The sequence below is a fragment of the Drosophila miranda genome (genome assembly GCF_003369915.1).
Source record: "Drosophila miranda strain MSH22 chromosome Y unlocalized genomic scaffold, D.miranda_PacBio2.1 Contig_Y2_pilon, whole genome shotgun sequence".
Lineage (NCBI taxonomy): Eukaryota > Metazoa > Arthropoda > Insecta > Diptera > Drosophilidae > Drosophila > Drosophila miranda.
In genome coordinates this window covers 9,951,132-10,007,575 of record NW_022881614.1, presented here as the reverse complement: position 1 = coordinate 10,007,575, position 56,444 = coordinate 9,951,132, and the positions used below count along the sequence as shown (strand labels likewise).

General features: G+C 45.7%; 4 protein-coding genes, 1 long non-coding RNA gene and 4 pseudogenes across 5 annotated transcripts; 8 read left to right on the top strand and 1 right to left on the bottom strand.

The window, feature by feature from the left end:
• Positions 1-15,282: 15,282 nt before the first annotated feature.
• LOC117193010 lies at positions 15,283-17,677 on the bottom strand (annotated as a pseudogene).
• Positions 17,678-23,140: 5,463 nt separating this feature from the next.
• Positions 23,141-24,653, top strand: LOC117193272 (lysozyme P-like). The gene has a single exon (XM_033398016.1). It carries the CDS (start codon positions 23,420-23,422, stop codon positions 23,873-23,875), a length of 456 nt encoding a protein of 151 aa, XP_033253907.1. The 5' UTR covers positions 23,141-23,419; the 3' UTR covers positions 23,876-24,653.
• Positions 24,654-26,019: 1,366 nt separating this feature from the next.
• On the top strand, positions 26,020-27,192 carry LOC117193271 (annotated as a pseudogene).
• A 1,992-nt stretch (positions 27,193-29,184) lies between these two features.
• On the top strand, positions 29,185-30,722 carry LOC117193269 (lysozyme P-like). Its single transcript, XM_033398014.1, has one exon. It carries the CDS (start codon positions 29,489-29,491, stop codon positions 29,942-29,944), a length of 456 nt encoding a protein of 151 aa, XP_033253905.1. The 5' UTR covers positions 29,185-29,488; the 3' UTR covers positions 29,945-30,722.
• A 1,325-nt stretch (positions 30,723-32,047) lies between these two features.
• Positions 32,048-33,225, top strand: LOC117193268 (annotated as a pseudogene).
• An 89-nt stretch (positions 33,226-33,314) lies between these two features.
• Positions 33,315-34,169, top strand: LOC117193270 (annotated as a pseudogene).
• Positions 34,170-34,272: 103 nt separating this feature from the next.
• LOC108158024 (general odorant-binding protein 57e-like) lies at positions 34,273-34,989 on the top strand. The gene is made up of 2 exons (XM_017290167.2): positions 34,273-34,483; positions 34,554-34,989. The coding sequence occupies exons 1-2, from the start codon at positions 34,424-34,426 to the stop codon at positions 34,902-34,904; spliced, it is 411 nt and encodes a 136-aa protein (XP_017145656.2). The 5' UTR covers positions 34,273-34,423; the 3' UTR covers positions 34,905-34,989.
• LOC108158255 (gram-negative bacteria-binding protein 3) lies at positions 34,975-35,717 on the top strand. The gene is given in 3 exon segments (XM_033398015.1): positions 34,975-35,181; positions 35,184-35,382; positions 35,457-35,717. Coding segments are annotated over 2 exon segments (300 nt in total). The 5' UTR covers positions 34,975-35,048; the 3' UTR covers positions 35,351-35,382; positions 35,457-35,717.
• A 1,621-nt stretch (positions 35,718-37,338) lies between these two features.
• Positions 37,339-38,331, top strand: LOC117193676. Its single transcript, XR_004474653.1, has 3 exons — positions 37,339-37,492; positions 37,551-37,676; positions 37,784-38,331. It is a non-coding gene; the product is annotated as an uncharacterized LOC117193676 (long non-coding RNA).
• The last annotated feature ends 18,113 nt before the right edge of the window (positions 38,332-56,444 follow it).

Sequence of the window (56,444 nt, the reverse complement as noted above, 5' to 3'; positions counted from 1 at the left end):
GACTTGCTGGCAATACCGAAGTCATTAGAAAAAGAAATAATAACCGACGCTCACAACGCAGGACACTTTGCCGCTCAAAAAACAATGCATACCGTACAGCAGAGCTATTGGATTCCACATCTGGAAGGAAAAGTAATGCAGATCATAGGAAACTGTATGAAATGTATAATCTACAACAAAAAGCTTGGAAAAAAAGAGGGATTTCTGCATCAAATTGACAAAGGATCACAGCCGCTGTATACTATACACGTGGATCACCTTGGGCCTATGGATGCTACTTCAAGCAGTACAAGTACATCTTCGCAATGGTTGATAGCTTCAGTAAGTTCGTATGGATGTATCCCACAAAAACAACAGGAGCAGACGAAGTTCTCAAGAAGTTAAGGGAGTGGTCTGATGTATTTGGTAATCCGGCACGCATAGTAAGCGATCGTGGAGCAGCATTTATATCTTCAAGCTTTGAGGAGTTTGTCAAGGAAAAGAAAATCGAACACATATGGAGCACCACAGGGGTACCAAGAGGAAACGGACAAATTGTACGCGTTGTAAACCGATCTATTCTGAGCATCATTTCCAAATTGTCGTCGGAGGAACCTGGAAGATGGTATAAGTTCGTACCGCGAGTTCAGAGGGCTATTAACAGCACTGTTCATGTGTCTACAAAGCGTTGTCCATTTGAGCTGATGATCGGGGTAAAAATGCGTTGTGGACCGGATAGCGACATACTTCAGCTAATAGAAAAAGAGATGGTTGATAATTTTGAAGACGAGAGGCAAAAGATGCGACAAGAGGCAAAAGAAAATATTCAGCAGGCCCAGGACAGATACAAGGAACAATTCGATAAAAAGCGGAAATGCGAATACGGATACAAGGTCGGAGATCTCGTAGCCATACGTAGAACACAATTTGTAACCGGAAGAAAGATGGCCAGCGAATTCTTAGGACCATACGAAATAACCAACGTGAAACGAGGCGGACGCTATAATGTTCGGAAGGCAGCAGACGTCGAAGGACCAAGCAATACGACCACAAGCAATGATAACATGAAACTATGGAGCTTCTCTGTAGAAAACGAGGACGCATGGTCATCAGGGACTGATGACTAATCAGGATGACCGAGTGTAAGAAGGAGTGGGCCAGCTGGCCTATTGAGGGGGCAGCGGAGATAAGCAACAGCAGTAATAACAGCAGCAGAGGAACAGCTGATTAGCAGCAACAGCAGTAGTAACAGCAGCAGCAACAGCAGTAGTAACAGCAGCAGATCAACAGCGGACAGAGAAGAAGAGGAACCGAGCGAAGCAGTGAAAGGGAGAGAACAGCAGCATACGGACGCGACTCAAGCAGCAGCAGAAAATCAGCAGAAATAAGCCGTAACATTAAAAACTTTTGTAAGCACACATACCAGGCCACCGCGATAATAATACGAATAAACAATACTCTAAATAATATCTTACATTTGGGGGCTCAACCAGTCGCGTACTGCCTGTGTAAAGTGGAAAAAATCAAAAATTGTGTGTCTCATGTCTCAGAAGCCGGCAGCAGACGAAGCGGGACGGAAAAGCAAAAATTCGGTGCAAAAAAACTGCGCATTAGACTCTCAGAAGCCGCAAGCAGAGGAAGCGAGACAGCGAGTGGGTGAAAAGAAGAACCGAGAAAAAAGGGTTGTTTCAAGCCGGCTGCCCACAAGAGTATTGCGCAGTAGAATTATAATGGAAAATACAAGTGGACCACCAGCCGGGAATATGCAGCAAAACGCGAACGCGGAAGCGATGAGGTCAACACTCCTAGAAGAAAACACACAGACGCTCCAACAGCTGGTTCAACTGCTCTCGATGAAAATAAATGCTGATGAAATTGACAAGAAAAATGATGCAAAGCTGGTAGTGGAAAATTTTGCCAAAATTATTCCAGAATTCAACGGAGAAAATATGTCGGTACAGCAGTGGTTTATTAACTTCGAGCTAAACGCTGAAGCATACGGACTAAATGACAAACAAAAATACGTGCAATCCCGAGCAAAAATGACAGGTACAGCCGCTCTTTTTCTCGAGTCCACAGCAGTGTATGAGTACGGCCAATTGCGTCACCAACTTTTACAGGAGTTTGAGTGTGAGCGTTTATGCAGTGCGCAAATTCACAATCAATTGTCAATGCGAGTGAAGATTGCCGGCGAAAGTTTTCACGAATATATACTACAGATGAAACGCATTGCTGCACGTGGGACAACAGACACGGAGTCGGTGATTCGATACATCGTCGACGGACTCAATTTAAAAACGGATTATAAGTACACCTTGTATGGATGCAGCTCATACAAGCAGCTGCGAGAGAAGTACGAAATCTACGAAAGAACGCTCGCGGTTGATGGGGCTTGGCCCCGAAACAAAAAGACTCACAGCCGTTCGGAAAGAAGTCCAATTTCACCAAATATGAAAGGAAGCAACACTGCTACAATTGTGGATCCCAGGAGCATCTACGCAAGGATTGCCGAGCTGCATTAAAGTGTTTCCGCTGCAATCAGACTGGACACATGTCTAAGGATTGCCCGAGTGCTGCTGCCGTAAACGTTGCACATGAGGAAAAACGCCTGAAGTCTCTTAAAATTAACGACGTGCAAGTCAAGGGGCTCATAGACACCGGTGCAGATGTTTCCCTATTAAAGATGTCAGTATTCGGCAAAATGAGTGGTATCCATCTGCAAGCCAGTTCGTCAACTTTGAGGGGACTTGGAAACAACATCACACGCTCCGCTGGGCAGTTTACGGCAGAAGTGGAGATCGACGGAATGCGACTGGCACACAAATTCCTTGTGGTGGCCGATCATGCCGTCGGATGCGAATTGTTGCTTGGACACGACTTTATATCCAAGTTCACAATGACATCAACGCCAGGAGGATATAAGTTTTCTCCCCTGCCGGGGGAGGAAACTGAGCACACCAAACAGATAAGTATTTACAACGTGGTCGAAGCAAATACTGACATAAACATTCCATCGCAGTTCAGAGATGCCGTCCAATCAATGATTCAGGACTTTACTGAAAAGAAGCAGACTGCAGTGTGCCCGATCATGCTGAAGATCGTACCGGACGAGAAAATAGCGCCGTTTCGACATTCGCCAAGTCGAGTGGCCATTAGCGAAGCCGACGTTGTCAAGCAGCAGATCGATGAATGGGCCAACGCTGGGATAATACGACGCTCATCATCAAATTTCGCCAGTCGGACTGTAATTGTCAAGAAAAAGGATGGGAGCAGCCGGGTCTGCGTGGACTATCGTCAGTTGAACAAGATGGTCTTGAAAGATTGCTTTCCCGTTCCAATCGTTGAAGAGGTGCTGGAAAAACTGGAAAATGCTAAGGTGTTCACCATCATGGACTTAGAAAATGGGTTTTTCCACGTTCCTGTGGAAGAAAGCAGCAAAAAATATACGGCGTTCATAACGAAGGAAGGCCTCTTTGAGTTCAACCGTGCGCCTTTCGGTTTTTGCAATTCGCCAGCAGTTTTCATCCGTTTTATAAGTTTTGTATTTCAAAACCTTATAAATGAAAATATTCTTGACCTGTACATGGACGATATCGTTATACACGCTGAAACCGCCGACGAATGCCTGGGAAAGCTGAAGAAGGTTTTTAATGCTGCAGCTGAATACGGGCTGAAGATGAAGTGGAAGAAGTGCCGATTTCTGCAGTCGACCATTACATTTTTGGGTCATCAAGTTGGAGGAGGGGAAATCAAGCCTGTGTTGGAGAAAACCAAAGCCGTCAGCAAGTTCCCGATGCCGAAAAACATAAAGGCTGTGCAGTCGTTTTTAGGGTTAACTGGGTTTTTCCGTAAATTCATAAGAAACTATTCGCTAATCGCCAAACCACTGACCAATCTGCTGCGAAAAGATGTCCCATTTAAAATGAGTCTGGAGGAGCAGCAGGCGTTCGCTACATTAAAGGAAGCATTGGTGAAAGAGCCGGTCTTGAAACTTTATCGCAGGAATGCAAAAACCGAGATACACACTGATGCGTCAAAGGACGGGCTTGCAGCGGCGTTGTTACAATTGCACGAAGGACAATTGCATCCGATCTTATTCTGGAGTAAGAAAACCTCGGAATCTGAAGCACGACAGCATAGCTATATACAGGAAGCCAAAGCAATTTTCCTAGCGTGCAAAAAATTTCGTCAGTACATACTTGGAACCAACTTTAAGCTCGTAACGGATTGCGCTGCTTTCAAGCAAACGTTAAGCAAGAAGGACGTTCCGCGGGAGGTAGCCCAATGGGTCCTGTACTTGCAGGACTACGACTTTGAAGTGGAACACAGACCAGGAGAACGGCTGAAGCATGTGGATTGCCTGAATAGGTACCCAATTGATGTCATGATGGTATCTTCGGAAGTCACAGGAAGAATTAAGAAAGCCCAGCAGGAGGATACGATGATCAAAGCAGTTTCCGAAATTTTGAAAAGTAAACCATATGACAACTTTAAGTTGAAGGCTGGTCTCGTATACAAAGTGGTGCAAGGCACGGACTTGCTGGCAATACCGAAGTCATTAGAAAAAGAAATAATAACCGACGCTCACAACGCAGGACACTTTGCCGCTCAAAAAACAATGCATACCGTACAGCAGAGCTATTGGATTCCACATCTGGAAGGAAAAGTAATGCAGATCATAGGAAACTGTATGAAATGTATAATCTACAACAAAAAGCTTGGAAAAAAAGAGGGATTTCTGCATCAAATTGACAAAGGATCACAGCCGCTGTATACTATACACGTGGATCACCTTGGGCCTATGGATGCTACTTCAAGCAGTACAAGTACATCTTCGCAATGGTTGATAGCTTCAGTAAGTTCGTATGGATGTATCCCACAAAAACAACAGGAGCAGACGAAGTTCTCAAGAAGTTAAGGGAGTGGTCTGATGTATTTGGTAATCCGGCACGCATAGTAAGCGATCGTGGAGCAGCATTTATATCTTCAAGCTTTGAGGAGTTTGTCAAGGAAAAGAAAATCGAACACATATGGAGCACCACAGGGGTACCAAGAGGAAACGGACAAATTGTACGCGTTGTAAACCGATCTATTCTGAGCATCATTTCCAAATTGTCGTCGGAGGAACCTGGAAGATGGTATAAGTTCGTACCGCGAGTTCAGAGGGCTATTAACAGCACTGTTCATGTGTCTACAAAGCGTTGTCCATTTGAGCTGATGATCGGGGTAAAAATGCGTTGTGGACCGGATAGCGACATACTTCAGCTAATAGAAAAAGAGATGGTTGATAATTTTGAAGACGAGAGGCAAAAGATGCGACAAGAGGCAAAAGAAAATATTCAGCAGGCCCAGGACAGATACAAGGAACAATTCGATAAAAAGCGGAAATGCGAATACGGATACAAGGTCGGAGATCTCGTAGCCATACGTAGAACACAATTTGTAACCGGAAGAACGATGGCCAGCGAATTCTTAGGACCATACGAAATAACCAACGTGAAACGAGGCGGACGCTATAATGTTCGGAAGGCAGCAGACGTCGAAGGACCAAGCAATACGACCACAAGCAATGATAACATGAAACTATGGAGCTTCTCTGTAGAAAACGAGGACGCATGGTCATCAGGGACTGATGACTAATCAGGATGACCGAGTGTAAGAAGGAGTGGGCCAGCTGGCCTATTGAGGGGGCAGCGGAGATAAGCAACAGCAGTAATAACAGCAGCAGAGGAACAGCTGATTAGCAGCAACAGCAGTAGTAACAGCAGCAGCAACAGCAGTAGTAACAGCAGCAGATCAACAGCGGACAGAGAAGAAGAGGAACCGAGCGAAGCAGTGAAAGGGAGAGAACAGCAGCATACGGACGCGACTCAAGCAGCAGCAGAAAATCAGCAGAAATAAGCCGTAACATTAAAAACTTTTGTAAGCACACATACCAGGCCACCGCGATAATAATACGAATAAACAATACTCTAAATAATATCTTACATTTGGGGGCTCAACCAGTCGCGTACTGCCTGTGTAAAGTGGAAAAAATTAAAAATTGTGTGTCTCATGTCTCAGAAGCCGTCAGCAGACGAAGCGAGACGGAAAAGCAAAAATTCGGTGCAAAAAAACTGCGCATTAGACTCTCAGAAGCCGCAAGCAGAGGAAGCGAGACAGCGAGTGGGTGAAAAGAAGAACCGAGAAAAAAGGGTTGTTTCAAGCCGGCTGCCCACAAGAGTATTGCGCAGTAGAATTATAATGGAAAATACAAGTGGACCACCAGCCGGGAATATGCAGCAAAACGCGAACGAGGAAGCGATGAGGTCAACACTCCTAGAAGAAAACACACAGACGCTCCAACAGCTGGTTCAACTGCTCTCGATGAAAATAAATGCTGATGAAATTGACAAGAAAAATGATGCAAAGCTGGTAGTGGAAAATTTTGCCAAAATTATTCCAGAATTCAACGGAGAAAATATGTCGGTACAGCAGTGGTTTATTAACTTCGAGCTAAACGCTGAAGCATACGGACTAAATGACAAACAAAAATACGTGCAATCCCGAGCAAAAATGACAGGTACAGCCGCTCTTTTTCTCGAGTCCACAGCAGTGTATGAGTACGGCCAATTGCGTCACCAACTTTTACAGGAGTTTGAGTGTGAGCGTTTATGCAGTGCGCAAATTCACAATCAATTGTCAATGCGAGTGAAGATTGCCGTCGAAAGTTTTCACGAATATATACTACAGATGAAACGCATTGCTGCACGTGGGACAACAGACACGGAGTCGGTGATTCGATACATCGTCGACGGACTCAATTTAAAAACGGATTATAAGTACACCTTGTATGGATGCAGCTCATACAAGCAGCTGCGAGAGAAGTACGAAATCTACGAAAGAACGCTCGCGGTTGATGGGGGCTTGGCCCCGAAACAAAAAGACTCACAGCCGTTCGGAAAGAAGTCCAATTTCACCAAATATGAAAGGAAGCAACACTGCTACAATTGTGGATCCCAGGAGCATCTACGCAAGGATTGCCGAGCTGCATTAAAGTGTTTCCGCTGCAATCAGACTGGACACATGTCTAAGGATTGCCCGAGTGCTGCTGCCGTAAACGTTGCATATGAGGAAAAACGCCTGAAGTCTCTTAAAATTAACGACGTGCAAGTCAAGGGGCTCATAGACACCGGTGCAGATGTTTCCCTATTAAAGATGTCAGTATTCGGCAAAATGAGTGGTATCCATCTGCAAGCCAGTTCGTCAACTTTGAGGGGACTTGGAAACAACATCACACGCTCCGCTGGGCAGTTTACGGCAGAAGTGGAGATCGACGGAATGCGACTGGCACACAAATTCCTTGTGGTGGCCGATCATGCCGTCGGATGCGAATTGTTGCTTGGACACGACTTTATATCCAAGTTCACAATGACATCAACGCCAGGAGGATATAAGTTTTCTCCCCTGCCGGGAGAGGAAACTGAGCACACCAAACAGATAAGTATTTACAACGTGGTCGAAGCAAATACTGACATAAACATTCCATCGCAGTTCAGAGATGCCGTCCAATCAATGATTCAGGACTTTACTGAAAAGAAGCAGACTGCAGTGTGCCCGATCATGCTGAAGATCGTACCGGACGAGAAAATAGCGCCGTTTCGACATTCGCCAAGTAGAGTGGCCATCAGCGAAGCCGACGTTGTCAAGCAGCAGATCGATGAATGGGCCAACGCTGGGATAATACGACGCTCATCATCAAATTTCGCCAGTCGGACTGTAATTGTCAAGAAAAAGGATGGGAGCAGCCGGGTCTGCGTGGACTATCGTCAGTTGAACAAGATGGTCTTGAAAGATTGCTTTCCCGTTCCAATCGTTGAAGAGGTGCTGGAAAAACTGGAAAATGCTAAGGTGTTCACCATCATGGACTTAGAAAATGGGTTTTTCCACGTTCCTGTGGAAGAAAGCAGCAAAAAATATACGGCGTTCATAACGAAGGAAGGCCTCTTTGAGTTCAACCGTGCGCCTTTCGGTTTTTGCAATTCGCCAGCAGTTTTCATCCGTTTTATAAGTTTTGTATTTCAAAACCTTATAAATGAAAATATTCTTGACCTGTACATGGACGATATCGTTATACACGCTGAAACCGCCGACGAATGCCTGGGAAAGCTGAAGAAGGTTTTTAATGCTGCAGCTGAATACGGGCTGAAGATGAAGTGGAAGAAGTGCCGATTTCTGCAGTCGACCATTACATTTTTGGGTCATCAAGTTGGAGGAGGGGAAATCAAGCCTGGATTGGAGAAAACCAAAGCCGTCAGCAAGTTCCCGATGCCGAAAAACATAAAGGCTGTGCAGTCGTTTTTAGGGTTAACTGGGTTTTTCCGTAAATTCATAAGAAACTATTCGCTAATCGCCAAACCACTGACCAATCTGCTGCGAAAAGATGTCCCATTTAAAATGAGTCTGGAGGAGCAGCAGGCGTTCGCTACATTAAAGGAAGCATTGGTGAAAGAGCCGGTCTTGAAACTTTATCGCAGGAATGCAAAAACCGAGATACACACTGATGCGTCAAAGGACGGGCTTGCAGCGGCGTTGTTACAATTGCACGAAGGACAATTGCATCCGATCTTATTCTGGAGTAAGAAAACCTCGGAATCTGAAGCACGACAGCATAGCTATATACAGGAAGCCAAAGCAATTTTCCTAGCGTGCAAAAAATTTCGTCAGTACATACTTGGAACCAACTTTAAGCTCGTAACGGATTGCGCTGCTTTCAAGCAAACGTTAAGCAAGAAGGACGTTCCGCGGGAGGTAGCCCAATGGGTCCTGTACTTGCAGGACTACGACTTTGAAGTGGAACACAGACCAGGAGAACGGCTGAAGCATGTGGATTGCCTGAATAGGTACCCAGTTGATGTCATGATGGTATCTTCGGAAGTCACAGGAAGAATTAAGAAAGCCCAGCAGGAGGATACGATGATCAAAGCAGTTTCCGAAATTTTGAAAAGTAAACCATATGACAACTTTAAGTTGAAGGCTGGTCTCGTATACAAAGTGGTGCAAGGCACGGACTTGCTGGCAATACCGAAGTCATTAGAAAAAGAAATAATAACCGACGCTCACAACGCAGGACACTTTGCCGCTCAAAAAACAATGCATACCGTACAGCAGAGCTATTGGATTCCACATCTGGAAGGAAAAGTAATGCAGATCATAGGAAACTGTATGAAATGTATAATCTACAACAAGCTTGGAAAAAAAGAGGGATTTCTGCATCAAATTGACAAAGGATCACAGCCGCTGTATACTATACACGTGGATCACCTTGGGCCTATGGATGCTACTTCAAGCAGTACAAGTACATCTTCGCAATGGTTGATAGCTTCAGTAAGTTCGTATGGATGTATCCCACAAAAACAACAGGAGCAGACGAAGTTCTCAAGAAGTTAAGGGAGTGGTCTGATGTATTTGGTAATCCGGCACGCATAGTAAGCGATCGTGGAGCAGCATTTATATCTTCAAGCTTTGAGGAGTTTGTCAAGGAAAAGAAAATCGAACACATATGGAGCACCACAGGGGTACCAAGAGGAAACGGACAAATTGTACGCGTTGTAAACCGATCTATTCTGAGCATCATTTCCAAATTGTCGTCGGAGGAACCTGGAAGATGGTATAAGTTCGTACCGCGAGTTCAGAGGGCTATTAACAGTACTGTTCATGTGTCTACAAAGCGTTGTCCATTTGAGCTGATGATCGGGGTAAAAATGCGTTGTGGACCGGATAGCGACATACTTCAGCTAATAGAAAAAGAGATGGTTGATAATTTTGAAGACGAGAGGCAAAAGATGCGACAAGAGGCAAAAGAAAATATTCAGCAGGCCCAGGACAGATACAAGGAACAATTCGATAAAAAGCGGAAATGCGAATACGGATACAAGGTCGGAGATCTCGTAGCCATACGTAGAACACAATTTGTAACCGGAAGAAAGATGGCCAGCGAATTCTTAGGACCATACGAAATAACCAACGTGAAACGAGGCGGACGCTATAATGTTCGGAAGGCAGCAATGTACGAAGGACCAAGCAATACGACCACAAGCAATGATAACATGAAACTATGGAGCTTCTCTGTAGAAAACGAGGACGCATGGTCATCAGGGACTGATGACTAATCAGGATGACCGAGTGTAAGAAGGAGTGGGCCAGCTGGCCTATTGAGGGGGCAGCGGAGATAAGCAACAGCAGTAATAACAGCAGCAGAGGAACAGCTGATTAGCAGCAACAGCAGTAGTAACAGCAGCAGCAACAGCAGTAGTAACAGCAGCAGATCAACAGCGGACAGAGAAGAAGAGGAACCGAGCGAAGCAGTGAAAGGGAGAGAACAGCAGCATACGGACGCGACTCAAGCAGCAGCAGAAATAAGCCGTAACATTAAGAACTTTTGTAAGCACACATACCAGGCCACCGCGATAATAATACGAATAAACAATACTCTAAATAATATCTTACATATATACTTTATGGGGTCGGAAACGATTCCTTCTGGACGTTACACACATCCACTTTTACCACAAATCTAATATAGCCCAATACTCATTTTGAGTATCGCGTATAAAAAGCAGCAATACCATGAACAGCTGATGAAACTGGTGAGTAATTGATAGGTTTCGATAGGTTTCAATCATATTTTAGTGTGGACGTTGACATGCAATGACTGCATCTTTCAAGAGGCGATGCAGTTACTGCACCGTCAAGTGGCCCGTGTGACACCAGCAGAAGGCTGTTACGCGCGGATCCCAGGCAAAACGCAGCCCTCCTCCCGCCCAACCGACCGAGGGGCGCTGCCGCATGACGCGCGGTGCGTAGCCGAACCAAACGCGAACATGCAAGAAATATAGCTATTAGACTAACATTCGAGGAAAATTAGTACTAAACTTACTAAGAAACTAAGCATGCAATCAAAGTACAAATACCACTACAGTTACTAATTAATAGAAAGGTGTGTAAGGATTAATAATTTAATAAGAGGAAGAGAATTAGTGGTGGATATAATATGGTAGAGGGAATTATAATCCGAGCATAAGACCCTAAACGGTTCATGCAAGGAATAATTCGATCTACAAAGTGGAAGGAACAACGGTATAAAATTTCTAGTCAGTCTAATAGGAATCGTGAAGTTTATGCGGCTCAACAGATCAGGGCTGTCTATGTCACCCCTGATCAAGTTGTGCATAAATATCGCACCAAGCATTTTTCTACGGTTAACTAAGGATGGGAGGTTTACTAATAGTAGTCTACTAGAGTAAGATGGGAGTCTTACACCCGCATCCCAGTTAAGGCCCCGCAGAGCAAAGAGTAAAAAGTTTTTCTGTACTGATTCTATACGGTCCTGGTGTACTTTGTACCAGGTGTACTTGGTGTACTTTGCACCATACACAGGAGCCGTATTCTAAGATCGGACGAACAAGCGAGGTATAGAGAGTCTTTGTTATATAGGGGTCGTCAAATTCCTTTGACCACCTCTTTATAAACCGCAATTTAAAAAAGAGCAACAAAATCGGGTGATACAGTTCGGGTCCGTATGTTATTCTTAAAACAAATTTAGCGTAATATCACATCAATAAATAAGATTAGATTTGTGCTCTTGACTAAGAAAAGTTTCGCCACAGCGGCCAGAGGACCACTAACAACGAGGGGGAACGTTGTGAGTTGCTGCGGACACCGCAACTCTACAGTTATACCCGATACTAAGTCAGTATGGCTCTCCTCCGGCAGACGCCGCTAAAATTAAACGACACGACAAGGAGTGCGTGCGAGAGAGACAAAATCAGTCTGAGCGTGACGTCGGGTGCTGCGTAGCCAGTGCAAATTGATTTGTTTCTTTTGGCTATAAAAATGTTCTGATCTGATCCAGATTCAGCAATCTGATATATATGATCATTATCTATGATTCTGCGTTTTTAGTTTTCTCGTATCCTCAATATTGTGAATGCAACAGATTTTCGTCTTTTGTGGGGGCGGAAGGGGGTGGGGCGAAATTTTGAGATATACGTTTTATAGTGAGATCTAACAGGAGTGCGGATACCAAATTTGGTTACTCTAGCCTTAATAGTCTCTGAGATTTGTGAATATCCCCAGATTTTCATCCTTTGCGGGGGCGGAAGGGGGTGTGGCGCTACATTAAAGGAAGCATTGGTGAAAGAGCCGGTCTTGAAACTTTATCGCAGGAATGCAAAAACCGAGATACACACTGATGCGTCAAAGGACGGGCTTGCAGCGGCGTTGTTACAATTGCACGAAGGACAATTGCATCCGATCTTATTCTGGAGTAAGAAAACCTCGGAATCTGAAGCACGACAGCATAGCTATATACAGGAAGCCAAAGCAATTTTCCTAGCGTGCAAAAAATTTCGTCAGTACATACTTGGAACCAACTTTAAGCTCGTAACGGATTGCGCTGCTTTCAAGCAAACGTTAAGCAAGAAGGACGTTCCGCGGGAGGTAGCCCAATGGGTCCTGTACTTGCAGGACTACGACTTTGAAGTGGAACACAGACCAGGAGAACGGCTGAAGCATGTGGATTGCCTGAATAGGTACCCAATTGATGTCATGATGGTATCTTCGGAAGTCACAGGAAGAATTAAGAAAGCCCAGCAGGAGGATACGATGATCAAAGCAGTTTCCGAAATTTTGAAAAGTAAACCATATGACAACTTTAAGTTGAAGGCTGGTCTCGTATACAAAGTGGTGCAAGGCACGGACTTGCTGGCAATACCGAAGTCATTAGAAAAAGAAATAATAACCGACGCTCACACCGCAGGACACTCTGCCGCTCAAAAAACAATGCATACCGTACAGCAGAGCTATTGGATTCCACATCTGGAAGGAAAAGTAATGCAGATCATAGGAAACTGTATGAAATGTATAATCTACAACAAAAAGCTCGGAAAAAAAGAGGGATTTCTGCATCAAATTGACAAAGGATCACAGCCGCTGTATACTATACACGTGGATCACCTTGGGCCTATGGATGCTACTTCAAGCAGTACAAGTACATCTTCGCAATGGTTGATAGCTTCAGTAAGTTCGTATGGATGTATCCCACAAAAACAACAGGAGCAGACGAAGTTCTCAAGAAGTTAAGGGAGTGGTCTGATGTATTTGGTAATCCGGCACGCATAGTAAGCGATCGTGGAGCAGCATTTATATCTTCAAGCTTTGAGGAGTTTGTCAAGGAAAAGAAAATCGAACACATATGGAGCACCACAGGGGTACCAAGAGGAAACGGACAAATTGTACGCGTTGTAAACCGATCTATTCTGAGCATCATTTCCAAATTGTCGTCGGAGGAACCTGGAAGATGGTATAAGTTCGTACCGCGAGTTCAGAGGGCTATTAACAGTACTGTTCATGTGTCTACAAAGCGTTGTCCATTTGAGCTGATGATCGGGGTAAAAATGCGTTGTGGACCGGATAGCGACATACTTCAGCTAATAGAAAAAGAGATGGTTGATAATTTTGAAGACGAGAGGCAAAAGATGCGACAAGAGGCAAAAGAAAATATTCAGCAGGCCCAGGACAGATACAAGGAACAATTCGATAAAAAGCGGAAATGCGAATACGGATACAAGGTCGGAGATCTCGTAGCCATACGTAGAACACAATTTGTAACCGGAAGAAAGATGGCCAGCGAATTCTTAGGACCATACGAAATAACCAACGTGAAACGAGGCGGACGCTATAATGTTCGGAAGGCAGCAATGTACGAAGGACCAAGCAATACGACCACAAGCAATGATAACATGAAACTATGGAGCTTCTCTGTAGAAAACGAGGACGCATGGTCATCAGGGACTGATGACTAATCAGGATGACCGAGTGTAAGAAGGAGTGGGCCAGCTGGCCTATTGAGGGGCAGCGGAGATAAGCAACAGCAGTAATAACAGCAGCAGAGGAACAGCTGATTAGCAGCAACAGCAGTAGTAACAGCAGCAGCAACAGCAGTAGTAACAGCAGCAGATCAACAGCGGACAGAGAAGAAGAGGAACCGAGCGAAGCAGTGAAAGGGAGAGAACAGCAGCATACGGACGCGACTCAAGCAGCAGCAGAAATAAGCCGTAACATTAAGAACTTTTGTAAGCACACATACCAGGCCACCGCGATAATAATACGAATAAACTATACTCTAAATAATATCTTACATATATACTTTATGGGGTCGGAAACGATTCCTTCTGGACGTTACACACATCCACTTTTACCACAAATCTAATATACCCCAATACTCATTTTGAGTATCGCGTATAAAAAGCAGCAATACCATGAACAGCTGATGAAACTGGTGAGTAATTGATAGGTTTCGATAGGTTTCAATCATATTTTAGTGTGGACGTTGACATGCAATGACTGCATCTTTCAAGAGGCGATGCAGTTACTGCACCGTCAAGTGGCCCGTGTGACACCAGCAGAAGGCTGTTACGCGCGGATCCCAGGCAAAACGCAGCCCTCCTCCCGCCCAACCGACCGAGGGGCGCTGCCGCATGACGCGCGGTGCGTAGCCGAACCAAACGCGAACATGCAAGAAATATAGCTATTAGACTAACATTCGAGGAAAATTAGTACTAAACTTACTAAGAAACTAAGCATGCAATCAAAGTACAAATACCACTACAGTTACTAATTAATAGAAAGGTGTGTAAGGATTAATAATTTAATAAGAGGAAGAGAATTAGTGGTGGATATAATATGGTAGAGGGAATTATAATCCGAGCATAAGACCCTAAACGGTTCATGCAAGGAATAATTCGATCTACAAAGTGGAAGGAACAACGGTATAAAATTAATAGTCAGTCTAATAGGAATCGTGAAGTTTATGCGGCTCAACAGATCAGGGCTGTCTATGTCACCCCTGATCAAGTTGTGCATAAATATCACACCAAGCATTTTTCTACGGTTAACTAAGGATGGGAGGTTTACTAATAGTAGTCTACTAGAGTAAGATGGGAGTCTTACACCCGCATCCCAGTTAAGGCCCCGCAGAGCAAAGAGTAAAAAGTTTTTCTGTACTGATTCTATACGGTCCTGGTGTACTTTGTACTGAGGGCACCATACACAGGAGCCGTATTCTAAGATCGGACGAACAAGCGAGGTATAGAGAGTCTTTGTTATATAGGGGTCGTCAAATTCCTTTGACCACCTCTTTATAAACCGCAATTTCAAAAAGAGCAACAAAATCGGGTGATACAGTTCGGGTCCGTATGTTATTCTTAAAACAAATTTAGCGTAATATCACATCAATAAATAAGATTAGATTTGTGCTCTTGACTAAGAAAAGTTTCGCCACAGCGGCCAGAGGACCACTAACAACGAGGGGGAACGTTGTGAGTTGCTGCGGACACCGCAACTCTACAGTTATACCCGATACTAAGTCAGTATGGCTCTCCTCCGGCAGACGCCGCTAAAATTAAACGACACGACAAGGAGTGCGTGCGAGAGAGACAAAATCAGTCTGAGCGTGACGTCGGGTGCTGCGTAGCCAGTGCAAATTGATTTGTTTCTTTTGGCTATAAAAATGTTCTGATCTGATCCAGATTCAGCAATCTGATATATATGATCATTATCTATGATTCTGCGTTTTTAGTTTTCTCGTATCCTCAATATTGTGAATGCAACAGATTTTCGTCCTTTGTGGGGGCGGAAGGGGGTGGGGCGAAATTTTGAGATTTACGTTTTATAGTGAGATCTAACAGGAGTGCGGATACCAAATTTGGTTACTCTAGCCTTAATAGTCTCTGAGATTTGTGAATATCCCCAGATTTTCATCCTTTACGGGGGCGGAAGGGGGTGTGGCGAAATTTTGAAACAAACTCGTCTCGGTCCGATATATTAGGAGTGTGGATACCAAATTTGGTTGCTCTAGCTTTTGTAGTCTCTGAGATCTAGGCGCTAATGTTTTACTCTAAGCAAAGCCGCCTATGCTACGTGTGTGTTAGGGAGAGACAGGGCGAGAAAAAATGAAATTGTTTTCTTGATGCTGGCTATAATAATTATACGATCTGAATCAGATTTTGCACTCTAGAAGATATAGTCATCTTCTACGATTCTGCGTTTTTAGTTTTCTCGTATCGTCGAAATTGTGGATGCCACAGATTTTCGCCCTTTGTGAATTGTAGATCTCACTGTGACGCGACAGTGACGAATTATGCGTCATCAGGTGGCCACGTGTCGTCCAATGGAGGTAGCAGAACTCAAAGTTCGAATGCCTCTCAATGCCCCCATACGGACAGAGGGCACGGTAATCCTTGTGGCTGCCACGCGTCACCCAATCGGCAGTCATGTTGCCGCTCTCATATTTCTTGTACACATCCGAGCTGAGGAAGGCCACATCTCCGCCCTCGGCCAGGCAGCGCAGGGCGCCCTCATCGCCCTAGTAGTGCATGGGACATTCTCTTCCGTGGTGCGGATGCCACAGACAGGAGTCGCGATGAAAGAAGGAGTGCAGCGAATGCACCAGGCCCGAGCCATTCACAATTGTCTCCTGCACCGACAGATGGGCAGCCCCCTCAAAGGACGGCAGACAGGCACGCGCTCCCCTGAGATCCTTAATGTTCTGATACTTTGAGTCCTTGTGTGCCAGCGCCATGGTCACGTATCGGTCGTGCATGTCCAAAGCGAACTCGTAGAGCAGCGGCACGAGATTGTAGTCCCGCTGGGCCTTCACGCGCATCTCCTGATCGACTACCACCACATCGGTGCTCTTGAACCGCGTGTCGTCCAGACACTGTTCCACATTCATGGTTCGCACGCACTGAATGTTGGGCTGCACGCCATAGACCTGCGAGGCCTCCTGCAGCCAGGAGCACTTGATGTGCTGAATGATGGAGGTGGTGCAGAAGACAATGGACCGCGGGGGATTGCACTCGGGGAAGCTGTAGGCCGACTGGAAGACCGTGGCCTGATCCAGATAGTCGTCGATCGGTATGACATTGTCCAACGGCACCGTGAACACATGATACGTCTCCAGCAGACTCAGAAGAGCGTTCTGCCAGCTGTCGGGCTCATCGTGGGTGAGTCCCGTGACCAGGCGCTGCACCTGGGCGGCATGGCAGCTGGGCCCGAAGTATCTCGACGAGGCCGCTATCCGATCCTCTGTGACCGTCAGCTCTGGATCGCATGTCTTGGAAACCAAAGCGGCTTCAAAATACTGCAAAGTAAAAGCAAACTTCCATGAAGATGTGTTCTATCTATCGTCCAAGAATCACTTACATTGGCCAACACCTCCGTCCAGTGGCTGCCCAAACCATAGCCGGGATGACACAGCTTCGCACCGCGCAGATCGTGGACCGTATGAATGTTGGCCTGATTGTCCACCACCGCCACAATCTCGTACTCAAAGTTGGACTCGTGGGAGCGCAGCTCGCTGGCCACCAGTATCTCCACGCTGGCCCATCGCGCTGCCACCAGATTCTCCGAGGTGAGGACACCAAAGTGGGCCGTTCCCTTGTGTATGCGCCGCACGCAGTCCAGCCGGTCCACCCCGATGACGCACTCGATGTTGCTCTTGGCCTCCAGTAGGAGACAGAACTTGGGGGTTTTTTGATATATACCCCGCGACTCCACCACACAAACCCGCACTAAAAGATTGACAGTTAGTTAGCGGTTAGTTAACGTTTTAGTATGTATACTTAATATAATTCGCTAAAAAACCCGTTTCCCCCATCGGCATTAATTATGATTATACGTATTATTAGGGTTTTTTTTGTATCTTTATCTTTTTCTTTTGTATGCAGTTTTCGGAAACAGTTTCATCTGGAGGGTGGCGGGGGGAAATCTGGTCTGGGGTATATTTTCTGCGTTTTTAGTTTTCTCGAATCTGCAATATTGTGGATGCAACAGATTTTTGTCCTTTGGGTGGGCGGAAAGGTGTGGGGCGAAATTCTGAGATATACGTTTTATAGTGAGATCTAACAGAAGTGCGGATACCAAATTTGGTTACTCTAGCCTTAACAGTCTCTGAGATTTAAAAATATCCCCAGATTTTCGTCCTTTGCGGGGCGGAAGGGGGTGTGGCGAAATTTTGAAACAAACTCGTCTCGGTCCGATATATTAGGAGTGTGGATACCAAATTTGGTTGCTCTAGCTTTTATAGTCTCTGAGATCTAGGCGCTAATGTTTTACTCTAAGCAAAGCCGCCTATGCTACCTGTGTGTTAGAGAGAGGCAGGGCGAGAAAAAATGAAATTGTTTTCTTGATGCTGGCTATAATAATAATACGCTCCAATTCAGATTCTGCAGTCTAAAAGATATGGTCATTCTCTACGATTCTGCGTTTTTGGTTTTCTCGTATCTTTAAAATTGTGGATGCCACAGATTTTCGCCCTTTGCCTACTGATGCTGATCAAGAATATATATACTTTATGGGGTCGGAAACGATTCCTTCTGGACGTTACACACATCCACTTTTACCACAAATCTAATATACCCCAATACTCATTTTGAGTATCGGGTATAAAAATCATACGATCTGGTTGAGATTTTACATTCTAGAACATATAGTCATCCTCTACGATTCTGCGTTTTTGGTTTTATCGTATCTTTAAAAATCTGGATGCCATAGATTTTAGTCCTTTGTGGGGGCGGAAGTGGGCGGGGCGAAGTTTTGAAATATTTTTGTAGCAGTGACATATCACAGAAGTCTGGATCCAAAACATCGTTGCTCTAGCTCTTATAGTCTTTGAGCACTAGGCGCTGAAGGGGACAGACGGACGGACGGACGGACGGACGGACGGACGGACAGACGGACAGACAGACAGGGCTCAATCGACTCGGCTATTGATGCTGATCAGGAATATATATACTGTATGGGGTCGGAAACGATTCCTTCTGGACGTTACACACATCCACTTTTACCACAAATCTAATATACCCCAATACTCATTTTGAGTATCGGGTATAAAAAATAACGAGGGGGAACGTTGTGAGTTGCTGCGGACACCGAAACTCTACGGTTATACCCGATACTAAGTCAGTATGGCTCTCCTCCGGCAGACGCCGCTAATATTAAACGACACGACAAAGAGTGCGTGCGAGAGAGACAGAAAATCAGTCTGGGCGTGACGTCACCGCTGCGTAGCCACTGCAAATTGATTTCTTGCTTTTGGCTACAAAAATGATCCCATCTCTTCCAGATTCAGCAATCTGATAGATATGGTCATTATCTATGATTCTGCGAATGTGCAATATTGTGGATGCAACAGATTTTTGTCCTTTGGGTGGGCGGAAAGGGGTGGGGCGAAATTCTGAGATATTCGTTTTATAGTGAGATTTAACAGAAGTGCGGATACCAAATTTGGTTACTCTAGCCTTAATAGTCTCTGAGATTTTTGAATATCCCCAGATTTTCGTCCTTTGCGGGGGCGGAAGGGGGTGTGGCGAAATTTTGAAACAAACTCGTCTCGGTCCGATATATTAGGAGTGTGGATACCAAATTTGGTTGCTCTAGCTTTTGTAGTCTCTGAGATCTAGGCGCTAATGTTTTACTCTAAGCAAAGCCGCCTATGCTACGTGTGTGTTAGAGAGAGACAGGGCGAGAAAAAATGAAATTGTTTTCTTGATGCTGGCTATAATAATAATACGATCCAATTCAGATTCTGCAGTCTAAATGATATGGTCATTCTCTACAACTCTACGTTTTTGGTTTTCTCATATCTTTAAAATTGTGGATGCCACAGATTTTCGTCCTTTGTGGGGGCGGAAGTGGGCGGGGCGAAGTTTTGAAATATTTTTGTAGCAGTGACATATCACAGAAGTCTGGATACAACACATCGTTTCTCTAGCTCTTATAGTCTTTGAGCACTAGGCGCTGAAGGGGACGGACAGACGGACGGACGGACAGACAGACAGGGCTCAATCGACTCGGCTATTGATGCTGATCAAGAATATATATTCTTGATATATATACTTTATGGGGTCGGAAACGATTCCTTCTGGACGTTACACACATCGCATTTTACCACAAATCTAATATACCCCAATACTCATTTTGAGTATCGGGTATAATAATCGAGTGATTTACATAAATATAGAGCTGTTGAGAATCTAAAACCATTGTTTGCGATTCTAACAACTTAATCAAATCAAACCAAATCGTAACTCTCAATCCGTAACTCCCTCCAATATTTTTATACCCGATACTCAAAATGAGTATTGGGGTATATTAGATTATATAAAGTATATATATTCTTGATCAGCATCAATTGCCGAGTCGATTGAGCCATGTCTGTCTGTCCGACTGTCCGTCTGTCCGTCTGTCCGTCCCCTTCAGCGCCTAGTGCTCAAAGACTATAAGAGCTAGAGAAACGATGTGTTGTATCCAGACTTCTGTGATATGTCACTGCTACAAAAATATTTCAAAACTTCGCCCCGCCCACTTCCGCCCCCACAAAGGACGAAAATCTGTGGCATCCACAATTTTAAAGATATGAGAAAACCAAAAACGTAGAGTTGTAGAGAATGACCATATCATTTAGACTGCAGAATCTGAATTGGATCGTATTATTATTATAGCCAGCATCAAGCCGTCCCCTTCAGCGCCTAGTGCTCAAAGACTTTAAGAGCTAGAGCAACGATGTTTTGGATCCAGACTTCTGTGATATGTCACTGCTACAAAAATATTTCAAAACTTCGCCCCGCCCACTTCCGCCCCCACAAAGGACGAAAATCTGTGGCATCCAAAATTTTAACGATACGAGAAAACCAAAAACGCAGGATCGTAGAGAATGACTATATCTTTTAGACTACAGAATCTGAATTGGATCGTATTATTATTACAGCCAGCATCAAGAAAACAATTTCTTTTTTTCTCGCCCTGTCTCTCTCTAACACACACGTAGTATAGCCGGACGAAAATCTGGGAATATTCACAAATCTCAGAGACTATTAACGCTAGAGTAACAAAATTTGCTATCCGCACTCCTGTTAGATCTCACTATAAAACGTATATCTCAAAATTTCGCCTCACCCCTTCCGACCACACAAAGGACGAAAATCTGTTGCATCCACAATATTGCACATTCGAGAAAACTAAAAACGCAGAATCATAGATAATGACCATATATATCAGATTCCTGAATGTGAATCAGATCGGATCATTTTTATAGCCAATAGGAACAAATCAATTTGCAGTTGTTACGCAGCGCCCGACGTCACGCTCAGACTGATTTTCTGTCTCTCTCGCACGCACTCTTTGTCGTGTCGTTTAATATTAACGGCGTCTGCCGGAGGAGAGCCATACTGACTAAGTATCGGGTATAAATGTAGAGTTGCGGTGTCCGCAGCAACTCACAACGTTCCCCCTCGTTATACCCGATACTCAAAATGAGTATTGGGGTATATTAGATTTGTGGTAAAAGTGGATGTGTGTAACGTCCAGAAGGAATCGTTTCCGACCCCATAAAGTATATATATTCTTGATCAGCATCAATAGCCGAGTCGATTGGGCCCTGTCTGTCTGTCTGTCTGTCCGTCTGTCCGTCTGTCCGTCCGTCCGTCTGTCCGTCCCCTTCAGCGCCTAGTGCTCAAAGACTATAAGAGCTAGAGCAACGATGTTTTGGATCCAGACTTCTGTGATATGTCACTGCTACAAAAATATTTCAAAACTTCGGCCCGCCCACTTCCGCCCCCACAAAGGACTAAAATCTGTGGCATTCACAATTTTAAAGATATGAGAAAACCAAAAACGTAGAATTGTAGAGAATGACCATATCTTTAAGACTGCGGAATCTGAATTGGATCGTATTATTATTATAGCCAGCATCAAGAAAACAATTTCATTTTTTCTCGCCGGCGGCTTTGCTTAGAGTAAAACATTAGCGCCTAGATCTCAGAGACTATAAAAGCTAGAGCAACCAAATTTGGTATCCACACTCCTAATATATCGGACCGAGACGAGTTTGTTTCAAAATTTCGCCACACCCCCTTCCGCCCCCGCAAAGAACGAAAATCTGGGGATATTCAAAAATCTCAGAGACTATTAAGGCTAGAGTAACCAAATTTGGTATCCGCACTTCTGTTAGATCTCACTATAAAACGTATATCTCAGAATTTCGCCCCACCCCTTTCCGCCCACCCAAAGGACAAAAATCTGTTGCATCCACAATATTGCACATTCGCAGAATCATAGATAATGACCATATCTATCAGATTGCTGAATCTGGAAGAGATCGGATCATTTTTGTAGCCAAAAGCAAGAAATCAATTTGCAGTGGCTACGCAGCGGTGACGTCACGCTCAGACTGATTTTCTGTCTCTCTCGCACGCACTCTTTGTCGTGTCGTTTAATATTAGCGGCGTCTGCCGGAGGAGAGCCATACTGACTTAGTATCGGGTATAACCGTAGAGTTGCGGTGTCCGCAGCAACTCACAACGTTCCCCCTCGTTTTTTTTCGGCTTGATTAATTATCTGTTTTGGAAGAGGCACCCTCTAATTCGTTTTGCCGGCTTTTGTAAGTCGTTTTTTTTGTGTGTCAAGTGTGCGATTTTGGTGGGTCTGTAAACCGGTTTATACTATAAGCACTTATATACGAGTAGACGTATCTATAAGCATTTAATCGTGGGCTGAACAAATGAACATTGTTGCCCCGCGTTCTATAATGGGACCCTAAAATCTTTACCATCTGCAGATAAGATTTGGCGACGTCTTATAGATAGGCGGCAATGGAAGTATAGTTCAAACCTATGCTCTCGTATCTGGCTTTTATGCTGCCAATTACAGCTCTATCCATAATGTGTGTGGAGACGTTTGCTTATCGCGGTGGCTGGGTGGTGACTGAGATTAGATATCGTTTAGCAGGAATCTTATTTACATCCAACATCACTTGATATTTACAGACTGCAGGACATGCGATAACCGAAGATAATCTTTATATATTATATATTTTTAAGATCTTTTTTATGTATTTTGTTGCATATTTTTATATAAACTTTTGACAAGAAACATGTTGTTCAAAAGTTGAATGACTTTTCCCTCAACTTTTCGTGCGAGGACACGCGACGCTATCTCAAGTGCTCCAGCCCCCTCCAGCTGTCATTATTGTTAAATAACACCATACGATCTAGATGGGGGAAACAAAAGAATTTATTGAAAGTGAAACTGGGCCCCCCACTCCATATATATCCGAAAACTGGCTGGATCGCTCGCTGGTGCTCGAGAATTGAAAGTCCAACCTAAATGTAACACTGATCAGCCGGATTCGGGGAGCCGCATCACATTAGATGTGCCTATGCCATGCAGATCTTAGCCCACTTTGCCGTCCAGTGTTCATGATTTATGCTCGAGTGTGGGCCCCCTTCAGAGCTGTCAGAGTGAGTGGCCCAAGCGCCTAAGTAATCATTCAGAACGCGCTGTGGGGCTATAAAACCCTGGTCGCCAGCCCAGAGGGGCCCACAGTTCATGCAGATTGAAGATGAAGGTGCTGTGGCTGCTGGGGCTATTGGTTTCTTGGCTATCATCGTTGGCCAGCGCCCGCCAGGTGGGAAGGTGCAGCCTGGCCCGCCAGCTCTATCGGTATGGCGTGCCCTACGGCGAGCTGCCCGTTTGGCTCTGCCTCGTGGAGGGTGAGAGCTCCTTTAACAGCAAAGCCATCAATCCCTCCAATGTGGATGGCTCTGTGGACTGGGGTCTCTTTCAGATCAACGATAGATACTGGTGCAAGTCAGCGGACGGTCGTCCCTTCACGGATCTCTGTCGACTGCCCTGCCGTCTGCTAATTAGCGACGACATCAGGTACTCCATTGCCTGCGCCAAGTACATCAGACGCCAGCAGGGCTTTTCAGCATGGGTGGCATGGAATAACCGCTGCCAGGGAATCAAACCGAATGTGAACCACTGCTTCAGAAGAAGATACAGGAACTCGGGATGACATTGCCTATAACAAATATGTGATAAAAGACAGAAATTTCCATTGAATTTAGTCCGTTTTTAAAGAAAATGTACCCACAAATAGGATTTCTGATAAAAAAAAAGCATTTGTTATTTTTACTACGACAAGGTCGAGATGCCTGTCCGACGGCGGTCTGTTGACCACCTACATGAAAGAGGAGGTGGATCGCTACCGCCTCGTCATTGGCAACCAGACGTGGGTATTCGAGATGGAGAACGATCCTTCTTTGCCCTCGGCGGGAAAGGATGTAGCCCATTAATTGATTTAAAAATTCGCTTAAGTTTGATACATGACATCGACATACCAACTACACGGCTCAGTAGCGCCTCCAAGTATACATTCTACACGTGACAACTATCGCTAAGCACATAAAAACAAGCTAACCGCTTACGGTCAATATCTACAACTAAGGATTCTGTAGAGCATAGCCCGGCACACAGCAAACAGCATTGGATCACGCAAAGGTGGAGGAGCAATTAAAAATAGGCCGCCGAATTCGTTTCTCTTATCGCATATAAATAACGATATTTTCTTGTGCATCGGCATGACATGCCAGCTTAAAACAATCACCTATAAATATATTATCCAATGAAGTCAAAAATATATATCGATATATTGATTAATCGCAAAAACAGCTGATCGCCTTGAACTCTTCTCAATATCCGCAACAGGTTTTTAACCATAGCTCGCAAATAACTGTTGACACTTTCGGCGTGTCTGATAAAAACCTCTCATTGACGGACACATTGAGAAAATGGACTGAAAAGAACCGATCAAATCTGTTTTTGCTCAACTCGCTCTTCGCTCAAGCAAAGACCGATTTTTTCACTTCTCTTTTGTTCCTGTTTTTCACTGAGCATCTGTCGCGAGTGAACGAACAAAGTGTCTTTTGCGTATGTATGCGTGCTTGTACGTGTGATGCTTATGGCAACTATCAATTTGTGTGAATTCTATACGGTTTGACTATTGGAACTTAAAATGAATCGTGAAAAGCAAAACGAAAATGTTCGTTTGCCAATTTTGCAAATAAATATACATATTACAATACAATAGCCCAAAAGATGCGGAAAACATGAATAAATAAACATATACACGAAAAAAAAACTAAAAACACTTTACTCAGACACTTTTTTGGTTCTGCTCATCTAAAGACACTTTTGCTGTGAACGCTTGACCAAAGTGTCTCTCTAAGTTGTTATTGTGAGACACGATCGTGTGTCGGGCTCACCCGAAACACATAACACAAGCGAAGAGACAAAAAGTGTTCTGCTCAGTGAGAGACCGTGTCTTCGTGGTCTTTTTCGGTTTTGTCAGTGACGAGACAGCAAAGGGAAAAAGTGTTGACCGTCGTTTGCGAGCTATGTTTTTATACCCGATACTCAAAATGAGTATTGGGGTATATTAGATTTTTGGTAAAAGTGGATGTGTGTAACGTCCAGAAGGAATCGTTTCCGACCCCATAAAGTATATATGTTCTGGATCAGCATCAACAGCCGAGTCGATTGAGCCCTGTCTGTCTGTCCGTCTGTCCGTCCGTCCGTCTGTCCGTCCCCTTCAGCGCCTAGTGCTCAAAGACTATAAGAGCTAGAGCAACGATGTTTTGGATCCAGACTTCTGTGCCCCGCCCACTTCCGCCCCCACAAAGGATGAAAATCTGTGGCATCCACAATTTTAAAGATATGAAAAAACCAAAAACGTATAATTGTAGAGTATCTTTAAGACTGCAGAATCTGAATTGGATCGTATTATTATTATAGCCAGCATCAAGAAAACAATTTCATTTTTTCTCGCCCTGTCTCTCTCTAACACACACGTAGCATAGGCGGCTTTGCTTAGAGTAAAACATTAGCGCCTAGATCTCAGAGACTACAAAAGTTAGAGCAACCAAATTTGGTTTGTTTCAAAATTTCGCCACACCCCCTTCCGCCCCCGCAAAGGACGAAAATCTGGGGATATTCAAAAATCTCAGAGACTATTAAGGCTAGAGTAACCAAATTTGTTATCCGCACTCCTGTTAGATCTTACTATAAAACGTGTATCTCAAAATTTCGCCCCACCCCCTTCCGCCCACACAAAGGACGAAAATCTGTTGCATCCACAATATTGCACATTCGAGAAAACTAAAAACGCAGAATCATAGATAATGACCATATCTATCAGATTGCTGAATCTGGATCAGATCAGATCATTTTTATAGCCGAAAGGAACAAAAGGCATCCAAAACCAATGAGGTGAGCATTAATTCTTCTTCTTTCTTATCAGAATCAATAAATTCCAGTTTTTTCTCCTTCAGATTATGCATCAGACTCTGAAGAACTTTACTCAGGTCGATGTTGTGTCGGATCACAGCTCTCAGAATCTGCAGAAGATGAGCCTGATCCTGCAGCACGTTGGCTATCAGTACGATGTAACGCAGTTGAACACTGGAAGCAAGATGATTAGTTTACGCTTGGGGATATCGCTTTGGTTTATCTAGACGGCTGGGGCGCAGAACATCACCGCTGGGCAGCAGGATGGCCGCATTGTGGGCGGCTGGGAGACGAACATTATCCACTTTCCGCACCAGATCTCGCTGCAGCTAGGCACGCGACATGCCTGTGGCGGCGCTATCCTCTCGCCCACCCACATCCTGACCGCCGTCCACTGTGTGCTGGAGTACAGCAAGCCGCAGTACTATGTGATTAGAGCCGGCAGCAGCGAATGAGCCACTGGCGGCAGCTACATTCGCATCCAACGCATCGTTACGCACCCCAAGTTCCACCAGCCCACGCACATGAACAACGACATTGCGCTGATTCAGCTGCAGCAGCCACTCGTCTACAGCGGCAACATCCAGCCCATTGTCCTGGCCGCAAAGCAGGACCACATCCAGCCATCGGCTCAGTTCTTTGTCAGCGGCTGGGGCAGCCAGTCGATCTCCCAAATGCAGCCGGAGAAGCGCCTGCGATACACGGTTGTCCAGCAGCGGGATCAGTCGCAGTGTATCCGAAACTGCTTTGGCACTGGCACCGTGACCAGCAGCATGTTCTGTGCTGGCACCCCGCAGGGTGGTCGCAATAGTTGCCAGGGGGATTCCGGTGGTCCGCTGATAACCAGCATCAATGGACGCATGCGACTCTACGGCATTGTGTCCTGGGGCCTGGGCTGTGCCAATGCCATGTTCCCGGGCGTCTATACGAGAGTCTCGGAGTATACCGATTGGATTGCCCAGACGATGACCGAAATGGTTTGAACTTTATTACTACTGTACATACTTGTGTACTCACTGTACTTATGCAATAATATGTTAAAAACAAGTTACGGAATCATCGCGAAGCTTTGGCGCAGCTCGGAAATTTGTGGCGTCAGGCAAAGACCTGTTTTTGGGTCTGGTATCCACGACGATGAACTGCTGGAACGAACGAGAGATGTTGGCCAAGTCTGTTTCAGTTACCCTTCGAAGCTCAACAACAGAGGTGGCACGTTAGCACACCCAAACAGACACCCAGGAAAGACATGGCCATGAAGCAGTTGATGATCATTTTGGTAAGTCGTAGGAGTGATTGCCTCAGCCACAATGACCTAACGGGCGCCCACTCTTCCTGATTTTTGATTTTGTCACGAAGGTCGTATGCGCACTGAGTGCCACCAGAGTCGCCTCAGATGTGTCTCATCTTGTCAACCACGAGACCCACAGTCCGGCCAATCCGTACGTGTTTAGCTATCAGGCTGGACGGGCGTCATCCGCGGCGCCTTCTCCTACGTGGATCCCAAGAACCAGGTGCGCACCGTTCAGTATGTGGACGATGAGAACGGCTTCCACCCTCAGCTGAGCCACAAGCTGGAGGACAGTGCCGCCGTCAAGGCAGCCAAGCGCAGAACCAAAAACGTAGAATTGTAGAGAATGACCATATCTTTAAGACTGCGGAATCTGAATTGGATCGTATTATTATTATAGCCAGCATCAAGAAAACAATTTCATTTTTTCTCGCCGGCGGCTTTGCTTAGAGTAAAACATTAGCGCCTAGATCTCAGAGACTATAAAAGCTAGAGCAACCAAATTTGGTATCCACACTCCTAATATATCGGACCGAGACGAGTTTGTTCCAAAATTTCGCCACACCCCCTTCCGCCCCCGCAAAGAACGAAAATCTGGGGATATTCAAAAATCTCAGAGACTATTAAGGCTAGAGTAACCAAATTTGGTATCCGCACTTCTGTTAGATCTCACTATAAAACGTATATCTCAGAATTTCGCCCCACCCCTTTCCGCCCACCCAAAGGACAAAAATCTGTTGCATCCACAATATTGCACATTCGCAGAATCATAGATAATGACCATATCTATCAGATTGCTGAATCTGGAAGAGATCGGATCATTTTTGTAGCCAACAGCAAGAAATCAATTTGCAGTGGCTACGCAGCGGTGACGTCACGCTCAGACTGATTTTCTGTCTCTCTCGCACGCACTCTTTGTCGTGTCGTTTAATATTAGCGGCGTCTGCCGGAGGAGAGCCATACTGACTTAGTATCGGGTATAACCGTAGAGTTGCGGTGTCCGCAGCAACTCACAACGTTCCCCCTCGTTTTTTTTCGGCTTGATTAATTATCTGTTTTGGAAGAGGCACCCTCTAATTCGTTTTGCCGGCTTTTGTAAGTCGTTTTTTTTGTGTGTCAAGTGTGCGATTTTGGTGGGTCTGTAAACCGGTTTATACTATAAGCACTTATATACGAGTAGACGTATCTATAAGCATTTAATCGTGGGCTGAACAAATGAACATTGTTGCCCCGCGTTCTATAATGGGACCCTAAAATCTTTACCATCTGCAGATAAGATTTGGCGACGTCTTATAGATAGGCGGCAATGGAAGTATAGTTCAAACCTATGCTCTCGTATCTGGCTTTTATGCTGCCAATTACAGCTCTATCCATAATGTGTGTGGAGACGTTTGCTTATCGCGGTGGCTGGGTGGTGACTGAGATTAGATATCGTTTAGCAGGAATCTTATTTACATCCAACATCACTTGATATTTACAGACTGCAGGACATGCGATAACCGAAGATAATCTTTATATATTATATATTTTTAAGATCTTTTTTATGTATTTTGTTGCATATTTTTATATAAACTTTTGACAAGAAACATGTTGTTCAAAAGTTGAATGACTTTTCCCTCAACTTTTCGTGCGAGCACACGCGACGCTATCTCAAGTGCTCCAGCCCCCTCCAGCTGTCATTATTGTTAAATAACACCATACGGGCTAGATGGGGGAAACAAAAGAATTTATTGAAAGTGAAACTGGGCCCCCCACTCCATATATTACCGAAAACTGGCTGGATCGCTCGCTGGTGCTCGAGAATTGAAAGTCCAACCTAAATGTAACACTGATCAGCCGGATTCGGGGAGCCGCATCACATTAGATGTGCCTATGCCATGCAGATCTTAGCCCACTTTGCCGTCCAGTGTTCATGATTTATGCTCGAGTGTGGGCCCCCTTCAGAGCTGTCAGAGTGAGTGGCCCAAGCGCCTAAGTAATCATTCAGAACGCGCTGTGGGGCTATAAAACCCTGGTCGCCAGCCCAGAGGGGCCCACAGTTCATGCAGATTGAAGATGAAGGTGCTGTGGCTGCTGGGGCTATTGGTTTCTTGGCTATCATCGTTGGCCAGCGCCCGCCAGGTGGGAAGGTGCAGCCTGGCCCGCCAGCTCTATCGGTATGGCGTGCCCTACGGCGAGCTGCCCGTTTGGCTCTGCCTCGTGGAGGGTGAGAGCTCCTTTAACAGCAAAGCCATCAATCCCTCCAATGTGGATGGCTCTGTGGACTGGGGTCTCTTCCAGATCAACGATAGATACTGGTGCAAGTCAGCGGACGGTCGTCCCTTCACGGATCTCTGTCGACTGCCCTGCCGTCTGCTAATTAGCGACGATATCAGGTACTCCATTGCCTGCGCCAAGTACATCAGACGCCAGCAGGGCTTTTCAGCATGGGTGGCATGGAATAACCGCTGCCAGGGAATCAAACCGAATGTGAACCACTGCTTCAGAAGAAGATACAGGAACTCGGGATGACATTGCCTATAACAAATATGTGATAAAAGACAGAAATTTCCATTGAATTTAGTCCGTTTTTAAAGAAAATGTACCCACAAATAGGATTTCTGATAAAAAAAAAGCATTTGTTATTTTTACTACGACAAGGTCGAGATGCCTGTCCGACGGCGGTCTGTTGACCACCTACATGAAAGAGGAGGTGGATCGCTACCGCCTCGTCATTGGCAACCAGACGTGGGTATTCGAGATGGAGAACGATCCTTCTTTGCCCTCGGCGGGAAAGGATGTAGCCCATTAATTGATTTAAAAATTCGCTTAAGTTTGATACATGACATCGACATACCAACTACACGGCTCAGTAGCGCCTCCAAGTATACATTCTACACGTGACAACTATCGCTAAGCACATAAAAACAAGCTAACCGCTTAGGGTCAATATCTACAACTAAGGATTCTGTAGAGCATAGCCCGGCACACAGCAAACAGCATTGGATCACGCAAAGGTGGAGGAGCAATTAAAAATAGGCCGCCGAATTCGTTTCTCTTATCGCATATAAATAACGATATTTTCTTGTGCATCGGCATGACATGCCAGCTTAAAACAATCACCTATAAATATATTATCCAATGAAGTCAAAAATATATATCGATATATTGATTAATCGCAAAAACAGCTGATCGCCTTGAACTCTTCTCAATATCCGCAACAGGTTTTTAACCATAGCTCGCAAATAACTGTTGACACTTTCGGCGTGTCTGATAAAAACCTCTCATTGACGGACACATTGAGAAAATGGACTGAAAAGAACCGATCAAATCTGTTTTTGCTCAACTCGCTCTTCGCTCAAGCAAAGACCGATTTTTTCACTTCTCTTTTGTTCCTGTTTTTCACTGAGCATCTGTCGCGAGTGAACGAACAAAGTGTCTTTTGCGTATGTATGCGTGCTTGTACGTGTGATGCTTATGGCAACTATCAATTTGTGTGAATTCTATACGGTTTGACTATTGGAACTTAAAATGAATCGTGAAAAGCAAAACGAAAATGTTCGTTTGCCAATTTTGCAAATAAATATACATATTACAATACAATAGCCCAAAAGATGCGGAAAACATGAATAAATAAACATATACACGAAAAAAAAACTAAAAACACTTTACTCAGACACTTTTTTGGTTCTGCTCATCTAAAGACACTTTTGCTGTGAACGCTTGACCAAAGTGTCTCTCTAAGTTGTTATTGTGAGACACGATCGTGTGGCGGGCTCACCCGAAACACATAACACAAGCGAAGAGACAAAAAGTGTTCTGCTCAGTGAGAGACCGTGTCTTCGTGGTCTTTTTCGGTTTTGTCAGTGACGAGACAGCAAAGGGAAAAAGTGTTGAGTATTGGGGTATATTAGATTTTTGGTAAAAGTGGATGTGTGTAACGTCCAGAAGGAATCGTTTCCGACCCCATAAAGTATATATGTTCTGGATCAGCATCAACAGCCGAGTCGATTGAGCCCTGTCTGTCTGTCCGTCTGTCCGTCTGTCCGTCCGTCCGTCTGTCCGTCCCCTTCAGCGCCTAGTGCTCAAAGACTATAAGAGCTAGAGCAACGATGTTTTGGATCCAGACTTCTGTGCCCCGCCCACTTCCGCCCCCACAAAGGATGAAAATCTGTGGCATCCACAATTTTAAAGATATGAAAAAACCAAAAACGTATAATTGTAGAGTATCTTTAAGACTGCAGAATCTGAATTGGATCGTATTATTATTATAGCCAGCATCAAGAAAACAATTTCATTTTTTCTCGCCCTGTCTCTCTCTAACACACACGTAGCATAGGCGGCTTTGCTTAGAGTAAAACATTAGCGCCTAGATCTCAGAGACTACAAAAGCTAGAGCAACCAAATTTGGTTTGTTTCAAAATTTCGCCACACCCCCTTCCGCCCCCGCAAAGGACTAAAATCTGGGGATATTCAAAAATCTCAGAGACTATTAAGGCTAGAGTAACCAAATTTGTTATCCGCACTCCTGTTAGATCTTACTATAAAACGTGTATCTCAAAATTTCGCCCCACCCCCTTCCGCCCACACAAAGGACGAAAATCTGTTGCATCCACAATATTGCACATTCGAGAAAACTAAAAACGCAGAATCATAGATAATGACCATATCTATCAGATTGCTGAATCTGGATCAGATCAGATCATTTTTATCGCCGAAAGGAACAAAAGGCACCCAAAACCAATGAGGTGAGCATTAATTCTTCTTCTTTCTTATCAGAATCAATAAATTCCAGTTTTTTCTCCTTCAGATTATGCATCAGACTCTGAAGAACTTTACTCAGGTCGATGTTGTGTCGGATCACAGCTCTCAGAATCTGCAGAAGATGAGCCTGATCCTGCAGCACGTTGGCTATCAGTACGATGTAACGCAGTTGAACACTGGAAGCAAGATGATTAGTTTACGCTTGGGGATATCGCTTTGGTTTATCTAGACGGCTGGGGCGCAGAACATCACCGCTGGGCAGCAGGATGGCCGCATTGTGGGCGGCTGGGAGACGAACATTATCCCCTTCCCGCACCAGATCTCGCTGCAGCTAGGCACGCGACATGCCTGTGGCGGCGCTATCCTCTCGCCCACCCACATCCTGACCGCCGTCCACTGTGTGCTGGAGTACAGCAAGCCGCAGTACTATGTGATTAGAGCCGGCAGCAGCGAATGAGCCACTGGCGGCAGCTACATTCGCATCCAACGCATCGTTACGCACCCCAAGTTCCACCAGCCCACGCACATGAACAACGACATTGCGCTGATTCAGCTGCAGCAGCCACTCGTCTACAGCGGCAACATCCAGCCCATTGTCCTGGCCGCAAAGCAGGACCACATCCAGCCATCGGCTCAGTTCTTTGTCAGCGGCTGGGGCAGCCAGTCGATCTCCCAAATGCAGCCGGAGAAGCGCCTGCGATACACGGTTGTCCAGCAGCGGGATCAGTCGCAGTGTATCCGAAACTGCTTTGGCACTGGCACCGTGACCAGCAGCATGTTCTGTGCTGGCACCCCGCAGGTTGGTCGCAATAGTTGCCAGGGGGATTCCGGTGGTCCGCTGATAACCAGCATCAATGGACGCATGCGACTCTACGGCATTGTGTCCTGGGGCCTGGGCTGTGCCAATGCCATGTTCCCGGGCGTCTATACGAGAGTCTCGGAGTATACCGATTGGATTGCCCAGACGATGACCGAAATGGTTTGAACTTTATTACTACTGTACATACTTGTGTACTCACTGTACTTATGCAATAATATGTTAAAAACAAGTTACGGAATCATCGCGAAGCTTTGGCGCAGCTCGGAAATTTGTGGCGTCAGGCAAAGACCTGTTTTTGGGTCTGGTATCCACGACGATGAACTGCTGGAACGAACGAGAGATGTTGGCCAAGTCTGTTTCAGTTACCCTTCGAAGCTCAACAACAGAGGTGGCACGTTAGCACACGCAGACAGACACCCAGAAAAGACATGGCCATGAAGCAGTTGATGATCATTTTGGTAAGTCGTAGGAGTGATTGCCTCAGCCACAATGACCTAACGGGCGCCCACTCTTCCTGATTTTTGATTTTGTCACGAAGGTCGTATGCGCACTGAGTGCCACCAGAGTCGCCTCAGATGTGTCTCATCTTGTCAACCACGAGACCCACAGTCCGGCCAATCCGTACGTGTTTAGCTATCAGGCTGGACGGGCGTCATCCGCGGCGCCTTCTCCTACGTGGATCCCAAGAACCAGGTGCGCACCGTTCAGTATGTGGACGATGAGAACGGCTTCCACCCTCAGCTGAGCCACAAGCTGGAGGACAGTGCCGCCGTCAAGGCAGCCAAGCGCAGACACTTCGACGCGTATAACCGCATTGCACAAGAGAAGCCACACGTCCGGCCAAGCGGTGAGTGCTCGTGTATAACAGTGCATATGGCCACTGAGCGGATCGTGCTGAAGCTTTGTTTTCCATTCCATTCCATTCCCCCCCTGCAGTCTCAAGCAGCTGCCCCACACGCCAGCGCCGCTGTCGCCCATGCCACTCAGAAGCATCTGAGCGACTTCGAGCGCATCGCAGCAGAGCATGCGGCCATCGGAGCCCAGCAGGAGGCGCAGCGCCTGGCTCTAGCTGCCCAGTCGGAGCATGGAGAGGTGGAGGATGGACAGTATCATCCTTGAGCACTCTGCAAGTATTAAATAAATTAAAATGAAATAAACTATGGGCTCAATGTATAAATTGTTATTTGAAATGGGAGAGGGGAATATTCTGCTTAAAGTTCTGGATAGATGCCCGCCAATCAAGAGTATCTGAATCTTTAAACCCAATTAGTACTCGAATAATTGGAAATCAGATTTCACCTTTTGTCCACACGAAGAATAGTACGAGTATTTTGTATTATATATCAGATTATTCAGTTGAGAGCTGTTTGCTATAAGTACTCGTAGGAATATACCCGTATCATCAAACAACATTTCGAGTGAAAAACATGTCATATCAACTTCTATCGTTGCTTCTTTCGGTGTTCCTTTTATATGGTTATGCCCACGTAAGTTGATCTTTGAAACGATGATACCATACGTTGCGTTGGTATTCTTCTCCTACCTCTCTTTACACAGAGTAATACTGCAATATTTAACCCATGTCGAGGGCAAAAATTCACAACCCCGGAGGAGCAAAAAGCATACCTTGACCACTGGCTAAAGAACTTGGATGGCAACGATCTGGATCGGACTTTTAAGTGTTATGCCACTTGCATGCTGTTCGATATGAATCTCATGGATGGTTCGGGGGAGCTGCATATGGAGAAGTACCTGGAAACGGAGGCCCTGGAGAAGTTGTGGCCCAATAGCGTGGCCAACTGTCGCTACGAGTTCGCCGATGAAATGGATATTTGTGAATATGGTTTCGGCATGGCCAACTGTCTAATGTCGTTGAGAGCAGCGACCACTGGGAATGATAATGATTAAAAAATAAAGCTTGTGCTCTCTCTCTTTCTCTCTTTAATATTGATAAGGAAACACCAGATCTGCCGGAATATCAGTTTCATTCCCAGTTCTGTTGGAAGCTTCGATTCTATAATACCGCTCCCGCTGCCGCTCCGTACCGTTTCAATGCTTCGTCTTACGTTCTGTCTGGCTCTACTATCGCTGCTGGCTTGGTCGGGCCACGCCTACAAAGTACCAGATGCTAGCGTACGGGTTTTCTACCCCAAGGGATTCGAGGTCTCTATACCAGATGCAGAGGGCATATACCCAAAGCGAAGCGGGGACGTTGGACCTTTCGGGATCGCGAGATGGTGCTCAATTTGGGCGATACCCTGTACTTCTGGACGTATGTGGTGCACAATGGCCTGGTTTATCGTCAGGACGATGGGGCCTTTGTGGTTTCCGTGTATGACAGTCAAAGGAATTAGCATTCGTATGTGAGGTTTCATATAAAAAAGAAGTAATAAATAATAGCTTATCAAAGCAGAGCTTTAAATCTCAATGCAATCTATCCTTAAATTCGATCTCTTTCAGTGCCAGGAGTAGTAAAATGTTTAATTTTGCCTTAAATACAGATGGTAAATGAATCTTATTATGCAGCCTGCCGTAATGTAATCAAGTCAATGGATATTTAAATCAAAGGAAGGAAATTTCTTTAATGTAAAATCATATTTCATTGAGTTGTGCCACCCGCCCTCATATTGTGTCTGTGTCTGGATGCCGGGACTGTTGCAGGCTCTCATTATGGGTGTGACGTATTTAATTATTTTTGTCAATAAAAAATGCACTTTTGCACAGAAAATTTATGGACTTTTAAACGCCGTAATTAATCATAAATAAAACGCTAGGCATTAATAGCCAAATGGAACGATGGATGGGCAGTCAGGAGGAGTCTCTGAAAATTACACAAAATGAAGCTCAAACCAAACCATGGGATGTAATGTCCTTTATGCAGTGGACGACTGGTCGGGGGCTGCATGCACGTTTTTTTTTTTTTTTTTTCTTGGATGCGCCATGAGGAGTGGAAATCTTCATGAGATACCAATGACCCGTGCCATTGGCATGCACGATTCCTTGCTCTAGTAAAGTCATACGTACTAAAACCACCCCACACACATACACACCTCTTCCCCCGCGGGATCACCGTTAGGTATTGCTTCGCGGGGAGGGGGGGCCTATTCTAGGCCGCTACATGCCGCTCTTTCTTGCATCGTCTCAGGTCATCCTGGATGCGCTTGATGAGACGGTACACGTATATATAGTTATCCTCCGATGCTGTCATAAAGCTAACCAGCAACTCTGCTGGGGGGATATTCTCCGTCCATGCTGCGTATCTCTTACAGCCGTAGAGGGCATGCTCCGGGTCTTCGATTGCGGTTGGGCACGTAGGGCAGTATGGGCTGGTATCGTGTTTATACTTATATAGGTAGCTACGATAGCCCCATGCGCGGTTAGGAATTGCGTTATGTGGTAGTCCGCGTGCCTCTGCTCCTTCCGATCCACTCCTTCGCGCTACTGATCAATTTATGCGTCCAACTCCCTTTGACGTTCTGATTCCACCGTTCCTGCCATGTTTCGATGGAGGCCTGTCGCGCTGTATTGCGGATGGCCGCCGTGCCGCCTATGGTTCCCTGCGCCGTACTCTTTTCGTACACTATTTTCATCTCCCTGGCCAGTATGTCCACGGGTATCATACCCGCTAGGACTAGTGCTGCGTCCTCGGACACAGTCCTGTAAGCCGAGATGACCCTCAGATGGAGCAGCTAACTTCCTTCGCAGGCTTTGGTTGTTTATGACCGCTGCCGCCCAGATTGGCGCTGCGTACACGCACGTGTGTGTGTGTGTGTGTGTGTGTGTGTGCGTGGATATACTTACTGCACCACCCATCAGACGCATCCGCAGAGAGACAGAGACAAAGCGAAAGAGAGAGAGAGAGAGATTTTGGGGCAAAAAGTTGCCAAGCTTTCGCAAGGCAAATTGATGAAGTTTTAGTTGCGGCAACTTCGCTACGTGATGTGTTCGTACCAGACAGACGCAATGCCCATGACCACGCCCATTTGACTGTTTTACCCATGCCCTGTAATTGTCATATAGATGGGTATATTGTGGGGATATGGCATTCTTTGATCAAGATTAACAGTCAGTCGATCAATCGTCGCGCTCGTAGATGCCAGAGCTACAGAAACTAGCCTTGGGATATAAGATATGTACATATGTATGTACATTTGTATTTATCTCATAAATCTACATACATATATGCAATTCGTACAGAGTCGATAAAAAACATGATAGTCGAAGGATGAATGGAAACGGAATCTGTAAACTACAAATGATATACATATATTTTTACATATACATATGTATGTAGCTGTTTAAAGATTGTTTCCATATGTTTCTACATAATTTTTCGAATTATAGCCACATTTTTTGAAAGGTACATTGTAGAAAGGTGTATCGTCTATATCTTTGTTTTTCATGTCATTCCAGTACGTTCTCGCACTTTGTGCGGTGCACGCTTCCGTTCGTTAACTTCTTCTCGCCTTTCTCCTCTTTATGGCTGCATGCTTTTTGTAAGTAACAACAAAGCAAATGCAATTACAACGTCCATCGTCCGAATATTTTTTGCAGTGACTGCGTGAGAACGGAGAATGCTGGGCCACAGTAGGTAGAGCCACGCAGGGAAAGGTGGTCGGGAAAATGCTTTTTGAACTAGCGAGGCTGCCGATACCGATACCGAGACCACGCACTACTGCGGTAGTATCTTTATAATTTTGCAGCATTTCCGTGCTTTGCGTAGTGGTTGCGCCACAGTTAAACGCTTAATTGTTGCCTGTATCGCCCGTTTCCCCACCTTTATGCAGGGTACCCATCAGAAATTGCCAAAAATTGCAAGAGTTTCTAGTAGTTTGGAGTGGATAATGGAGAATTTTGTATGACCTAAGGATGAAATTATTTTCTACCATTTACAGCTGGTTCCTATCCATACTTATAGGTATTATTTATAGCATAAACTGATTAATAATGCTATTTCGTTGTATGTGAATAGATAACAAAGGTTTTCCCAAGCCTTTTCCCATGAGTAAATAGCCAAGAACTGATCTACTGTAGTCAAACCTTGTCCCATCGCCATGTATCGCCAGCAAACGTTTGTAAAAGTACCATTATATTATCCTGTGGAGGTACGTAGAGGGTCCGGCTCCTGTCGTGGAAGAAGCCTGTTACACACGTTCAAGCGCTCAATGCCCGACACGTTTCGAGCTTTGGGGCGTGCCCGGCTGGGCCGGGGCGGTCCTGCCTGTCGCTCCGGTTCGCTCCGTTGACTGCGAATACATACCGTTCGTACCTACATATAGATGTACATATTTTTGTGTTCCTAGTGTCATAAATATTCTTTGCCGCGGCTTTATTTCTTGCCACGACAACGATGACGACTACGAGAAAGCAGTTTATCAATAATGCAAAATATTCAAACGGGGAGGCGATGGAGAGGCGATGGAGATGAGGGTGGGGAATGGTTGGCAGGCTGCTGGCATCGCCAGTGAAGCGGCATAAGCTTGTAAGGAACCGCGGTTCCCACAGGCCGAATTCGACTAAGCATAGCCGGATAAAGGCGGTGGGACGGTCGGATAAAGGCTGATGGCTGGCGGGATAAGGCGGAGGTCAGCCCAGATACCCACGGATATCCGGATGCGGCGAAGAGGCCAAGGGCCCCGAGAGGAGAAGTGTCCCGCTCTCGGGCCGACAAAGATCCGACGCATGACCAAATAAGGGCATGGGATCACGCCACCGGCCAGGCCCCGTTACGAAGGCCGTGGAAACCAGGAGACGGCGATGGAAAACTACCGACGCCGAGCCGGGGCCCGTCAAGGGGCTATAAAAGGAGGCTGCGGCGACGAAGCGGGTCTCTTTCCGTGGATAAGTGATCGCGCGCGCACGTTGAAACCCCGCCGAAACGTAAGAGTGATACGCGGTACGGTTCGAAGAAGTGCAGTGAAGTGAATAGCAACAGGAAGACAGGCCCCGCCTGCCCCCCAGAGTGAGTCTAAGTTAAGAGGTGATCCACATTTGCCGGCGGAAGCTAAGAGGGGAGTGCGAGACGTAGAGTGCGGATTTGAGTGGCGGAGCAATAGCGGAGGTCAAATTTCCCCAATCGTTAGCCTCAACGCTGCCACACCCGACGACAAAGGGAGGAGAAATATAGACGAGACAATGGGGAAGGGACAATGGATCCACCGGTTGAGAAAGGAGGAGCTTGTCCAATGCGGTCACGCCTTCGGCGTGCGGCTGGAGGGCACAGTGGACGAAATGAGAAGAACATTTAAGGAGTGGATGAGGGAGCACGAGGATGAGTCAGAGTGGGCCGATCTGATTGAGGTATGGGAGTGTCGGGCGGACAGGTCCTCGCCGACACCCCGGGCGGAGGACAAACAAGCCGCGTACGAGCACCTGGCACCCCCACCCGGCGCAGCCGCGGCGGCGCTGTGGAGGTCCCCAGTCGACATAGAACGAGAATTGATCGCGAGTCTCTCAGTGGCAATACCGGAACGCTCGCACACAGGGACGCCTAGCAGGTCCCGCCACCAAGGAAGGGATCGAAGTCGAGAGACCGAAAGGGGGAGAACCCCAGGGTCGCAAGAAACGGTCCCTCAAGCCTAGTCGGCAGGCTGACCAGCGAGGAGGAGCAGTTATCCGCAGTAGTGGAGGTCGCGGGCATGGAGCTGCAAGCCACGGTGGATACAGGAGCTACCAGCAGTTTCGTGAGCCGCGAGCTGGCGGACCGACTAAGGGGTGAAGGCCGGGAGGCGGCGGCAAGGAAAAGGGTGAGGTTGGCGGATGGCCATAGCCAGGAGGTCACGTGCCAGATTGAAACGAAGGTATGCTTTGGGAACAAGGAGATCCCAATGCTACTCGTATTGCCGGGTGTGATTGATGAGCTAGTGTTGGGATGGGATTTTCTCCGCGCGGTCGGGGCAGTGGTGACCTGCGCAGGGCACAGGGTGGTGCTCCCTGCCCAAGATCGGGAACGAGGAGACCAGGAGGAAAGACTGTCCGTGGCGAAGGCCGAGGCTGGAGACACGGCTCCGGAGTCCGACAACAAAACGGACACGACCCTAAGAGTGGCCGCCAGAGAGGGGTTAGCGGGCATGATGCTGAATGAGGGGGCGAGGGAAGAGCCAGTGGAGGACTTCTTAGCCCGAGAGTTGGAGGCATTTTCCAAGATCGAGGGGGTGTCTAATGTGGCGGTGCACACAATCACCATGAGTGACCCGCAACCGATTAAGCAAAGATATTACCCGAAGAACCCCAAAATGCAGGCCGAGATTAACCAGAAAGTGGACGAACTATTAGAAATGGGATGCATAGAGCCGTCAAAGAGCCCCTACAGTTCGTGGAGGAGGAGGAACACAACCAGTAGGCGAGCCGCCCTGCAAGTGGTTAGAGGGCATGGTAGAAAAGATCAGAAAAGAATCCCCGAAGTACCCCGACTATGTGGAGAAGGGGGGAAACTTGTACCGGCACATTCCTCACCGGGCAGGGAGCCAAGAAGTCGCCTCGTGGAAGTTATGTGTGCCGAAATATGCTCGAGAAAGGGTTTTAAAGGAAAGCCACGATAGCCCGGAAGCAGGCCACGCCGGCGGAAGGAGAACCGCGGCACGGGTGGCGGCAAGATATTACTGGCCAGGGATGTACAGGGACGTGAGGGCCTACGTGCGGAAGTGCGAACTATGTCTTCGTTTTAAGCCAAGTCAGCTACAAGCGGCAGGAGAAATGTTGACACAGGTGCCGGAAGAACCATGGGCAACGGTATGCGCGGACTTTGTGGGTCCTCTGCCGAGGTCGAAGCATGGGAACTCGATGCTGTTGGTGCTAGTGGATCGATTCTCAAAGTGGACCGAGTTGGTGCCGCTGAGGAAGGCCACAGCCGAGGCACTAATAAAGGCCTGTCGAGAGCGCATAATAGCTCGTTTTGGGGCGCCCAAAGTCTTCATTACGGACAATGGGGTGCAGTTTGCAAGCAGGGCATTTAAACGATTCCTGGAGCAGCTAGGAGTTCGCCACCAGTTTACGGCGCAAGAGAATCCAACAGAGCGAACGAACAGAACGGTAAAGACCATGATAGCTCAGTTCACCGAGGGTGATCAGAGGTGTTGGGACGAAAAATGGTCGGAGCTAATGCTGGCCATGAATTCGGGAGTGTCGGATACAACGGGATATTCACCGGCGTTCGTGGTGCAAGGAAGGGAACCCCGGCTGCCAAAGGCCCTATATGACGAGGAGACGGTAGGCACGGGACAAGGCACAGAGACGCCGGATGAAAAGGCGAAGAAAATAAAGGAGCTGTTTCAGTTGGTTCGACGCAACTTGGAAAGGGCAGCCCAGGATCAGGCCAGGCATTACAACCTGAGAAGAAGACCGTGGAGACCCAAAGTGGGAGAGGTCGTGTGGGCCAAACAGCACCATCTTTCCAATGCAGCGGAGGGATTCGCCGCGAAGCTGGCACCAAGGCACCAAGGCACCAAGGTACGATGGGCCATACCAGATAGAGGACTTTATATCCCCAGTTATCTGCAACCTAAGAAAGGAGGGCGACATGAAGAAGAGAAAGGCACACATACGAGATCTGAAACCCCAACCCGAGGAGCGAGAGACACAGGGGTGAAGGGGAATGGCTGTAATGGGTCGCTCTAAAGGGTCGCGCAGGACCAGGAACGGTAGAGTGCCACGCAGGACACTGGGGAAGGGTGCCGCGCAGGACACGCACGAGACTCGTCAGCACGCAGGGTGATGGACTTGTGCACTTAGATTTAAAAAAAACGAGGGGGAACGTTGTGAGTTGCTACGGACACCGCAACTCTACAGTTATACCCGATACTAAGTCAGTATGGCTCTCCTCCGGCAGACGCCGCTAATATTAAACGACACGACAAAGAGTGCGTGCGAGAGAGACAGAAAATCAGTCTGAGCGTGACGTCACGCGCTGCGTAGCCACTGCAAATTGATTTGTTTCCTTTGGCTATACAAATGATCTGATCTGATCCAGATTCAGCAATCAGATAGATATGGTCGTTATCTATGATTCTGCGTTTTTAGTTTTCTCGAATCTGCAATATTGTGCATGCAACAGATTTTCGTCCTTTGTGTAGGCGGAAGGGGGTGGGGCGAAATTTTGAGATATACGTTTTATAGTGAGATCTAACAGGAGTGCGGATACTAAATTTGGTTACTCTAGCGTTAATAGTCTTTGAGATTTGTGAATATCCCCAGATTTTCGTCCTTTGCGGGGGCGGAAGTGGGTGTGGCGAAATTTTGAAACAAACTCGTCTCGGTACGATATATTAGGAGTCTGGATACCAAATTTGGTTGCTCTAGCTCTAGTCTCTGAGATCTAGGCGCTAATGTTTTACTCTAAGCAAAGCCGCCTATGCTACGTGTGTGTTAGAGAGAGACAGGGCGAGAAAAATTGAAATTGTTTTCTTGATGCTGGCTATAATAATAGTACGATCCAATTCAGATTCTGCAGTCTAAAAGATATGGTCATTCTCTACGATTCTGCGTTTTTGGCTTTCTCATATCTTTAAAATTGTGGATGCCACAGATTTTCGTCCTTTGTGGGGGCGGAAGTGGGCGGTGCGAAGTTTTGAAATATTTTTGTAGCAGTGACATATCACAGAAGTCTGGATACAAAACATCGTTGCTCTAGATCTTATAGTCTTTGAGCACTAGGCGCTGAAGGGGACGGACAGACGGACAGACGGACGGACGGACAGACGGACAGACGGACGGACGGACAGACGGACAGACAGACATGGCTCAATCGACTCGGCTATTGATGCTGATCAAGAATATATATACTTTATGGGGTCGGCAACGATTCCTTCTGGACGTTACACACATCCACTTTACCCACAAATCTAATATACCCCAATACTAATTTTGAGTATCGGGTATAAAAAACGAGGGGGAACGTTGTGAGTTGCTGCGGAGACCGCAACTCTACATTTATACCCGATACTTAGTCAGTATGGCTCTCCTCCTCCGGCAGACGCCGCGAATATTAAACGACACGACAAAGAGTGCGTGCGAGAGAGACAGAAAATCAGTCTGAGCGTGACGTCGGACGCTGCGTAGCCACTGCAAATTGATTTCTTGCTTTTCGCTACAAAAACGATCCGATCTGATCCAGATTCAGCAATCTGATAGATATGGTCATTATCTATGATTCTGCGTTTTTAGTTTTCTCGAATGTGCAATATTGTGGATGCAACAGATTTTCGTCCTTTGTGTGGGCGTAAGGGGGTGGGGTGAAATTTTGAGATACACGTTTTATAGTGAGATCTAACAGAAGTGCGGATACCAAATTTGGTTGCTCTAGCCTTAATAGTCTCTGAGATTTGTGGATGCCACAGATTTTCGTCCTTTGCGGGGCCGAAGGGGGTGTGGCGAAATTTTGAAACAAACTCGTCTCGGTCCGATATGTTAGGAGTGTGGATACCAAATTTGGTTGCTCTAGCTTTTGTAGTCTCTGAGATCTAGGCGCTAATGTTTTACTCTAAGCAAAGCCGCCTATGCTACGTGTGTGTTAGAGAGAGACAGGGCGAGAAAAATTGAAATTGTTTTCTTGATGCTGGCTATAATAATAGTACGATCCAATTCAGATTCTGCAGTCTAAAAGATATGGTCATTCTCTACGATTCTGCGTTTTTGGCTTTCTCATATCTTTAAAATTGTGGATGCCACAGATTTTCGTCCTTTGTGGGGGCGGAAGTGGGCGGTGCGAAGTTTTGAAATATTTTTGTAGCAGTGACATATCACAGAAGTCTGGATACAAAACATCGTTTCTCTAGCTCTTATAGTCTTTGAGCACTAGGCGCTGAAGGGGACGGACAGACGGACAGACGGACGGACGGACAGACGGACAGACGGACGGACGGACAGACGGACAGACAGACATGGCTCAATCGACTCGGCTATTGATGCTGATCAAGAATATATATATTTTATGGGGTCGGAAACGATTCCTTCTGGACGTTACACACATCCATTTTCACCACAAATCTAATATACCCCAATACTCATTTTGAGTATCGGGTATAAAAAGGGGAACAGGAAGAACGTGGTTGGAGAAATCTGAAAAAAAGAGAAAATTAGTAGGAATAAAGAAAAATAAAACGAGAAGAGGAAAAGCTCAGCAAACCTGAACAGGAAACGCGTCACCCAAAGCTGGAAGGCGAATCCGGGTTCGGGGAGGGTAATCTCAGACAGCGGATGACCAGGAAAAAACCCAGGGGCCAGGCTCACGCCTCAACGCGGACTCACGGGGCAACTACGAGCGTCGGGCCGGAAAGACGGGTGCCGCTCATGCGTGAACTACCGGGCGAGGAGTCGGATGATCCTCGGGTCCGAGCCACTGTGTGAGGGAGACACCTGTCAAAAGAGTCCGGCCGGTGGCGCATAGGAGTTGCCCTGGGATGTGAGCCAAAGATTCCAGCCCGGGCGGAGGGTCGGAGGACCCAAGCAGCACGGGATGAAGAAGACAGGTCGACGGTAGCATGTAAGAATAATGACGTCGGGGGCTGCGTAGCCAGTGCAAATTGATTTGTTCCTTTTGGCTATAAAAATGATCTGATCTGATCCAGATTCAGCTATCTGATAGATATGGTCGTTATCTATGATTCTGCGTTTTTAGTTTTCTCGAATGTGCAATATTATGGATGCAACAGATTTTCGTCCTTTGTGGGGGCGGAAAAGGGTGGGGCGAAATTCTGAGATATATGTTTTATAGTGAGATCTAACAGAAGTGCGGATACCAAATTTGGTTACTCTAGCCTTAATAGTTTTTGAGATTTGTGGATGCCCCAGATTTTCGTCCTTTGCGGGGGCGGAAGGGGGTGTGGCGAAATTTGGACACGAAACGGTCAAGGTCCGATATCACAGGAGTGTGGATACCAAATTTGGTTGCTCTGGCTCTTATAGGTTCAAAGATCCTTGAACTCATATTTTGCAATTGGCAAAGCCGACCATTAATGAAACCTGTGTGTTAGAGAGAGACAGAGCGAGAAAGAATGAAATTGTTTTCTTGATTCTGGCTATAATAATTATACGATCTGGTTGAGATTTTACACTCTAGAACATATAGTCATCCTCTACGATTCTGCGTTTTTGATTTTATCGTATCTTTAAAAATGTGGATGCCACAGATTTTCGTCCTTTGTGGGGGCGGAAGTGGGCGGGGCGAAGTTTGGAAATATTTTTGTAGCAGTGACATATCACAGAAGTCTGGATCCAAAACATTGTTGCTCTAGATCTTATAGTCTTTGAGCACTAGGCGCTGAAGGGGACGGACGGACGGACGGACGGACGGATGGACAGACGGACGGACGGACGGACGGACGGATGGACAGACGGACAGACAGACAGGGCTCAATCGACTCGGCTATTGATGCTGATCAAGAATATATATACTTTATGGGGTCGGCAACGATTCCTTCTGGACGTTACACACATCCACTTTTACCACAAATCTAATATACCCCAATACTCATTTTGAGTATCGGGTATAAAAAACGAGGGGGAACGTTGTGAGTTGCTGCGGAGACCGCAACTCTACATTTATACCCGATACTTAGTCAGTATGGCTCTCCTCCTCCGGCAGACGCCGCGAATATTAAACGACACGACAAAGAGTGCGTGCGAGAGAGACAGAAAATCAGTCTGAGCGTGACGTCGGACGCTGCGTAGCCACTGCAAATTGATTTCTTGCTTTTGGCTACAAAAATGATCCGATCTGATCCAGATTCAGCAATCTGATAGATATGAAATTGTTTTCTTGATTTTGGCTATAATAATTATACGATCTGGTTGAGATTTTACACTCTAGAACATATAGTCATCCTCTACGATTCTGAGTTTTTGGTTTTATCGTATCTTTAAAAATGTGGATGCCACAGATTTTCGTCCTTTGTGGGTGCGGAAGGGGGTGTGGCGAAATTTGGACACGAAACGGTCAAGGTCCGATATCACAGGAGTGTGGATACCAAATTTGGTTGCTCTGGCTCTTATAGGTTCTGAGATCCTTGAACTCATATTTTGCAATTGGCAAAACCGACCATGAAACCTGTGTGTTAGAGAGAGACAGAGCGAGAAAGAATGAAATTGTTTTCTTGATTCTGGCTATAATAATTATACGATCTGATGGAGATTTTACACTCTAGAACATATAGTCATCCTCTACGATTCTGCGTTTTTGGTTTTATCGTATCTTTAAAAATGTGGATTCCACAGATTTTCGTCCTTTGTGGGGGCGGAAGTGGGCGGGGCGAAGTTTTGAAATATTTTTGTAGCAGTGACATATCACAGAAGTCTGGATCCAAAACATCGTTGCTCTAGCTCTTATAGTCTTTGAGCACTATGCGCTGAAGGGGACGGACGGACGGACGGACGGACGGACAGACGGACAGACAGACAAGGCTCAATCGACTCGGTTATTGTTCAAGATCAAGAATATATATACTTTATGGGGTCGGCAACGATTCCTTCTGGACGTTACACACATCCACTTTTACCACAAATCTAATATATCCCAATACTCATTTTGAGTATCGGGTATAAAAAACGAGGGGGAACGTTGTGAGTTGCTGCGGAGACCGCAACTCTACATTTATACCCGATACTTAGTCAGTATGGCTCTCCTCCTCCGGCAGACGCCGCGAATATTAAACGACACGACAAAGAGTGCGTGCGAGAGAGACAGAAAATCAGTCTAAGCGTGACGTCGGACGCTGCGTAGCCACTGCAAATTGATTTCTTGCTTTTGGCTACAAAAATGATCCGATCTGATCCAGATTCAGCAATCTGATAGATATGAAATTGTTTTCTTGATTTTGGCTATAATAATTATACGATCTGGTTGAGATTTCACACTATAGAACACATAGTCATCCTCTACGATTCTGCGTTGTTGGTTTTATCGTATCTTTAAAAATGTGGATGCCACAGATTTTCGTCCTTTGTGGGGGCGGAAGTGGGCGGGGCGAAGTTTTGAAATATTTTTGTAGCAGTGACATATCACAGAAGTCTGGATCCAAAACATCGTTGCTCTAGATCTTATAGTCTTTGAGCACTAGGCGCTGAAGGGGACGGACGGACGGACGGACGGACGGACGGACGGACGGACGGACGGACGGACGGACAGACGGACAGACAGACAGGGCTCAATCGACTCGGCTATTGATGCTGATCAAGAATATATATACTTTATGGGGTCGGCAACGATTCCTTCTGGACGTTACACACATCCACTTTTACCACAAATCTAATATACCCCAATACTAATTTTGAGTATCGGGTATAAAAAACGAGGGGGAACGTTGTGAGTTGCTGCGGAGACCGCAACTCTACATTTATACCCGATACTTAGTCAGTATGGCTCTCCTCCTCCGGCAGACGCCGCGAATATTAAACGACACGACAAAGAGTGCGTGCGAGAGAGACAGAAAATCAGTCTGAGCGTGACGTCGGACGCTGCGTAGCCACTGCAAATTGATTTCTTGCTTTTCGCTACAAAAACGATCCGATCTGATCCAGATTCAGCAATCTGATAGATATGGTCATTATCTATGATTCTGCGTTTTTAGTTTTCTCGAATGTGCAATATTGTGGATGCAACAGATTTTCGTCCTTTGTGGGGGCGAAAGGGGGTGGGGCGAAATTCTGAGATATACGTTTTATAGTGAGATCTAACAGAAGTGCGGATACCAAATTTGGTTACTCTAGCCTTAATAGTCTCTGAGATTTGTGGATGCCCCAGATTTTCGTCCTTTGCGTGGGCGGAAGGGGGTGTGGCGAAATTTGGACACGAAACGGTCAAGGTCCGATATCACAGGAGTGTGGATACCAAATTTGGTTGCTCTGGCTCTTATAGGTTCTGAGATCCTTGAACTCATATTTTGCAATTGGCAAAACCGACCATGAAACCTGTGTGTTAGAGAGAGACAGAGCGAGAAAGAATGAAATTGTTTTCTTGATTCTGGCTATAATAATTATACGATCTGATGGAGATTTTACACTCTAGAACATATAGTCATCCTCTACGATTCTGCGTTTTTGGTTTTATCGTATCTTTAAAAATGTGGATTCCACAGATTTTCGTCCTTTGTGAAGGCGGAAGTGGGCGGGGCGAAGTTTGGAAATATTTTTGTAGCAGTGACATATCACAGAAGTCTGGACCCAAAACATCGTTGCTCTAGCTCTTATAGTCTTTGAGCACTAGGCGCTGAAGGGGACGGACGGACGGACGGACAGACGGACAGACAGACAAGGCTCAATCGACTCGGTTATTGTTCATGATCAAGAATATATATACTTTATGGGGTCGGCAACGATTCCTTCTGGACGTTACACACATCCACTTTTACCACAAATCTAATATACCCCAATACTCATTTTGAGTATCGGGTATAAAAAACGAGGGGGAACGTTGTGAGTTGCTGCGGAGACCGCAACTCTACATTTATACCCGATACTTAGTTAGTATGGCTCTCCTCCTCCGGCAGACGCCGCGAATATTAAACGACACGACAAAGAGTGCGTGCGAGAGAGACAGAAAATCAGTCTGAGCGTGACGTCGGACGCTGCGTAGCCACTGCAAATTGATTTCTTGCTTTTCGCTACAAAAACGATCCGATCTGATCCAGATTCAGCAATCTGATAGATATGGTCATTATCTATGATTCTGCGTTTTTAGTTTTCTCGAATGTGCAATATTGTGGATGCAACAGATTTTCGTCCTTTGTGGGTGCGAATGGGGGTAGGGCGAAATTCTGAGATATACGTTTTATAGTGAGATCTAACAGAAGTGCGGATACCAAATTTGGTTACTCTAGCATTAATAGTCTCTGAGATTTGTGGATGCCCCAGATTTTCGTCCTTTGCGGGGGCGGAAGGAGGTGTGGCGAAATTTGGACACGAAACTGTCAAGGTCCGATATCACAGGAGTGTGGATACCAAATTTGGTTGCTCTGGCTCTTATAGGTTCTGAGATCCTTGAACTCATATTTTGCAATTGGCAAAACCGACCATGAAACCTGTGTGTTAGAGAGAGACAGAGCGAGAAAGAATGAAATTGTTTTCTTGATTCTGGCTATAATAATTATACGATCTGATGGAGATTTTACACTCTAGAACATATAGTCATCCTCTACGATTCTGCGTTTTTGGTTTTATCGTATCTTTAAAAATGTGGATTCCACAGATTTTCGTCCTTTGTGGGGCGGAAGTGGGCGGGGCGAAGTTTTGAAATATTTTTGTAGCAGTGACATATCACAGAAGTCTGGATCCAAAACATCGTTGCTCTAGCTCTTATAGTCTTTGAGCACTAGGCGCTGAAGGGGACGGACGGACGGACGGACAGACGGACAGACAGACAAGGCTCAATCGACTCGGTTATTGTTCAAGATCAAGAATATATATACTTTATGGGGTCGGCAACGATTCCTTCTGGACGTTACACACATCCACTTTTACCACAAATCTAATATACCCCAATACTCATTTTGAGTATCGGGTATAAAAAACGAGGGGGAACGTTGTGAGTTGCTGCGGAGACCGCAACTCTACATTTATACCCGATACTTAGTCAGTATGGCTCTCCTCCTCCGGCAGACGCCGCGAATATTAAACGACACGACAAAGAGTGCGTGCGAAAAGACAGAAAATCAGTCTAAGCGTGACGTCGGACGCTGCGTAGCCACTGCAAATTGATTTCTTGCTTTTGGCTACAAAAATGATCCGATCTGATCCAGATTCAGCAATCTGATAGATATGAAATTGTTTTCTTGATTTTGGCTATAATAATTATACGATCTGGTTGAGATTTCACACTATAGAACACATAGTCATCCTCTACGATTCTGCGTTTTTGGTTTTATCGTATCTTTAAAAATGTGGATGCCACAGATTTTCGTCCTTTGTGGGGGCGGAAGTGGGCGGGGCGAAGTTTTGAAATATTTTTGTAGCAGTGACATATCACAGAAGTCTGGATCCAAAACATCGTTGCTCTAGATCTTATAGTCTTTGAGCACTAGGCGCTGAAGGGGACGGACGGACGGACGGACGGACGGACGGACGGACAGACGGACAGACAGACAGGGCTCAATCGACTCGGCTATTGATGCTGATCAAGAATATATATACTTTATGGGGTCGGCAACGATTCCTTCTGGACGTTACACACATCCACTTTTACCACAAATCTAATATACCCCAATACTCATTTTGAGTATCGGGTATAAAAAACGAGGGGGAACGTTGTGAGTTGCTGCGGAGACCGCAACTCTACATTTATACCCGATACTTAGTCAGTATGGCTCTCCTCCTCCGGCAGACGCCGCGAATATTAAACGACACGACAAAGAGTGCGTGCGAGAGAGACAGAAAATCAGTCTGAGCGTGACGTCGGACGCTGCGTAGCCACTGCAAATTGATTTCTTGCTTTTGGCTACAGAAATGATCCGATCTTATCCAGATTCAGCAATCTGATAGATATGGTCATTATCTATGATTCTGCGTTTTTAGTTTTCTCGAATGTGCAATATTGTGGATGCAACAGATTTTCGTCCTTTGTGGGGGCGAAAGGGGGTGGGGCGAAATTCTGAGATATACGTTTTATAGTGAGATCTAACAGAAGTGCGGATACCAAATTTGGTTACTCTAGCCTTAATAGTCTCTGAGATTTGTGGATGCCCCAGATTTTCGTCCTTTGCGTGGGCGGAAGGGGGTGTGGCGAAATTTGGACACGAAACGGTCAAGGTCCGATATCACAGGAGTGTGGATACCAAATTTGGTTGCTCTGGCTCTTATAGGTTATGAGATCCTTGAACTCATATTTTGCAATTGGCAAAACCGACCATGAAACCTGTGTGTTAGAGAGAGACAGAGCGAGAAAGAATGAAATTGTTTTCTTGATTCTGGCTATAATAATTATACGATCTGATGGAGATTTTACACTCTAGAACATATAGTCATCCTCTACGATTCTGCGTTTTTGGTTTTATCGTATCTTTAAAAATGTGGATTCCACAGATTTTCGTCCTTTGTGGGGGCGGAAGTGGGCGGGGCGAAGTTTGGAAATATTTTTGTAGCAGTGACATATCACAGAAGTCTGGACCCAAAACATCGTTGCTCTAGCTCTTATAGTCTTTGAGCACTAGGCGCTGAAGGGACGGACGGACGGACGGACAGACGGACAGACAGACAAGGCTCAATCGACTCGGTTATTGTTCAAGATCAAGAATATATATACTTTATGGGGTCGGCAACGATTCCTTCTGGACGTTACACACATCCACTTTTACCACAAATCTAATATACCCCAATACTAATTTTGAGTATCGGGTATAAAAAACGAGGGGGAACGTTGTGAGTTGCTGCGGAGACCGCAACTATACATTTATACCCTATACTTAGTCAGTATGGCTCTCCTCCTCCGGCAGACGCCGCGAATATTAAACGACACGACAAAGAGTGCGTGCGAGAGAGACAGAAAATCAGTCTGAGCGTGACGTCGGACGCTGCGTAGCCACTGCAAATTGATTTCTTGCTTTTGGCTACAGAAATGATCCGATCTTATCCAGATTCAGCAATCTGATAGATATGGTCATTATCTATGATTCTGCGTTTTTAGTTTTCTCGAATGTGCAATATTGTGGATGCAACAGATTTTCGTCCTTTGTGGGGGCGAAAGGGGGTGGGGCGAAATTCTGAGATATACGTTTTATAGTGAGATCTAACAGAAGTGCGGATACCAAATTTGGTTACTCTAGCCTTAATAGTCTCTGAGATTTGTGGATGCCCCAGATTTTCGTCCTTTGCGTGGGCGGAAGGGGGTGTGGCGAAATTTGGACACGAAACGGTCAAGGTCCGATATCACAGGAGTGTGGATACCAAATTTGGTTGCTCTGGCTCTTATAGGTTCTGAGATCCTTGAACTCATATTTTGCAATTGGCAAAGCCGACCATTAATGAAACATGTGTGTTAGAGAGAGACAGAGCGAGAAAGAATGAAATTGTTTTCTTGATTCTGGCTATAATAATTATACGATCTGGTTGAGATTTTACACTCTAGAACATATAGTCATCCTCTACGATTCTGCGTTTTTGATTTTATCGTATCTTTAAAAATGTGGATGCCACAGATTTTCGTCCTTTGTGGGGGCGGAAGTGGGCGGGGCGAAGTTTGGAAATATTTTTGTAGCAGTGACATATCACAGAAGTCTGGATCCAAAACATTGTTGCTCTAGATCTTATAGTCTTTGAGCACTAGGCGCTGAAGGGGACGGACGGACGGACGGACGGACGGATGGACAGACGGACGGACGGACGGACGGACGGATGGACAGACGGACAGACAGACAGGGCTCAATCGACTCGGCTATTGATGCTGATCAAGAATATATATACTTTATGGGGTCGGCAACGATTCCTTCTGGACGTTACACACATCCACTTTTACCACAAATCTAATATACCCCAATACTCATTTTGAGTATCGGGTATAAAAAACGAGGGGGAACGTTGTGAGTTGCTGCGGAGACCGCAACTCTACATTTATACCCGATACTTAGTCAGTATGGCTCTCCTCCTCCGGCAGACGCCGCGAATATTAAACGACACGACAAAGAGTGCGTGCGAGAGAGACAGAAAATCAGTCTGAGCGTGACGTCGGACGCTGCGTAGCCACTGCAAATTGATTTCTTGCTTTTCGCTACAAAAATGATCCGATCTGATCCAGATTCAGCAATCTGATAGATATGAAATTGTTTTCTTGATTTTGGCTATAATAATTATACGATCTGGTTGAGATTTCACACTATAGAACACATAGTCATCCTCTACGATTCTGCGTTTTTGGTTTTATCGTATCTTTAAAAATGTGGATGCCACAGATTTTCGTCCTTTGTGGGGGCGGAAGTGGGCGGGGCGAAGTTTTGAAATATTTTTGTAGCAGTGACATATCACAGAAGTCTGGATCCAAAACATCGTTGCTCTAGATCTTATAGTCTTTGAGCACTAGGCGCTGAAGGGGACGGACAGACGGACGGACGGACAGACGGACAGACAGACAGGGCTCAATCGACTCGGCTATTGATGCTGATCAAGAATATATATACTTTATGGGGTCGGCAACGATTCCTTCTGGACGTTACACACATCCACTTTTACCACAAATCTAATATACCCCAATACTCATTTTGAGTATCGGGTATAAAAAACGAGGGGGAACGTTGTGAGTTGCTGCGGAGACCGCAACTCTACATTTATACCCGATACTTAGTCAGTATGGCTCTCCTCCTCCGGCAGACGCCGCGAATATTAAACGACACGACAAAGAGTGCGTGCGAGAGAGACAGAAAATCAGTCTGAGCGTGACGTCGGACGCTGCGTAGCCACTGCAAATTGATTTCTTGCTTTTCGCTACAAAAACGATCCGATCTGATCCAGATTCAGCAATCTGATAGATATGGTCATTATCTATGATTCTGCGTTTTTAGTTTTCTCGAATGTGCAATATTGTGGATGCAACAGATTTTCGTCCTTTGTGGGTGCGAATGGGGGTAGGGCGAAATTCTGAGATATACGTTTTATAGTGAGATCTAACAGAAGTGCGGATACCAAATTTGGTTACTCTAGCCTTAATAGTCTCTGAGATTTGTGGATGCCCCAGATTTTCGTCCTTTGCGTGGGCGGAAGGGGGTGTGGCGAAATTTGGACACGAAACGGTCAAGGTCCGATATCACAGGAGTGTGGATACCAAATTTGGTTGCTCTGGCTCTTATAGGTTCTGAGATCCTTGAACTCATATTTTGCAATTGGCAAAACCGACCATGAAACCTGTGTGTTAGAGAGAGACAGAGCGAGAAAGAATGAAATTGTTTTCTTGATTCTGGCTATAATAATTATACGATCTGATGGAGATTTTACACTCTAGAACATATAGTCATCCTCTACGATTCTGCGTTTTTGGTTTTATCGTATCTTTAAAAATGTGGATTCCACAGATTTTCGTCCTTTGTGGGGGCGGAAGTGGGCGGGGCGAAGTTTTGAAATATTTTTGTAGCAGTGACATATCACAGAAGTCTGGATCCAAAACATCGTTGCTCTAGCTCTTATAGTCTTTGAGCACTAGGCGCTGAAGGGGACGGACGGACGGACGGACGGACGGACGGACGGACGGACGGACAGACGGACAGACAGACAGGGCTCAATCGACTCGGTTATTGTTCATGATCAAGAATATATACTTTATGGGGTCGGCAACGATTCCTTCTGGACGTTACACACATCCACTTTTACCACAAATCTAATATATCCCAATACTCATTTTGAGTATCGGGTATAAAAAACGAGGGGGAACGTTGTGAGTTGCTGCGGAGACCGCAACTCTACATTTATACCCGATACTTAGTCAGTATGGCTCTCCTCCTCCGGCAGACGCCGCGAATATTAAACGACACGACAAAGAGTGCGTGCGAGAGAGACAGAAAATCAGTCTAAGCGTGACGTCGGACGCTGCGTAGCCACTGCAAATTGATTTCTTGCTTTTGGCTACAAAAATGATCCGATCTGATCCAGATTCAGCAATCTGATAGATATGAACTTGTTTTCTTGATTTTGGCTATAATAATTATACGATCTGGTTGAGATTTCACACAATAGAACACATAGTCATCCTCTACGATTCTGCGTTGTTGGTTTTATCGTATCTTTAAAAATGTGGATGCCACAGATTTTCGTCCTTTGTGGGGGCGGAAGTGGGCGGGGCGAAGTTTTGAAATATTTTTGTAGCAGTGACATATCACAGAAGTCTGGATCCAAAACATCGTTGCTCTAGATCTTATAGTCTTTGAGCACTAGGCGCTGAAGGGGACGGACGGACGGACGGACGGACGGACGGACGGACGGACGGACAGACGGACAGACAGACAGGGCTCAATCGACTCGGCTATTGATGCTGATCAAGAATATATATACTTTATGGGGTCGGCAACGATTCCTTCTGGACGGTACACACATCCACTTTTACCACAAATCTAATATACCCCAATACTAATTTTGAGTATCGGGTATAAAAAACGAGGGGAACGTTGTGAGTTGCTGCGGAGACCGCAACTCTACATTTATACCCGATACTTAGTCAGTATGGCTCTCCTCCTCCGGCAGACGCCGCGAATATTAAACGACACGACAAAGAGTGCGTGCGAGAGAGACAGAAAATCAGTCTGAGCGTGACGTCGGACGCTGCGTAGCCACTGCAAATTGATTTCTTGCTTTTGGCTACAGAAATGATCCGATCTTATCCAGATTCAGCAATCTGATAGATATGGTCATTATCTATGATTCTGCGTTTTTAGTTTTCTCGAATGTGCAATATTGTGGATGCAACAGATTTTCGTCCTTTGTGGGGGCGAAAGGGGGTGGGGCGAAATTCTGAGATATACGTTTTATAGTGAGATCTAACAGAAGTGCGGATACCAAATTTGGTTACTCTAGCCTTAATAGTCTCTGAGATTTGTGGATGCCCCAGATTTTCGTCCTTTGCGTGGGCGGAAGGGGGTGTGGCGAAATTTGGACACGAAACGGTCAAGGTCCGATATCACAGGAGTGTGGATACCAAATTTGGTTGCTCTGGCTCTTATAGGTTCTGAGATCCTTGAACTCATATTTTGCAATTGGCAAAACCGACCATGAAACCTGTGTGTTAGAGAGAGACAGAGCGAGAAAGAATGAAATTGTTTTCTTGATTCTGGCTATAATAATTATACGATCTGATGGAGATTTTACACTCTAGAACATATAGTCATCCTCTACGATTCTGCGTTTTTGGTTTTATCGTATCTTTAAAAATGTGAATTCCACAGATTTTCGTCCTTTGTGGGGGCGGAAGTGGGCGGGGCGAAGTTTGGAAATATTTTTGTAGCAGTGACATATCACAGAAGTCTGGACCCAAAACATCGTTGCTCTAGCTCTTATAGTCTTTGAGCACTAGGCGCTGAAGGGGACGGACGGACGGATGGACAGACGGACAGACAGACAAGGCTCAATCGACTCGGTTATTGTTCATGATCAAGAATATATATACTTTATGGGGTCGGCAACGATTCCTTCTGGACGTTACACACATCCACTTTTACCACAAATCTAATATACCCCAATACTCATTTTGAGTATCGGGTATAAAAAACGAGGGGGAACGTTGTGAGTTGCTGCGGAGACCGCAACTCTACATTTATACCCGATACTTAGTCAGTATGGCTCTCCTCCTCCGGCAGACGCCGCGAATATTAAACGACACGACAAAGAGTGCGTGCGAGAGAGACAGAAAATCAGTCTGAGCGTGACGTCGGACGCTGCGTAGCCACTGCAAATTGATTTCTTGCTTTTCGCTACAAAAACGACCCGATCTGATCCAGATTCAGCAATCTGATAGATATGGTCATAATCTATGATTCTGCGTTTTTAGTTTTC

Coding starts and splice junctions, on each gene's coding strand:
- LOC117193272 (XM_033398016.1), top strand. CDS start 23,420: ATGAAGGTGCTGTGGCTGCTGGGGCTATTGGTTTCTTGGCTATCATCG.
- LOC117193269 (XM_033398014.1), top strand. CDS start 29,489: ATGAAGGTGCTGTGGCTGCTGGGGCTATTGGTTTCTTGGCTATCATCG.
- LOC108158024 (XM_017290167.2), top strand. CDS start 34,424: ATGTCATATCAACTTCTATCGTTGCTTCTTTCGGTGTTCCTTTTATAT. Junction 34,484..34,553: donor TTTTATATGGTTATGCCCAC/GTAAGTTGATCT, acceptor CTCTTTACACAG/AGTAATACTGCAATATTTAA.